This window comes from Scyliorhinus canicula, chromosome 7 (genome assembly GCF_902713615.1).
Source record: "Scyliorhinus canicula chromosome 7, sScyCan1.1, whole genome shotgun sequence".
NCBI lineage: Eukaryota > Metazoa > Chordata > Chondrichthyes > Carcharhiniformes > Scyliorhinidae > Scyliorhinus > Scyliorhinus canicula.
The window spans coordinates 52,560,569-52,632,657 of NC_052152.1; the positions used below are offsets into that span (position 1 = coordinate 52,560,569).

Below are 72,089 nucleotides of genomic sequence, written 5' to 3' on the forward strand. Positions count from 1 at the left end.
AGATAAAACATTGAGTGTGTAATTGTAGGTACCCCGTCCCCCACTTCGTGGGAAGTCATTATTTGACATTAATAGCTCAATAATTAAATATCTCCACCAAGGAAATATGCAAAATCAATGAGCTTACTAATATTCATAAAGTATCTTTACTAGAAAGCCACTTCAGTTTTCTTTCCCTTATAGATAGCGAATTAGCACAGTGATAATTTGATTGTCTGTCAATTGTGAAAAACATTCAGAAGAATAGTTAATGTGGGTGGCACAGCTACACAGTGGTTAGCACAGTTGCTTCACAGCTCCAGGTTCGATTCCCGGCTTGGGTCACTGTCTGTGCAGAGTCTGAACGTTCCCCCTTTTCTGCGTGGTTTCCTCCGGGTGCTCCGGTTTCCTCCCACAGTCCAAAGATGTGCAGTTAGGTGGATGGCGGGGTGAGGGTGTGAAGCCTTAAGTAGGGTGCTCTTTCAAAGGCCAGTGTAGACTCGATGGGCCAAATGGCCTCCTTCTGAACTGTAAAATTCTATGATTCTCTGAATGTTAATTACCATAATCAGTGGTTCCAACCTCTAACCTACTGAAGCGGGAGAATCCGTCAAGAAAGCCATGCATTGTTGGCCTGAGGAATCGGATGTTCTCCTATGGGACTGCTTAGAGTCAGTGGACTGGTCAGTATTTAAAACTCTGCAACCAGCCTGAATGAGTACGCCACTACAGTAACTGACTTCATTAGTAAGTGTGTAAAAGACTGTGTGCCAGAGAAGCAAATCCGTGTATTTCCCAACCGGTAGGCAGCACTGTAGCATTGTGGATAGCACAAATGCTTCACAGCGCCAGGGTCCCAGGTTCGATTCCCCGCTGGGTCACTGTTTGTGTGGAGTCTGCACGTTCTCCCCGTGTGTGCGTGGGTTTCCTCTGGGTGCTCTGGTTTCCTCCCACAGTCCAAAGATGTGCAGGTTAGGTGGATTGGCCACGCTAAATTGCCCCTTAGTGTTAGGTGGGGTTTCTGGGTTATGGGGATAGGGTGGAGGTAGGGGCTTGGGTAGGGTGCTCTTTCCAAGAGCCAGTGCAGACTCGATGGGCTGAATGGCCTCCTTCTGCACTGTAAATTCTATGAAATGAACAGGGATATCCATTGGTTGTAATTGTCCAAAAATCCTTGGATTCTGGAGAAGTACCAGAGGATTGGAAAACTGCCAATGTAACGCCTCTATTCAAAAAGGGAGGGAGGCAAAAAATGGGTAACTATAGGCAGATTAGCTTAACATATATTGTTGGAAAAATATTGGAATCAATTATTAAGGACGTAATAGCAGCACATTTGGAAAATCAGAATCTAATCAAGAAGAGTCAGCATGGCTTCATGAAAGAGAAATTGTGTCTGACTAATTTATTAGACTTTTTCTAGGAAGTCCAAGTCTCAACTAGAGTGGATAGAGGGGAACTAGTAGATGTGTTGTATTTGGACTTCCAGAAGGCTTTTGACAACGTACCTCACAAAAGGTTAAGTCGTAAACTAAGAGCCCATGATGTTGGAGGTAGTATATTGACATAGTGGATAGATAATCTGAAAGACGTTCTTGTTAGGTGAATTGGACATTCTGAATTCTCCCTCAGTGTACCCGAACAGGCGCCGAAATGTGGCGACTAGGGGATTTTCACAGTAACTTCATTGCAGTGTTAATGTAAGCCTACTTGTGACAATAATAAAGATTATTATTAATTGGCTAATGGGTATGAAACAGTGAGTGGGGATAAGGGTTTTCAGGTTGACAACCTGTAACCAGTGGGGTTCCAGTGCTGGGATCGCAACTATTTACAATTTATATTAATGACTTGGGAGGAAGCAAAGATACTGTAGCCATATTTGCAGACAGCACAGAAATAGGTGGAAAGGCAAGCGAGAGGGATACAAACAGTTTGCAAAGAGATATTAATAGGTTAAGTAATTGGGCAAAAGGTTGGAGTATAATGTGGGAGATTGGGAAGTTATTAATTTTAGAAGGGAAAACAAGATTCTTTAAATAGAAAAAAACTCCAGAAAGCTGCAACACAAAGGGACTTGGGGGATACTTGTGCACAAAACAGAGAAAGCTAGCACACAGGTGCAGCAGGTAATCAGGAAGGATGTTGGAATGTTGGCCTTATTTCAAGGGGGTTGGAATTTGAGAGTAAAGAAGTCTTGCTGCAACTGTACAAGGTCCTGTTGAGAGTACATCTGGAGTACTATGAGCAGTCTTGGTCCCGTTATTTAAGGAAAGATATTATATAATTGGAGGCAGTTCAAAGGAAGTTCACAAGGATGATGCCCGATATGGAGGGATTGTCTTATGAGTAAAGGTTAAGTAGGTTGGGACTCTACTCATTGGAATTTAGAAGAATGAGAGGGGATCTTATTGAAACATATAGGATTCTTAAGGAGCTTGACAGGGTAAATGTTGAGAGGATGTTTCCCCTCATAGGAGAATCCAGGACCAGGGAGCATAGTCAATTTAAGACTGAGATGAGGAGGAATTTCTTCTCTCAGAGGGGTATGAGTCTGTGGAGCTCGTTGCCACAGAGAACTGTGGGGGCAGAGTCCTTGTGAGTAGTTAAGACTGAGACAGATAGATCCTATTGAATGGCAGAGCAGGCTCAAGGGGCTGAATGGCCTACTCCTGTTCCTATTTCCTATGGTTTTATGATCAACAGGATCCTTTAAATTGCAGCAATAATCTGTTGTGTAGGTCTGATCTAGTGTTAGCTGTCTTTGTTAACTCACTATAATCCATGTGTGGTTAGGTTTTAATTCACAATAATCTACCTGTGAAGTTTACTTGATTCCAATATTCTACAATAATCGGGACTGTTGAGGTCCGTTAGGGTTTAGAATGAAAGCAGAAACTCCTGGAAATATGCAGCAGGCTTGTCAGCATTTGTGAAGAGTAAAGGCACACACATTTCACGTGTACAGCTCTTGTCGGAACTGGAAGAGAAATAGTTTCCTAACTGGACAGATCAAAGCAAAAGAGGAGGGAGCGGAACAAAACGACAGGAGCAAGTCACAAGGCAGAAATACTACCTCCCGTTGCTGAGAGATAATATTTAACTTAATAGCCAGGAAGCAGTGTTCATGACAAGCTAACAAGAGGTCAAATCTGGCTATTAATCTTAAAAAATAATCTCAGTCAAGCAAGGAAAAGGGATTGGTAATTTGCGATTAGCCATACTCCGTGAAGAACCATAGGCATCTCTCTCTGTAAGAGGGAGACCAGTGGTTATACAGCTTGAGGGGCACCACTCTACGTTAAATGTTGGGCAAGGAAAGCCTCCATGCTATAGCAGCTGGTACCACAGTTGCTATGGGGATTGACACCATTCTGCACTATACTCTCACCATCTAAACTAATCGACCCCCGCATTGAAAATGCATTGAAAGGTCAAAAGACAAGAAATAAAAAGAAATTGAAAAAAGAATGGCAATGAGAGCAAGAAAATAAACAAAGACATTTATTTTAAAATTGTAATACATTTAAAAAATGCAATAAAATCTAAAATTAAAAATTGGTAGGAACAAAACTGCCTCATCCCTCAAAAGGCAGCCCTGAAAATTTGATGGGGATCCCAGTAAACTATGTTCCGACAAATGTTTTACCACCAGTGTATTCTCCTGCCTCCCCTTGCCTGAACCCAATAGCCCATCATGCATTAATAGAGCAATCTGCTTCCAAGGAACTGTGGGAGGATGCTGAGGCTTGAAGCTGAGGTTTCAAATGGAAAGCTATAGCAAGCCCATGAGAAAAGGTTTGTGTCGAGTTTGTTTGATATATAATAGCTGATCAAGGATCATAGAATTTACAGTGCAGAAGGAGGCCATTCGACCCATTGAGTCTGCACAGCCCTTGGAAAGAGCACCCCCCCCACCCTATCCCCAAAACCCAGCAGCCCCACCTAACCTTTTTTTGGACACTAAGAGCAATTTAGCATGGCCAACCCACCTAACGTGCGCATCTTTGGACTGTGGAAGAAAATCGGAGCACCCGGCGGAAACCCACGCAGACACGGGGAGAACATCCAGACCCCACACAGACAGTGACCAAGTTGGGAATCGAACCTGGGACCCTGGAGCTGTGAAGCAATAATGCGACTGAAGTTACATTTTTTGCACTCTTTTGATATAGTCACACTTGAAGACAGAATAGTCCACTTGTGGAGCCAAGTGTTCACCCACCTGATTTTGAGGCCCCATATGTAAAGACTTTGCTGTGAGGAGACAATACTGATGTAACTTTAGTGATGCTGCATTTCCAGCACACTGCCTCACCTCAACAGAAACTGGAGTTGTAAAAGTAGCCCTATGATATTAGCAGAGTTTATTGGTGAGTTGTACTCTCATTAAACAACATTCACTGCTTGAAAGACATCAAGGTTGAATTTTTTCGAGAGGATACTGGAGGACATGTACAGAAGTTGAATCTATAGCATTTGAACATATTATTCAATGTTTTAATGTGCACCCTAGATATCAATGAACAAATCTGACAAATGGTCAGAAATGAGCATATACCCCCTGCCCACATCATATTGGACACCTAAGAAGTCATTTAGCCTGAGGAATGGGTGTGGCATACTTGAACCTCCAGCTCATTAACCACACATTCATGCAGTGTAGTCCTTGTGCGTGACAACATCATAACAATGCTGCATGGCTTTTCTGGGTCTTCTCCATGCCTAACCATAAAGAGAGTTGCCAAACACAAAACGATGACTCTTGAATTTCTTTGACCACTGTAATTTTTACAAGGAAACCACTCGGTAAATTGAAGAAAGTTGCTGGGCGTGTTCTTGGCCCAGTAAAGCAATGATGTTTCTCTCCATTAGATCAGCAGTAGGATTGCAATGTAAAGAAAGAATATCTTCCAGGTTTGCATGTGCATCCAGGGTGCCTGTGAACAAGGACTGGTCCTTGTCTTGTAATCTGCAATAGAAATGTATTCCTGTGAGAACCAGTTGTGTTAAAAATACCATTTGAGAACTGAAGAGTATAAATTGACAAATATTTGAATAAAGTATCAGCAAAATGATTGGTTGCTGAACACCTCCGGGTGCTCCGGTTTCCTCCCACAAGTCCCGAAAGACGTGCTTGTTAGGTAATTTGGACATTCTGAATTCTCCCTCTATGTACCCGAACAGGTGCCAGAGTGTGACGACTAGGGGCTTTTCACAGTAACTTAATTGCAGTGTTAATGTAAGCCTACTTGTGACAATAAAGATTATTATTACAGGACACAAGACAGAGGAAGAATTAATGGCAATCGGAGGACAAAGAACAGTGCTCAGTGAAAACAATGCTTAAGAACAAGTGACAAGTGGCTCAGTGGGGGAAGGGAAAGGGTATTTTTCATTGGGACAATAAATATTTGGATAATAAAAAGTGGTCAAGATTGAGGAGAAAGGTTAGTCTAAAGTTGTTGAACTCAATGTAGACTCCCAAGGGCTGTAACGTACCTACTCAGAACATGAGGTGCTGCTCCTCCAGTTTGAGCTTTACTGGTAAACTGCAAAAGGCCAAAAACTGACATGTGGGTGTGAGAGCAAGATGCTGATTTGAAGTGGTAAGCAACAGGAAAGTTGGAGTCATGCTTGCGTACTGAGCGAATGTATTTCGCTTAATGGTCACTCAATCTGTACTTAGTCTCCTCGAGGTGACCAAGTTGAAGGAGGTGCAAGTGAAATGTTGCTTCAAGCTAAATGAGTGTTTGGGGCCTTAAATCATGAGGAGGAAGGATGTAAAGAAAAAGGTATTTCACATTCAGCGATTGCAAGAGAAGGTGCCGTGGGGAGGGGATGAGGAGTTAGTAGTGATGGAGGAGCGTATCAGGGTTTCACAGAGGGAGCGGTTCCTGCAGAATGCTGACAGTGGAGGAAAGAGTTGGTGAAAATGGCAGTGGATGATCCTCTGAATGCGGAGGCTTATGGGGTGAAAAGTCAGTATGAGGGAAATTCTGTCATGGTTTTGAGAGGGGGGGAAGGGGTGAAGGCCGAGGTGTGGGAGATGGGTCAAACACAGTTGAGTTCCCTTCAACCACACCTCAGTTAAGGAAAAAAGCAGGCATGTCAGAAGTGCCATTTATTGGAACAGATACGGTGGAGGTGGAGAAACGGGTAGATTGGGATGGAGTTTGAAAGGAAGTGGGGTGTGAGGAGCTGCAGATCAGGTAGCTGTGAGAATTGGTGTCAGGGTAGATAATCCAATACATTTCTCCCTCACCTTTGTAGTATTATCATAAATGTAAGAACTGCAGGGGTTAATTAAATGTTTAGAATGTGGGCAGCACGGTAGCACAGTTGTTAGCACTGTGGCTTCACAGCGCCAGGGTCCCAGGTTCGATTCCCCGCTGGGTCACTGTCTGTGCGGAGTCTGCACTTTCTCCCCATGTCTGCGTGGGTTTCCTCCGGATGCTCCGGTTTCCTCCCACTAGCCTAGAAAGACGTGCTGTTAGGTAATTTGGACATTCTGAATTCTCCCTCCGTGTATCCGAACAGGTGCCGGAATGTGGCGACTAGGGGCTTTTCACAGGTACCTCATTGCAATGTGAACCTACTTGTGACAATAAAATTGATTTAAAAATTAAGAATAACTACTAGAGGGAGCTACAGTTAGAAGTATATAAGGCATTGATGCTAAGCCTTGTGAGGAGAGAGTTAATTAGAGACAGACTGAAGTAAAGATAGTGTGAGTAAGAGCAGATCATAGTTTCTAACAGCATAGAGATTAGTTGTAGGTGAGTGTAGTTTATATGTTAATAATCAACTATGTATTATTTAGGAGTACGTTTCGAATCCAAATTCCGAGTGTTAATAAATTTATAGCTTTGCTCAAGTTCGAGCTATTTTGTGGTCTTTGTGAACACTAAGCCAGCCATCCTGAATTTAGCCACACAAAGAATACCACAACTCTAACTCTGAAGAAGAGTCATACGGACTGAATATGTTAACTCTGTTTCTCTCTCCACAGATGCGGGCAGAATTTCTGTGTCCACTGCATTTTCTGTTTTTATTTTATATTATATCAAAAGCAATCTTCTTGACTTTCAGTGTCGTTGCATTATCGAAGAGAGCAGTCTGTTGGATGCCAGTCTTCAAAGAATATCTTATTACTGTCTTAAAACTGAACATTAAAAAAATCTACGTTCCATTTGTGTACTAGAAGAGCTGTAGCTCGCCACAAAACTACACTAGCTGCAGCCAATTTAATTCTATCCCAATCCCTATTTCATCTTTGGAATATTTTTGCTTGGCAGCGTTTTAAGTAGGTCAACAGATTTGCAATGTTAGCTATTAATATCTGAATGCAGCTATTGCATTTTGGCAGATAGTCATCCATCAACAGAATCGAAACAGCGTCACCAAGAAAATGCCATTGCCAAGTGTGTGGCTTAGTTATGTGACTCCCCTGTGTGTGCATATGTGATTTCAAAATTAAAATGGCTATATTTGTACAGAATCATTCAGGTTTCAGACGTGGCCTTGTTTAACAGAATCGCTGAAATTCTAATCAAGGGAGGTCTACAACAAGGTCTGACTGCCAGACCAAAAGCAAATCACTTGTGAAGATGAAATGAAATGAAATGAAAATCGCTTATTGTCACGAGTAGGCTTCAATGAAGTTACTGTGAAAAGCCCCTAGTCGCCACATTCCGGCGCCTGTCCGGGGAGGCTGGTACGGGAATCGAACCGTGCTGCTGGCCTGCTTGGTCTGCTTTAAAAGCCAGCGATTAGCCCTGTGAGCTAAACCAGACAGGGTGAGACGAAAAATAAGAAGCTCATGCTAACCTGCAATGTTTCTTTTAATAAATTTAGAGGACCCAATTCATTTTTCCAATTAAGGGGCAATTTAGTGTGGCCAATCCACCTACTCTGCACATCTTTTGGGTTGTGGGGGCGAAACCCATGCAAACACGGGGAGAACGTGCAAACTTCACATGGACAGTGACCCAGAGCTGGGATCAAACCTGGGACCTCGGCGCAGTGAGGCTGCACTGCACCACCGTGCTGCCCAACCTGCAATGTTGTAACATTGTAAAGTGTACTGCTTTTAAAGTGTAGCACTGTTTATCCTCAATACCTATCTGAATTAAAGACTATATCAGTACAAAAACATATTAATGTACAGTACAGTTAGCATTTTAGCACAGATGACAGAATTTAAAAATATGGCACTTTGAATGCTTTTATACAATATAGCAAGCACTATTACTAATCATAGAATATGGCATATATAGATTTTGATGACTGTAAATTTACATATTTTCAAATATTTGAACAAATAGTATTATTGGTAACACTATCACCAGAATAGGGTCTGTCCAAATACATACCTTGTATTCTTGCTGGTTTTATATACACTGTTGTATTTTCAGTGAACTTATGGGCAATATTATACCAGGATTTATCTGGGTCCTGCACCCACTCTCTAGCCTCACAATAAAACTCTCCCTGATCAAACACTTGTAGTTTGCAGATGCTGAGTTTGAAGGAAGTGACTCCAATCTTGTCCAGTCGTACATCTCCTGATGCCTGTCTTTGTTTATATCTTGCTCCAGAATGGAGAATGAAATCTCGTGTCAGAGAGATGACCTCGAGATTCTGATCTCCCTTCCGTAGGTACCATGCGACAGCCACGTGCGTGTGCTGGGATGTTTGCCTGGATACTTCACAACTCAGTTCCAGGGAGTCACCTTCAACTTTATCCAGGGTCTGGGGTGCCAATACTGCCCTGAGTGTGTCTGGAATGACTAAAATAAATAAGAACAGTGATATTTTTCAGTCAAATGCGACGTTGAATTATTGAAAAGAACAAACTGCCAGTTAATGATTTCTATTTGTTTTTAATCAATTAATTAATTAATATAAATAAATATTTGAGCAATGCAAAGTTTCCATATGATAAAATTAAATATTCCTGTAATTTGACTGAGAACAACAACGACAAACTATATTTATCATGTGTCCTTTACATTGAAACGTGTCCCAATGCACTTGACATAAACATTCGCAAACAGAAATCATCACAGAAGCAAACATATTGGAAGAGGTGACCATAAATGCACAGACAAAAAAACTGGACTTGAAGGTGGGACAGGGGCTAGGATTGTTGTAGTGGCAGGGCCAAGTGGTTTAGGGAGGAAAGCTGCTGTGTTTAGACTCCATATAACTTAGGACTCATCTGCCAATGGTGGGATGAAGAGATTTCAAGATGCGCAAGAAGGCAAAAGTGAAGAAATGCAGACTGTTTGGAGGATTATAGAGCTGGGGAAGGTGAGTGATTGGGAGCAGTGGGACTGTAATAGGATTTGAACAGGAGAATGCTAATTTTGAATCTGAGGCTTTATTGGCCATGGGGATAATGTAGGTGAGCGAGGGCAGGGATGATGGATGTTATACTTAGAACATAGAACAGTACAGCACAGAACAGGCCCCTCGGCCCTCAATGTTGTGCCGAGCCATGATCACCCCACTCAAACCCACATATCCACCCTATACCCGTAACCCAACAACCCCCCCCTTAACCTTACTTTTATTAGGACACTACGGGCAATTCAGCATGGTCAATCCACCTAACCCGCACATCTTTGGACTGTGGGAGGAAACCGGAGCACCCAGAGGAAACCCACGCACACAGGGGGAGGACGTGCAGACTCCACACAGACAGTGACCCAGCCGGGAATCGAACCTGGGACCCTGGAGCTGTGAAGCACTTATGCTAACCACCATGCTACCCTGCTGCCCATTCAGGAATCTTGAGTTCCCATGGCACCTTTCAGTTTGGCATCTCCACATCCTTTTAGTTTAACAGTTATGGACTTGTTCTTCTAATTGAAGGCCTAAGGTGGCATTGAGGTCGAAGGCCAGCTTGATCTAGTTAAATAGGCTTGAGAAGCCGAATTGCCTGCTACTGTCTCTTTGTTCCTCTGCTCCTAATGTTCCAACCTGTTTCATTACTAAAAGGCAAATGACAAACTTTGCATTTATTACTCTAGTGCACATAATCTGTCTTTCCATAACAATTCCCTGTGACGTGCACTTTAGAATTAGAGAGCCTTAACCAATGCCCTGCCAAATTGAGGGACTCACCACAAAACCTCCCACAACTTCCAGACGTGATGCCCATGCCAAAGGGCACCAAGGACATTGGAGCCCGAGTGCCAGGGACATGACAGGGCAGTGCAATAGCGGAAGTAAGCCAAAAGCACCTTAATGCAAACTGGATGACTGTCCCTTTTAAATAGCATTAGTAGCAGAGAGCCCATGTTGAGCTGTGGGTGATAAACCAAGGCATCCACTGGACTTGCGTGTCCATATTTCAGTTAGCTAGAATGGCTGTGTGATGCCACAATCTGCCCACTGCAAGGGCTTTCCACATATTCATTCCATGTCCATGTTCGTGCCCTTCACAGTAGGGGATAGCTTGCACACCACACTGGAAGTGGCCAGAAGCGCCATGTGCATCATTTCCTCATTTCATGGCTTCTTTAGCATTGGCAATTGTTTTGGCTCAGATGGACTTAATGGTTATTTTAGTATCACAAAATTGAGCTGCAGCATGCCAAGAGTATCAGCTATAAAGATCAGCTCATTATAATGATGACTTAGGCTACTGACTGTATTGATCATCGTAATCAGGCTGTACTCTATACGGTGATTTCATTTCACTCTCAGTTTGATTTGCTGTCAGTTCGACCTCCTATTGGTTTCCAGTTAATAGGTACATTATCAGAGGGGGTGATTCTCCGGCCATGTTGCTCCAGGTCAGGAGAATAGAGGGAGAGGCCCTAAATGGGGGGCGCGATTCTCCGATCATGGGACAGAGTGTCTGCGCCGTCGTGAACGCCGTCCCATTTCACGACGGCGTGAAACGGGCACGGGCAGTAGCGATTCTGGCCCCCACAGGAGGCCAGCACGGCGCAGGAGCAGTTTATGCCGCTCCAGCCTCACTTTTTGGTGCGTATTGGGGGTGGCGCCGACCCGCGCATGCACAGTGACCTTACTGAATGCTCCGGCCCCGACGCTACATGGCACGGGGGTTCAGGGGCCGACGCACAACAAAGTAGGCCCGGGGCGGGGAGAGGCCGGCCCGCCGATTGGTGGGCCCCGATCGAAGGCCAGACCCCATCGGAGACCCCCCCCGGACGGAGCCATCCCCCCCCCCACAGGCTGCCCCTGACTATTCGCGCAGAGTTCCTGCCGGCAGCAACCAGGTGTGGACGGCGCTGGTGGGACTCTGCTTTTTCCGCGCGGCAGGAGAATCAGTGGCCCCGCTATGTACAGCAGCCCGCGACCAGCGCCGCGCCAAACCTGCCAGCGCAAATGGCGCCGATTTTCCGCACCTCAGAGAATCTCGCGTCGGTTTTGGGGCGGCGTAGCGCGGTTGTGGCGATTCTCCGACCCGGCGCGGGGCTGGGAGAATCGCGCCAGGGGTTCATGCCGGGTACCAAACAGAACATGATGCTCCTGGCCTGCTGCAGGTGGCATAACCAGGTTCACGCCTAGCGAGGGCGTGAGCACTTGATCGGCATATTTAAATATCAATTTAAATATGCTGGGATGGTTTGAAGCTGGATTCTCCCGGCTCCTGGTATTCTACCCGCCGCTGGCACAGTGTGAAGCCAGTAGGAATTGCCACTTGTCTCCAGCACTGGAGACCAGACTTGATGCCCATGCCAGGGGGCACCGTGGACATTGGAGCCCGGGTGGTCAGGGACATGGCAGGGCAGTGCATCCTGGCAGTGCCAAACTGGTACTGTCAGGGTGAAGTGACAGGCTGGCACTGCCAAAGGGTGGGCCTGAAAGGGGCGGGGTCTGAAGGGGGTATGAAGTGGGAAGTTGAGGTAGAGCATTTAGTGACCCCCCATAGCGGAGTGTCACTCACCTTGGGCGGGGGGGGGGGGTTCAATGTCATTGGAGATGGGGGGGTAGGGCACTGGTACCGGTGAGGTCATAACTGTCCCTACATGTATTGATCAATGGCTATGTACAGTGGTGCTATTATATACAAATATATTAATTGGTACAACTATATACAATTATACATCGATATACGCGCATATCACCACAGGGGCGGACGGTCGGAGGGCGGGCCATCCATAGGGATTACCTGCCATCCAGATGGGTTTTGGGCTTCTGGAACGAACAGTTCCCTCAATCGTGGAGATGCAGTCGCAAAGCCAGGGACTGCATGAGGAGTTATCATAAGAACATAAGAACTAGGAGCAATGAGATCATGGCTGATCTTTTGTGAATTCAACTCCACTTTCCCGCCCAAACACCATAACGCTTTATTCCTTTATTCTTCAAAAAACTATCTATCTTTATCTTGAAAACATTTAATGAAGGAGCCTCTACTGCTTCACTGGGCAAGGAATTCCATAGATTCACAACCCTTTGGGTGAAGAAGTTCCTCCTAAACTCAGCCCTAAATCTACTTCCCCTTAATTTGAGGCTATGCCCCCTAGTTCTGCTTTGACCCACCAGTGGAAACAACCTGCCCGCATCTATCCTATCTTTTCCCTTCATATTTTTATATGTTTCTATAAGATTCCCCCACAGCCTTCTAAATTCCAACGAGTACAGTCCCAGTCTACTCAACCTCTCCTCGTAATCCAACCCCCTCAACTCTGGGATTAATCTAGTGAATCTCCTCTGCACACCCTCTAGCGCCAGTACGTCCTTTTTCAGGTAAGGAGACCAAAACTGAACACAGTATTCCAGGTGTGGCCTCACTAACACCTTATACAGTTGCAGCATAACCTCCCTAGTCTTAAACTCCATCCCTCTAGCAATGAAGAACAAAACTCCATTCGCCTTCTTAATCACCTGTAAACCTACTTTTTGCAACTCATGCACTAGCACATCCAGGTCTCTCTGCACAGCAGCATGTTTTAATATTTTATCATTTAAATAATAATCCCGTTTTCTGTTATTCCTACCAAAATGGATAATCTCACATTTGTTAACATTGTATTCCATCTGCCAGACCCTAGCCCATTCACTTAACCTATCCAAATCCCTCTGCAGACTTCCAGTATCCTCTGCACTTTTCGCTTTACCACTCATCTTAGTGTTGTCTGCAAATTGGCGAGCATCCAGCACCTGCAGGCACAGATGGAGGAGTCCAACCACGTGCAGGAGCAGGGTTGGTGCCAGCCATGTGTGCCACCCAGACCAACACCACATGGGTGGCATTCGTGGTGGAGGCCATGGGGGCAAGGGTTTCAGCAATGGTTCAGCATGTCCAAGGCCTGGGGCAATCTGTTCAGGCAGTAGCTGAGGCCCAGGACAGGGCTGCCCTCTCACAGGCATGGCCCAGTCAAAACGAGCCATGGCTGAGAAGGTCTGTGGCATTCCCTAGGAGCTTGCCGACGTGGCACAGGCAGAGAGGAAGATGGCAGTCACTGGCTGATGTGCACAGACCCAGAAGGTGGTGGCACAGTCACAACATGATGTGGCGCAATCCTAGACGGAAGTGATCCACTCACTGTGCTCCATGGCTGTGAGCATGCAGGCCCTGGTCGAGACGGCAGTGGTCCTCCAGGACTGGCAGCACCAGGTGGCGGGAGAGCCTCAGCGATAGCTGCGTTCGCACCCCCATCCCATGGAGTAGCCCAGGGGCCATCTGCACTCCAAGGGGGGGGAGGCGGAGGTGATGGGGCCCATGCTGATGACTCCCACAGGGAAGATGCCGGGACACCGCAGCACCTCAGATTCCTACCTTCCTGGTCCTGGCACATCTGATGGGTAGTGGGCAGAACAGAGTGGCACCACGCCACCCGGGACACCCGAGCAGCAGCCAGGTCCATCCAGGCCCGGTCACCCCAGAAGACTTCTGCCAAAGGGGACCCAGGGCGCAGGGCAGGCTGCCTCCATTCCTGATGTACCATCTGGGGGATCCACCTTAAGACCAGAAAGGTAGATACCAGCTAGGTTGGCACGGGAGCAGGGCACAGTTTAGTGATGGGGGCTGGGACATGTATCTGTAAATATGATGTCACATCAAACACCTGTACAATGTTACAACCTGCCTCAGTGCTCTCTATCTGTTGGGTGTGAGGGGTGGGCTGTTGTGGAATGGTGCAGCAGGTGGGGGGGAGGGAGGGGGGGAAATGGGTGGATATTGTGGGTGGGCTTGGCTCAGTGACCGCAGTTCAGCCAGCGCTCACCATTCCGGTAACCCACCCCCCCAGTCCTGGTCCCCACATTTGCCAACACAGGGAATCGATGGGACCGTGTGATGGAATGGCCAGCTCGCATGCAGGGATCACCCAGGTGGACAGTGGAAAGTGCTTCTGTGGGCATGAGAGGCGGTGGCATAGTGGTATTGTCATTGGACTAGTAATCCAGAGACCCAGGATAATGCTCTGGGGACCCGGGTTCGAATCCCACCACGGCAGGTGATGCAATTTAAATTCAATAAAGTATCTAGAATTAAAAGTCTAATGATGAAACGATTGTCGTAAAAACCCAACTGGTTCACTAATGTCCTTCCGTTTAGGGAAGGAAATCTGCCATCTTTGCCTGATCTGGCCGACACATGACTCCAGATTCACAGCAGTGTGGTTGACTCTTAACTGCCCTCTTGTGGTAAACCACTGTTGCACCTATATTAGGTGATGTATGGTAGGACCTGTACTACAGGTACGATGGTAGGCTCTGCCTGCTGGCTCCGACCAGTAGGCGGAGTATAAATATGTGTCCTCCATGCTGCAGCCATTTTGCCAGCTGCTGTGGGAGGCCCCACATCTTAGAGCAATAAAGCCTCAGTTGTATTCAACGCTCGTCTTTGTGCAATTGATCGTGCATCCCCCCTCAAGGGAAATTAGGGATGGGCAATAATGCTGGCACAGCCTGCAACACCCACGCCCGATGAATAAATAAAAAAGATGTCAAATGATGTGGAGCATCAAAGCTCATCCCAGAGCAGGTTGTCATCATTCTCTATCCCATGGACCAGTCCCGCCCCACTGTTACTGCCAACCCAGGGCCCGCGCACCCCCCCCCCCCCCCCCCCACAATACGGCAGCCATGTATCACCAATGGGATTTCAGGAGGAGGGGGGCAGGTGGTCGGCATCCCACCCTCCCCCTGAATGGGTGAACCTGAAGGCGCACATTTTGTGCGGCCTCCCATGCCTGCCTGGGCCCCATGTCCAGTCCATCCTCATCCTCCCCCGCATCCTGCTCGTTGGACAAGGCCTGGCATCATCTTCGTCCTCCAGCACATCGCCCCCCCACCCTGTTGCACGATGTTGTGGAGGACACAGCAGGCAGCCACGGTGCAGGCGACCCTCTCAGCATCATATTGGAGGGCTCCTTCAGAGTGGTACCTGAACCGCATCTTTAGGATGCCGAAGCACCTCTCGAGCACGCTCCTGGTCGCTACGGGGCTGCTGTAGCAGGTCTCTGCATTGGTCTGTGGCCTCCAGCTAGGTGTCGTTAGCCATGACTGCAGTGAATAACCCCTAAAGCCCAGGAGCCAACACCCCAGCCGGGGGTACGCCTCGAAGAGGCCGGGAATCGTCTTATGTGCCTGGATAAAGACATTGTGCACAGTGCCTGGGTATCGGGTGCAAATGTGCATAATGCGCATCTCATGGTCACACAACAACTGCGCGTTCATCGAGTGGAACATCTTTCAGTTTGTGTAGAGCGGCCTGTCGTCTGCAGCTGCCTGTAGGGAGACCATCCCGTCAATCACCCGCTGGATGCAGGGCATCTCGGTGATGGCGGCTAACCCCGCCGCCCGGACATCCTTGTGGGCTCAGTCCACATTAAAATGGATGTAATGTGCCGACTGGGCATAGAGTGCCTCCATGACGGTGTGGATGAACCTGTGCACCAATCTCTGTGAGATCCTGGACAGGTCCCCACGTTGCGTATATTTCAGGGCGACCATCACCTTGATGGCCACCGGGAGTAGGTCTCCTCCCCCATACTCCCGCGATGCCAGGTGCTCAGCCGGAGCCTTCGCCTGTCTGGTTCACAGGCCCTCCAAAAACATCCGCTGCTGGTACACGTGAGGCCTCATGTGGCACCTCCTTTCCACCTCCTCCCCCTCGGCCTGTTGGGTGGCCGGCTCTACATCCTCTGCGGCTGCCACCTGTTCCTCTGGGCAGGCTCTGCTGCTGCAGCATGTTCCTCCTCGAGCACCTCCAGCTCATAAAGCCACGTTGTAAATCCCAGGGCTGCGGTGACGAGGAGGAAGGCAACCATTGCTGGTTGAATTCCAATATCAATTGTCTGCAGGGGGTGAAAGGCCGACATGTTAGCATGGTGCGTGCCCCCATGCCCAAACAGATCCATGGGACTACATGGTGCCCTGGTTGGCACTGCGGGCTCTGCCCCCGCATGCCCCCCAACTCTGACATCGCTGGTGTCCGGCACCATTGGGTTTCTGATCGCGGTGCCCATCCCTACTGCCGGGGTACTGTCGCCTGGTGGGGTGGCACGTTCCACAGCCCCCGCCTGGCGCCCAGTGTAGGGGCTACTATGGTTGTTGTCCTGCGGCGGGCCACATGGTGCCCATTGGTGGTAGCGGTCACTTGGGGGGAGGCGGTATGGCTGGGGGCGGGGTGGAGGGTGGGGGCTGGGGTAGTGGGGCACCCATCCGGCTGGTGTCACTCTGCAGAACCAGGCGCCAAGGTGGGTGCTCAGTGGGGTGTGCAGCAAGATGGCTGCCATTTGGCCACAGCAATGGCTGTCCAAGCCTAGACCCCATCTCAGTCCCCTGAGGGGGTCACGTCAGCCCCCCCCCCCCCCCCCCCCCCCCCCCCCCGCCAGTCTGGCCAGTGTCAGGACTGGCAGCCCACGGTCTCGCCTTTCCACGTCCCATCTCCTCTCTCTCCCTCATCAGCCATGATGCCTGTTTCCTGATTTTTTTAAAAAAGCGCAAGTGAACCTCACTGTCTGGAATTCCCCCCAGTAGAGGTGGAAGATTGCGAAGGCCCTGCAGAATACCAGGGCAGGCCTGTTAATGATAGACTAACAACGTTTACTGTACGTGTGGTGTGGAACGCATAGACTCAAGGCACCGGAGAATTGCGATTTAGCCTGAAACCGGGGCCCGTTACGATTTAGATGTCTGAACGGATTGTTTGCCCAATTGCGTTCCCAAATTCCGGCGTCAGACGATGGAGAATCCCACCTAATACATTTTTATATTGATTTCAGAAATGTCAGCTGCGCAGAAGACTGAGTATAAAAGCTTCCTTGTTCAAAGTCAGATATTTAACTCGGATTTGATGTGTGGGAGTACCTGAGCAATTTACTGTTCGATTTACCGGCACAACAACATCTTCTGTTGAGTGTGGTAAATGTGAAATGATGTGCATTCTTTTCAAACTCCTCTCTGTGTCACTGGCTGTCAGGGCAATGGTACAGAATGTAACAGTCAGTGGTAAAAAACACAAGAAGAAGAATGGGAGCATCAGCATTGAATATTTTCTAGCTGCAAACACAGATTACAATCTGGAGCTAAAAGTCCTTTAATTTTGAGGAAATAATGTACCAGAATTATGAGTAACAGCTACAATTATTTGCAGTGCTGGCTTTACTTATTGCCTCTTCAGATAGGCTGCGATACATATTGTGAGATTACACTTTCCGTGATGTTTCTATTGAGATGTATGTTCTCTATCGGTATTTTTATTGTCTGAACATTAAACGTTAAGCACAAGCTTTCTGTGAACCACTGAGTGACCTAATTTGCAAAGCAATCTACGATTCATCACAAAGAGATAATAAAGCACCACATGCACTTAAGTTAACATATTGCACACACCCTATAAAATGATCTCATGCTTTAGGTGCAGTAACAAAGAAGTTCCTCAGAAACATGTTTTCATGCATATTTGCTTTCTCTGAGAACTCACAGCACACAACTTAGGGATTAAGAAGAAGTATTACACTGACAATAGGCTTGGCATTATATAACAGCCAATGCAGGCTTAAAGTGGTCGACACCCTCTTGGCACAGTCTTAGTCTCTGTTGGTCTTAGATGAGGCAACTGAGTGTAATGCATCCAAGTTTGCTAATGGTGCAAAGTTAGGTGGGGAAGGAGCGATGAGGAGGTTGCAAAGGGATATAGGTGGGTTGGATGATGGTTGGGCAAGTTTGATGGCTCGAGGCAATGCCAGGTAGATGGAAGTAATGAAGTACAAAGTGCTTTTGACAATTAACAAGGGTAACTGATATACAGGCACTGAATGTGGCCAGGGGGCAATTATGCAGGACTTCACAGCAGACACCCAAGTGTCTCCAAAATGGCCCGGAGCTACATGTTATAGCCTAGCATTGACACGGAGATCGTGAAGTTAGTGAAACAGTGTACCCGGTGCCAGGAGCACCAGAAGCTCCCTGCTCCCCGGCAGCTCCACTTCAGCCATGGGAGTGGTCTGGCCGGTCATGGTCCCACCTCCATGTGGATTTTGAAGGCCTTTTCCAGGGGGCAATGTACCTTTAACAGTAGATGCGCACTCCAAATGGATGGATGTACATCAGATGTCACTACCGAACGGCTCCGGTAGAAGACCTTTAGTGTTCACGGACTCTCGGAGATCCTCATATCGGACAATGGCACTGTGTTTACTGGTTTGGATGTGTGGATCTTTTTGAAGCAAAATGGCGTCCGTCATGTCCGTACCGCGCCTTATTACCCGTCCTCAACTGGGTTGGCAGAACGTACCGTACAGACATTCAAACTGGGGATGAGAAAACAGACCTCGGGCTCACCAGAAACCCACCTCACCCTCTTTCTATTCTACTGTAGGACCGCGCTGCAAGCTACCAGCGGGGTGATGCCCACGGAGCTTTTGATGGGTTGTCGTTTGCGCTTGCGATTTAGCCTCGTTTCGCCGGTCTTCAAGGATAGGATCCAAGGCCAAAAAGAACAGACCGGAGCAAAGTGTGCCATGATCGTGTGAGAATTCGCCGCTGGCAACTCCATTTATGTCTGGAATTTTACCGAAGGGCCATTATGGATTCTGGGAATGGTTTAAAACCCTCCTGGCCGGTGTCATACATGGTGCGGGTGCAAGTGAAGGACTCGAAAAGGCACAAGGGCCCTCTTGGGAGCCGGGTGGAACAGGTAACGAGAACTGACCACGGACCCCCAGCCCGGTGGTATCCCTCCCTCCGGAGCAGTTATCGGTGGTAACTGGCTGGAGCCTGCGACGCGGAAATGCGAGAGATTGACCAATCTGACCAGGAGTCGGACATGGAGGTTTTGCCAACAGACTTTGACGCAGGTCCATGGATGACCGAACGAAAGGAAGCGGAAACTCCCAGACATTCGAACCAGGAAGTGATGCACCCCGGTCCATTATACCCCTCTGGGCCTGGAACGACGGGAGCCAGAAAACCAGCCTTTAGCGAAGAAGGCAAAGGATTCCCCCCCACCTTCCGTCGACATGAGGGGGGTGGGGGTGGAGGGGCTAGGAAAAGAGTGGTGTTATAGCCCTACAGGAGGCCCAGGGATCTGCAACATCAGAATCCCTGTGGTCTCCGCTGAATACAATCTACCCAGATGAAGGGGCGGGGCTAACCCCCCTTCTCCTAGGATGGCTGGGACATAAACACCCCAGCCCAGATATGGATCAGGTGCAGGAGACCCTTTGGGGAGTAGGAGGGGATGTACAGTAACCAGAAAAATGCCGAACCTTTCCACAGACGTCGCTTCCAAATGGTCACTTACCTGAGACATTACAGGCAAATTCACATTCTGGCTCCCAGGTTCACTCTGACCCCGCTTCCCGGGACCCTCATGGGTCAGAGTTCGTGTGCTCCCTGCACGATGGGTCCCGAGCCAGTTGCATGGACCGCCAGGGCAAAGGGGCCATGCTACCACATCCCTCCCACCTTAAGTCCCTCAATTAATAAATGGACAAACAGGCTGTAACCAATAATTATATTCAATATAAGACTGAGGAAACAAAGGGGAAGAGCGTTCAAACAGTGCATCAGAGCGTGTTAATTTATCAGGAACTTTCCTGGGCCTCAACGATCGTCTTTATTCCCAAACTGGTTCCTCCAACTCAGAGGTATGAATGTCGTCACAATTAGCAGAATGTTCTTGAGGGTCACACTGGTGCACGATATGTTCAATGTCCTTCTCTAAGCCAGGCCACATGTTATAGCTACGAGCGAACATTATCATTTTTGTCTGGCCCAGATGGGTTCTATGCAATACTTGCAACAAGGGCTCTCAGACTGGGGGTGGAACTACCACCTGGGAACCCAAAGTATGACTCCATCCTCACAACTCAGTTTGTTCTTATGAGTAAGTTACAGACTTAATTGGTCAGTTAGTTGTGGTGCCACCTGGTCAAAATCATGTGTTTTACCTTGGACAGGACTGGGTGTCGTTGTGGCCAATTCTTTATGTGACCAACCAAAACTGGCAAGGTGTCCAAAACGTTCAATGCTAAGACACTTTCTGGAGGTATCGATGGGGTGCTATACTCTTTGGAAATAGGAGCTGACTCAATGCATCAGCATTCAAAATCTTTTCCCTGCCTTTGTTTAAAGATGTAGTCATAGGACAGCATGATGGCGCAGTGGTTAGCACTGCTGCCTCACGGTTCCAAGGACCCGGGTTCGATCCGGGCCCCGGGTCACTGTCCATGTGGAGTTTGCACATTCTCCCCGTATCTGCGTGGGCCTCACCCCCACAACCCAAAGATGTGCAGGGTAGGTGGATTGGCCACGCTAAATTGCCCCTTAATTGGTAAAAAATGAATTGGGTACTCTAAATTGAAAAAAATAGAAAGTTGTAGTCATAGGCCACCAGCAATAATGCCCACCATTATACTCTGGCCGGGGCAATTGGTGGTATTGACTTATCTTGAGGAAGGAGCCCGAGCAGGGGCTTATGGTCCTTTATTAACTTAAAACGTTGGCATTAAACATGCTGGTGAATTCCTTGACTCTGTAGATTATGACAAGGTCTTCCTTCTCAATTTGCACGTATTTATGCTCAGCATCAGAAAACATTCCTTAGGCAAAGGTAGTTGTCCTCGCTGAGCTGACCTCCATTGTATGAGAAGTGCCCCTATCCCTTACAGCAAAGCATCGCAGGCACAAATGATGGGTTTTCTTGGGTCAAAATGAACCAGTCGGCTCAAAGGTTGCAAGACCTGCAAGAGCATAAGCAATTGCGCCAATTTCGTTGTGAGATTTGGAATAAAACTACCATAATGGTTTTCCATCCCTAAGAAGGACTTTTAACTCTGTTACGTTCTTAGGTGGCAGTCCTTTTCCTATGGCTCTCACCTTGACTTCAGGTTGGTGCAGGCCCTTTGAACCCTAAGTAAGTGACCTCACTCGCTTTGGAAAGTGCACTTTTTACATTTGAAATGGATTCCCGCATCTCTCAATCTTCTCAACACCTCTTTGAAAACTTGCTAGATGCTCCTCCTATGATGGTCCCGTTATTAGGACTTCACCCACATAGACCTGAACCTTTACGATGCCTTGAAGGAGATTCTCCATTTTGCAGCTCTTGGAATATTTAAAACTTGCTGGTTTATTTTGCACAGGCCAAGGAGATGCCAAAAGTGTATTGGAATAGACCTTTGTGCATGTTAATTATTGCAAACATTCAGGAATCCTCATCTAGCTCCAGTTGCAAGTACACATGACTGAAGTCGAGTTTGCATGTGAGGCTCTCCGCCAACTTTACATAATGGTGTTAATTTTTTAGAATTGGGTATTTACTTGGGCTGTTTGGTTTATTGTAAGCTTGTAGTCCCTGCAAATCCTAACTGAGCGGTCGGCTTTAATACAGGAACGATGCGGGCTGCCCACTTTGAAAACTGCACAGGTGTGATTGCTCCAAGTTCTTCCAGGCATTTAAGTTCGGCTTACACTTTTTGATGCAAGGCATTAAGACTGGTCTTGCACTAAAAAACTTGGGTGTTAAGTCTGGGTTGACATAAATCTTGGCCTTCACTCACTTTATTTGATCCAAATCGTTCTGAAACACGTCTTTGTATCTGTTGAAGACTTTCTGAAAGATGCTGTCCGAGGTTTAAAAAATGTCCAACCAATTTAACATGATTTGGCGCAATCAATCTCACCCCATCAGACTTGGTTGATGCAATAATTATAACACTAATTTTTATTAGTATCACAAGTAGGCTTACATTAACACTGCAATAAAGTTACTGTGAAAATCCCTTAGTCGCCACGCTATGGCGCCTGTTCATACACCGAGGGAGAATTCAGAATGTCCAATTCACCTAACAAGCACGTCTTTCTGGACTTGTGAGAGGAAACCGGAGCACCAGGATCGCCTGGGCGATCTCAATCGTCCTGTCCAGGGTAGTCTTCATTTTCAGTCAGCCATTTCTTCTGCACACTTTTTGTGTTAATAATGCAAAGTTAACTATCACGCAATATGTTGCCCACATAGAAACACAGAAAATAGGGACAGAATGAGCCATTCAGCTCTTTGAAACTGCTCCGCGATTCATTATGATCGTGGCTGATCATCCAACTCAATAGCCTGATCCTGCCTTCTCCCCATATACTTTGACCCCCTTTCCACCAAGTGCTATGTCTAACATACAGGGCGCAATCTGACAGAAAATTTTCAAAGTGTGATAGCAAGCGGGAACAGTCGGGTGTTTCCTGACGGTCGACCCAGCGAGGTGTCACCAATATCTAATGTTAATTAGGGCATTTAATGATGCCCCACGGGCCTCATTCCGGAAAAGACTGTCCTGCCAGCTGGCCCGTGTTTGGCAGCTCCTCGCTACGGAGGGGGAGGAGCCCTTAAACCAATCCCGCAGACAGCACGCAGCCATGCCACCGCGCAGAACCAGACCCACGATTCGGAGATGCCAGACTGTTGCACGAGGTGAAGTCCAGACCGGATACCCTGTTTCCCCGAGGGGTTGGAGGATCAGCCACTGGGCAACCAGCGCCACCTGGCAGGCAGTGGCAGCGGCTGTCAGCATGGGGGGGTTTTACTAGAGCACTGGGAGGAAACCCACGCAGACAGGGGATAACATGCAGACTCTGCACAGACAGTGACCCAAGCCAAGGAATCGAACCCAGGGCCCTGGCACTGTAAAGCAATGGTGCTAACCACTGTGCTGCCATGCCACCCCTGACAATGATCATAGGTCATTCGATGACCCCTGACAATGACTATAGGTAACTGGGCATCTCGTTGCTGATATGACACTGGAGTCATAGTTGTTCCCAAGGTCTCTCCCATATATGTTGCCAACTTGGTTGTTGTCTCACACAAGTTCAAAGACCTCCTCGAAGATATTTAAATGCCACTCACTGCTACAAGAAGCTCAACGTGCTCCACCGGGTCACAAATATGAGTTGGTTTCGGCTCCGGCACTGGTCCCACCTGCCACAGACCCCCCTCCCGAGGACATCTTCCCCCATTGCCCTGACTTCCACCCTGTTACCCTCTAATCCCCCAAGCCACAAACCAACATTCCCTGCTATTTCTCAGGATGCCAGTCAGTGAGAAGGGGGACCCTGCCCGGCACACGGATCCCCGGCCACAGCAGGGACCTCTGGGCACTGAATCTCACACCCTAGACACCAAACCCCCGCCAGGTACAGAACTGGGACAGGCCCCAGGTACACACTCAATCCACACTCTGATCATGGGGGTGTCCCCAGTGCTGTGGCCTAGCTCTTTGGTGTATGGTTGTTGGCTGCTGCTCCTGCGGTTGTGCAGCCTTTAATGTTCAGGTAATGTGTCCAGGTCACAAAGTCTGAAGGGGTGCCACGCAGTAACACCTGCCTGCAACACGGCATGTCTACCCACAGGTATCCACTTGTGAGCTATGAAGTGCTCCTATTACTGACATTGCCAATTCTCGATTGGCGATATCCTTCGGCTGTGCGGCCAGAGGCCGGCACGGTCGGTGGGGGTTAGAGTGACCTGCACCAGACTATCACGGATGAGAGTCTGTATTGGAGGTGTTCGGTGGGATGGACAGGTAGAAGCTGAGTTCGCCCCTGGTATGGGTGTACACAATCCGGGGGGTGACATGTCAGACCCACGGGCACTAAGCCCCCTGTCCCCCAGCCCGGTGGCGGCTAATACCCTTGACGGGTCCTGACCCCCCCCACCCTGAACCGGAGACTACCCAGTGGCCCCCGGGCTGAGTGCCCATTTACCAAGATAGCTACCCACCTCCATAGCAGCCATTTCGATAGCTTCACAATTTTAAATAGGTGTGCTAAACGGCACCCACATGACTGCAGTTAGATCACGGGTGGCCGTTAGATAGAGGGTCCTTGCTGCTAATCGGATGAAGATTGGCTTCAATTGGTGATTATTCATTTCTCGCCACATTCATCGCCATCTTGCCAACGGGAGTGGGCCAGTTAGATCGGAAACTGATTGGCACCTGGCACGCTTCCCAATTAATAATAATAATAATTGCTTATTGTCACAAGTAGGCTTCAATTAAGTTACTGTGAAAAGCCCGTAGTTGCCACATTCCGGAGCCTGTTCGGGAGGCCGGTACGGGAATTGAACCCGCGCTGCTGCCTTGTTCTGCATTACAAGCTAGCTGTTCAGCCCACTGTGCTAAACCAGCCCCGATTTCAGACTCCCCCATGATCTAATTGTTTATCCTTCTCCATTATTTCATTTGCCCTGAAGAAGTAATGGAATTGCTCAGTATATTGATTCCAGTCTTCGGCCCCCTGGTCGAATGGGTCTATTTTCCCAATCACGGGCATTTTTCACTCACTGTTCTCTGGTACTGTCGACCTTTTCCAACTCTATGTGTGTCTTGGAGGCTTTCCTCCCCTCTACGAATTTGACGTCTGTGACTTGGGGTTGATCCAGTTTATACTTGTCACCAATGTGGTGTCTCAAGGCAATACCAGGTAGATAGTAAGTGTTTATTGGCAACTAACAAGGGTAACACATGTACAGGCACCAAATCTGTAATATAAGTGTTAAGATGCTGAATCACGGGTTCAGTCTGACAAGAACCCCACTCCTTGGGACCTGTACTAATCCCTCATGGGTCAGGGTTTGCGCTTCCAGTTTGCGGGGGTAGTGCAGCATAGTGATTAGCACAGTTGCTTCACAGCTCCAGGTCCCAGGTTCGATTCCCGGCTTGGGTCACAGTCTGTGCAGCGTCTGCATGTTCTCCCCATGTCTATGTGGGTTTCCTCCGAGTTCTCCGGTTTCCTCCCACAGCCCAAAGACGTGCAGGTTAGGTGGATTGGCCAAACAGATTGGGTGGAGTTACTGGGTTACTGGGTTATGGGAATAGAGTGATAGTGTGGGCTTGCATAGGGTGCTCTTTCCAATGGCCGGTGCATACTCGATGGGCCGAATGGCCTCCTTCTGCCTTGTAAAATCTATGATTCTGATGCTGTGATTCCTCACGATGGGCCCTGGGCCAGTCATGTGGACCGTGAGGGCACGTCCCTTAAAGGGGTCACGCGACTACAACAAGAACATGGCAGATGGGTATAATGTGGTGAAGTGTGGAGTTATCCACTTTGATCGCTAAAATAAAAAAAAATATTTTTTGAATGTTTAAAGACTGGAAAACGTTTGCATTCAGAGTGGCCTCGGTGCCTTTGTCCATGAATCAAAGAAGGTTAACATGCAGGCAGAGCAAGCAATTTATATGTTAGTTTGTTACAAAGGGATTGGAATACAAGAATTATAAAGTCTTACTACAAATATCTAGGGCATTGGTGGAAACACGGTTGGAATACTGTACGCAGCTTTGATTGCCTTACCAAAGGAATGACACATTTTCCCTCAATGAAAATGAAAATGAAAATCACTTATTGTCACGAGTAGGTTTCAATGAAGTTACTGTGAAAAGCCCCTAGTCGCCACATTCCGGCGCCTGTCCGGGAGGCTGGAACGGGAATCAAACCGTGCTGCTGGCCTGCTTGGTCTGCTTTCAAAGCCAGCGATTTAGCCTGGTGAGCTAAACCAGCCCCTGGTGCAATTAAGGTTCACTGAACTAATTCATTGGATGAGGGGTTTGTCCTATAAGGAGGGATTGAGTAGGCGAGGCCTTATATTCTGAGGTGATCTAATTGAAACATATAAAATTCTTAAGGAGCTTGACAAGGTGGATGCTGAAAAAATGTTTCCTCTTGCTGGTGAATTTAGAACACTGGTTCAGCCTCAGAATAAGTACTGAGGTGAGTAGAAATTGCTTCACTCAAAGGATTGTTAATCTTCAGAACTCTCTATACCAAAGCTGTGAATACTTGGGGCGTGAGGGAATTAAGGGAGCTAGGGACAGTGCAGGAAAGTGGAGTTAAGTGGTAGGTTAACCATGATCATACTGAAGAGCCGGGTCAAAGGTCCTGATGGCCTCCTCCATTTTGTTAAACATAACATACTTTTATGTTTATGTATCAGTCTGAGACAGTCTAGACCTGAGTGTAATAAAGTTTCAAGTTTCCACCACCACTTCCTTCTCTTTAACAGAAATGAAATGAGGAACTTGGGCATGTGGTAGGATCAAACTATGTGAACTATTGAACGCATCAATAGGGTTTGATGTTGCTACTCCACAATTTTCTGGTAGTACTCACTATCTTTTATGAATCTATACAGTTTTGCTATTCTCTAAACATAATTTACTATGAAAAATTATACATAACAGGTGCGAATCAGTGACCCCATTGCCCCCCTTGTGGATCTGGGTACAATAGATGAATCGCGAGGGAGCCTCAAATCGGGTTTTGCACCGGGCGCCGGGCCAATCAGAGTCACCCTCCCTGGGCGAGATCCTGAACTAAATTTTTTAATGAGCTGGATTCACTGGGGCTCATCGGCCAGGCCTGGAAGATCTCGTCAGGGCACCATTTAGTACTGGACCACACAAACATGAACCAGGCATAAAGGCACATGGAGGGGTCTCCTAGGTGATTGAAGACCTCTGGGTGGATGGGGGCAGGGCAGGATGGCACTCCCCCGGGCACCTTGGCACTGCCAGCCTGGCACCATGGCAGTGCAACCCTGCCACTGCCAGGGTGCCCGGGTGCCACTGGCAGGGTGGCAGGCTGACAGCGCCAGGTTGACACTGCCAGGGGTCGGGTGGCTTTGCCAGGTAGAGGGTTGGGAGGTTGTCGGGGCTTCCCCTGGGGGAAGTGAGAGGGGTCAAATGACATGGGGGGAGGACCTGAAAGGGTGGAGGGGGGAAAGATTGGCGCTGCCACAAAATGGTGCCCTGATCTGAACTCGCCAGCAGGAAATCCCTCTAAGTGCGGCCTGGATAAAAAAAACAGCAAAGTGCCGTTGGATAGCAAAGTGTTTCTCGGTGCTGTAACCGCTGAGAAACACCCACTAAATGTGTCTGGGTCCTGGGTCTGCTGAATCGTGCCCTATATGTTCCTTCTGCATGATAGTACTACTGTGCTGCTCCTGGTATAACCATGTTTGGTTGTGAATCTGCTACAATATCATGATGATTGATTCTTGTTTTTTTCCAACCTTGGTAGTATATCCTGAAATATCAATTCTTTGTTATTTTGTCAGTGACGTGGATTGCCAAAAATTGATCGCCCCACATATTAGGAAGTTTCAACCCGTCTTAAAGTCTGATGAGGATTGAGGGAATTCAAATGACCACAAGAACCACAAAACAGCTTTACTGAAGAAATGGACAAGTGCACTTGCCTGCCAGAGTCATCATGGCTCGGTACGACCCATGGTATACACGGTCCATGTTGGGGGTGTGACACTCATATTTCCCTTCATCTGTTTTCTGCAGCTTTGTAATGTGTAACAGCACCGAGTCTGCTTTAATCCTCTGTATATAGATCTCATTATTCTGCACCCTCTTACTATACGCGGCATAAGGGAAATCGGAACTAGCTGTGCTGATAATCTGGATTTTCAGTGAAGGCTGATCTGGTTGAAAGATAGACCACTCGAAGTTCTGCACTTGTGATTCCTGATATCCACTCACATTGCACTGGATGGTTATATGGTATCCTTCAGTCCGGACAAGTGGGCCCCTTTGTGTTTGCACTTGTCTCTGAGCAACAGACAGATCTGCATCAAGGTATAAACAAATGCTTTATTTAATGTGTATACACCAACCTCTTCTGAAAAGACACACGCCCAATAAAAATAGAAAGAGTACAGAAACATCAATGCTGTTGAGTGAGCAAAGCCAGATTTCCCGTGGAACTAAGGAAGAGCGAAATGAAATGAAAATCGCTTATTGTCACAAGTAGGCTTCAAATGAAGTTTGAAGGAGGCTGGTACGGGTATTGAACCCACGCTGCTGGCTTGCCATGGTCTGCTTTAAAAGCCAGCTATTTAGCCCTGTGCTAAACCAGCCCCTTGATTGGTTTGGCTCAGTTGGCTGGACCACTGGTTTGTGATGCAGAGCGGGGCCAACAGCGTGGGTTCAATTCCCGCAATGGCTGAGGTTTTTCATGAAGGACCTGTGTTCTCAATCTTGGCCTCACCTCAGGTGTCGTGATCCTGACGTGAAATCGCCACCAGTCGGAGGGCAGCACGGTGGCACAGTGGTTAGCACTGCTGCTTCACGGCGCTGAGGACCGGGGTTCAATCACGGCTCTGGGTCACTGCCTGTGTGGAGTTTGCATATTCTCCCCATGTCTGCGTGGGCCTCATCCCACAACCCAAAGGTGTGCAGGGTAGGTGGATTGTCCATGCTAAATTGTCCCTTGATTGGAAAAAACGAATTGGGTACTCTAAATTTATTTTTAAAATCACAACCAGTCAGCTCGCCCCTTAAAGGGGAAAGCAGCCCATGGTCATCTGGGACTATAGAAACTTTACTAACTTACTTTATCACCTTATAAAGGGCAGAAAATCAGGAGGCAGCAATTTGATAGAGTCAATACAGTGAGGAACTCTTGGCTCTGCATTTTACTTCATTGCACCACCTGAAACTGGATGGTATATTAAGATGACAAGGCGTACGTGGTTATATATTTTGTCCTTATGAGAAGGAACATAAAATGTGTTAAATTGTGACCTCCTTCCAGAGATGGGTCGATGCTACCTCCAGTATTGAGGCCTTTGCTGTTTGTGGTTTATATAAATGATTTAGATATGAATGTGGGAGAGTTGATCAGTAAGTTTGCGAATGATTTGTAAATTGGTGGGGTGATAAATAGTGAGGATGCTAGCCTTCGATTGCAGGAGGACGTAGACAGGCAGGCTAGATGGGCTGATCAGTGGCAAATGGAACTCAATCCGTATAAGTGACAGGTGATGCACTTGGGCAGGACAAACAATGCAAGGGAATGCATGGTACACGGCAGGATTGTGGGAAGCATCAAGGATAAGAGGCGTCTTGATGTGCATGTACACTGGTCCCTTAAGGGAGCAGAGCAGGAGAGTACAGTGGTTAAGTGGTTAGCACTACTGCCTCACGGCGCCGAGGACACGGGTACGTTCCTGGCCCCGAGTCACTGTCTGTGTGGAGTTTGCACATTCTCCCCATGTCTGCGTGGGTCTCACCCCCACAACCCAAATATGTGCAGGGTAGGTAGATTGGTCACGCTAAATTGCCCCTTCATTGGAAAAAAGGGGCCGGGGCATCGGAGGCCACTGGATGAGGTAGGCATCTGGCTGCCTTCACCTCAGATGTGCATCCTGGGAAACACCTGGATGTATAGAAGAGCTAGGAGGGCCAGGCACATTGAGGATCACTGAGGGCACCAGGGGAGGGGGGTAGGTAGGGGGTAGGAAGGGGTGGTGGTTGGGGGTTGAGGGGTGGGGGGCGGCACCACCTGGAGTAGGGTACTGTGCAGCACATTAATCTCCTTTTTCGCAACCATTATGATGCCTCTGACACTTTCTTCCACAATGCGCGCTGACCCCGGCCCCTTTGCCCATCTCTTCAGGCAGCCCGCCCTCCCCATTGTGCTCACCCACCCTCTGGCTGTGGATATGTCCCCGGAGCTGTGTCCCATTCCCTGGGTGTTTGGTGTTGCGTGTGTGGTGTTGAGTCCTGCAGTGTTCAAGCACGTGTCCAGGCATCAAGGATTGATTGGGATGCTAGGCAATGACTCCCACATGCTACATGGCCCACCCACCCAAGGGAATCCACTTGGCTCCCCACAGAAGCCCTTCCACAAGGTTCACGTTTTTCAAAAGGAGTACTAATCGACGCCAGCGTGAACACTTGCTGGGGAGACCGCTGAATGACAAGAGGCTGTAGGATATGGGGTGGCTCTTATTCATTGTATGGAAATAGGGCTTAACCGGTGATAATTGGTGTCTCACCACACTACGGTGAGATTCAGATTTTGCCTACGGGAGCGGGCTGGTTGCATCACAAACTGTTTGGCAGCTGGCGGGAATCTCATTTTTGGCCTCTCCCGCTATTTACCAGCCTTGTTACGCTTGAGCGAGGGCGCAACAATCGGAGAATCATGCCCTATGACTTTATACACATATTCATGCTGGTATCATAGTGTTCAATGCACAAAATAACCTATGTGTAATGCTACCATATAACCAGAAACTGGGCAATGTCAGTATATTGTTTAAATGTGGACTGATCTCTGGTTTATATAATCTTAGGGATAATTTTTTTTAAGCATACAGTCAAATTATTCTCGAGGTGTATCCTGGAATTTTACTTTGATGTTAATATTGACTTTACGTATTTGTGATCTATCACACCTAATTTCTTTCTTGCTTCTTTGATAAAATGCACCAATTTAGTTTTGTTTTTATGGTGGCTCCTACTAGTTTCACAAGCATCCACCTAGCTTTCACCAATCAGTTGCGTACAAGTTCTCAATACATGTAAATGTAACGTTGCTGTAAAACTTACTTTTTCATGTTCATTGCTATTAATTGTCTAAAAATATGACTTCCCTTTGAACTACATTGGATTGATATAGATATATATTTCATTAACAGAGTGTCACAAAGTCGTGGCATGATGTTAAGAACAGAAATATATGTTGATAAAATTTGGACTGCAGCTCATTCAAATCTATCGGTTTACACCCATTAAAGTTGAATTGCAGTGGAAATAGTTAAGTGTTAAGCCAAAAGGTTGATGTAAGGCAGCTGATAAGCAAATAAGAAGCACTTACCCCAACAAAGTGCAATAATTCCACAGTGAAAGATCCAAACAAGTTTAAACATGTTGAGGTGTTTGGAATTTCTCTTCATCCCACTCTCTCCAGTGACTGTAGTCTTACAGTAATATTTTTTGTTTTGAGGAACCTTCACCGGTCAACTAGTTTTACAGAACTTTGAAATGCTCAACAACAGGAAATTTTGATGATTTTATATATAGGAATTAAAGGGGTGGAATTTTCCATCACGTAGACTACAAGAGGAGTCTTGAATTTGGATTTGGACTTTTTGTCACATGTACCAAGTCACAGTGAAAAGTATTGTTCTGCGTACAGTCCACGCAGATCGTTCCATACATGGAAAACATAGGACATACACATACGATAGACATAGAAGCATAAGGAGTGTGGTACTACTCAGTAGAGAAGATGCACGGTGAGATCAATTCGGCCCAAAAGAGGGCCTGGTAACAGTGGGGAAGAAGCTATTTTTGAATCTGTTAGTGCGTGTTCTCAGACTTCTGTATCTCCTGCTCGATGGAAGAAGTTGGAAGAGGTCTTTGATTATGCTGCTCACTTTCCAAAGACTTTAAAAAAAAATTTTAGGGTATCCAATCATTTTTCCAATTAAGGGGCAATTTAGCACCTAACCAGCACATCTTTGGGTTGTGGGGATGAAACCCACGCAAATACGGGGAGAATGTGCAAACTCCACACGGACAGTGACCCAGAGCCAGGATCGAACATGGGACCTCGGCGCCGTGAGGCAACAATGCTAACCACTGCGCCACTATGCTGCCCCACTTTCCAAAGACAGCGGGAGATGTAGACAGAGTCAATGAATGGGAGGCGGGTTCGTGTGATGGACTGGGCTGTGTTCACGACTCACTGTAGTTTCTTACGACCTTGGGCCGAGCAGTTGCCATACCAGGCTGTGATGTAGCCAGATAGGATGCTTTCTATGGTCCATCTGTAAAAATTGGCAAGAGTCAATGTGGGCATGCTAAATTTCCTTAGTTTCCTGAGGAAGTATAGAATTATAGAATTTATAGTGCAGAAAGAGGCATTTGGCTCATCAAGTCTGCACCGACCCTTGGAAATGGCACCCTACTTAAGCTCTCCATCCTATACCCGTAACCCAGTAACTTCACCTACCTTTTGGACACTAAGGGGCATTTAAATGGCCAATCCACCTAACAATCCACCAGCACCTATTGGGCGGCATGGTGGCATAGTGGTTAGCTCTGCTGCCACAGCGCCAGAGACTCGAGATCAATTCCAGCCTTGGGTGACTGTCTGTGTGAAGGGTGTACATTCTCCCCGTGTCTACATGGGTTTCCTCTGGGTGGTCTGGTTTCCTCCCACAGTCCAAAGGTGTGCAGGTTAGGTGGATTGGCCATGCTAAATTACCCCTTAGTGTCCAAAAAGGTTAGGTGGGGTATTGGATTACGGGGATAGGGTGGGGCCATGGTTTAGATAGGGTGCACTTTCAGAGGGTCAATGCAGACTCAATGGGCTGAATGTCCTCCTTCTGCAATGTAGTGACTCTATGATTCTATGTGGATGAGTGCAGGCAAGTGCTAGCAGCCTCATCTGGATTAGACGAGAGCCCAGCCTTGCATTAACGCCATGACTGTACTTGTTGAGGTGTGTAAAGCCTTTTAGCTGTGATATGTAAGTGTCTTCATGGAATTTGGCATATGCAATTTGGCTATTTCCCCTTCACAGATCGATCCATCTGAGCTTTGCGCTTTCCTATGAGAGGGTCAAATGACCATCGGAACCCAATCAAAATATGGCCCCAAGGCGGAATGGATTCTCACAAGGATGTGCACCATGTGGTAAGGTGCTCAAACCCTTTAATTGGCATTTGAGTGTTCCTAATATGTTTCAGTTGAGTGTGGAAATTAGTAAGATGCCCCATCAATTGGCCCAAAAGTGCAGTCGCCGAGTCCTCCTACAGGCCCATGGACCCCCTCCACTCGTGATTTGTTTTAATTTTCAAGTCATGCTAGCAGAATGGCAGAGATAAGGGGCGGGATTCTCCCAAACCCCCCCGATGGCCCAACGGCGGCGTAAAAAATGGCGCCAACCACTTCGGCGCGGGCCGACCGGAAGTTGCGGAATCCTCTGCACTTCCAGGGGCTAGGCTGGCGGCGGAGGGGTTGGCGCCGTGCCAGTCAGCGGCAAAGGGCCGGCGCGGGTCACCGCATGCGCAGAACCGCCGGCGTGGTTCCACGCATTGGCTGTCTGGCCAGAATATTCTAGTGCATGCGCAGGGGGGTGTCTTCTCCGTGCCGGCCATGGCGGAGCCCTACAGAGGCCGGCTCGGAAGGAAAAAATTCCCCCACGGCGCAGGCCCGCCCACAGATGGGTGGGCCCCAATCGCGGGTCAGGCCACCCCCACTTCACCCCCCCCCCCCCTCCCCCGGGCCGGATCCCCCCCGTGCCCCCCTGAGGACCACACCAGCCGGCCTACAAGCCAGGTCCCGCCGTGTGGGACCATGTCCAATTCACGCCGGTGGGACTGGCCCTAAACCGGCGGCCTCTTGGCCCATCGGGGCCCGGAGAATTGCTGGGGGGGGAGGGGGGGTGGGTGCTGCCAACGGCCCCCGACTGACGTGGTGTGATCCCTGCTCCGTCCGAAAATGGGCGCCGGAGAATACGACATTGGAGCGGCAGGGCGGGATTCACACCGCCTCCCGGGGATTCTCCGACCAGGCAGGGGGTCGGAGAATCCCACCCAAGATTTTATTATGAGGCCAGCTTCCAACCCCTGAGATCGTCAAATTCCCTCCCATCATTCTAATGGTCTAATCTGTGCCGAAAGTCAGACTGAATCATCAACTCTTTCCATCTCTCAAGCTGAGGTAATAAGGAGAGAGGGAAAGCATCTGTCTGGCTAATTAAACCATGTTGTCAAGAGGATTGTCAGCGACCTTATTCATCAGTGAAGCTATTACTCAGATGCTTCCAATTTTCACTTCTGTAGAACTTTGAATACCCAGATAAGTATGATATAAATATCACATTAATATTCTATAAAACCTCTGAATTGCCATACTAATCTAATCATTTGTTGTTAATATTCTATAAAACATCTGAACATAAATGTCTGAGCATCAGTTATAAATATTCAATCACATGCATTATTGGTATAAGTTGTAATAATAACTCTGCTCATCAAATATTAGTGTTCATAGTTTCCTACACTACAATGTCATTTCATTCACCAGAATGCCCTTGGGAACACCCCGAGGTTGAAAAAGTTCTATGTCAATTTAAGTTCTTTCTTTCTCCTATATCTGGATGACGGAGGATATTTTTAAAAGGTGCTATGTCTTTTCGTCCGACGACATTTCGTCCAACGACACTTCGTCCACGTCATTTCGTCCAACGTCTTTTTGTCCGCCCGTCTTTTGGTCCAACGTCATTTTGTCCGGTGATTTTTTTCGTCAAAGATTTTTTGTGACTTTTTACGTGTTTTTGCTGGATGATTTTTTTTGTCAAAGACTTTTTGTAACTTGACTTTTAGTAACTTGCTTAGTAGCACCACTCCACTTTAACTTTTGTACATGGAAATCTTCTCTAATGCACATAATATACAATAAAGGATCTTTATTACCGGCCTCTTTCCTTTAACGAGCCTCGTTAAAGGATAGTTATTATCGTTCTCTCCCCTTTAACGAGCCTCGTTAAAGGATAGATATTATCTGTCTCTTTCCTAATCCCGAATTCGCCCATCCCGAAATGGCAAAGTTCATTGTGTCAACGAAGAGTAAGCGGAAGGTGGCTGATGGAAATAACTATATCTATGATTTTCATTCGAGCAGTGCAAACCTAGGAAAAGAATACTGGAGATGTGAGAAAAGAAGGCTATGTTCAGTGCGGATTCACACGGTCACGGAAAACAATGAGCCTAAAATTATTTATTTCTCTAATGAGCACCTTCATCCAGCTGATGTCGATTCGTTAAATGCTAGAAAAGCAGTTGCAGAAATAAAGCATGAAGCGGTGGAAAACATAGCAGCAAGTTCGCGTAGCATACTAGCGGCCAAGTTTACGCAGCTATCAGAAAATACCTGCTCTCAACTCCCAAGGCTGCCCGTCGTCTCAAGGACTATTCAAAGGTGCCGACAAAAAAATTCTGGATTTCCCGCTAATCCAGCGGCTAGACACGGTTTTGAAATACCTGACAAATATTGCAAGCTTGACAATGGCGAGCAGTTTCTGAGGTTCGATTCGGGCGTCGAGGATCAACAGTGCTTACTAGTATTCGCATCAGAAAGTGCTCTTCAGGATTTAGCATCATATCGTCATTGGGCATGTGATGGAACATTCAAGATTGTGCCACAACAGTGGTTTCAACTGTTCTGCATTCATGTACAAGTTAAAGGTAGCAGTCTACCACGGGTCTTTGCATTACTGCCGAATAAAAGGAAGCAGACATACGAATTATTCTTTGACCAATTGAAAATTATGCAACCTGATGCAGATCCGATTGATATCATGGCAGATTTCGAAGCTGCAGTTCACAAGGCAATTAATTCATCATTCCTTAATGCATCTGTCGTGGCATGTTTGTTTCATTTGAGCCAATCTGTGTTTCGAAAAATTACCGATTTAGGTCTCAAAGAAAAATACAACACAGACTCTGAATTCTGTCTTAAAATTCGATGTTTTTCAGCATTAGCTTTCCTCCCAGTTGAAGATGTCGAAGAGGCTTATGAAGATTTGATAGACGATGAAGAAATACCTGCTGAATTCATCGTTTACTTCGACTTGACTTACATAGGCATTGTGAGAGGACGTGGTGCCAGACGAAGGAGAGAAACACCTATGTTCCCGACAGCTGTATGGAATGTTAATCAGCGTGTTCTACAAGATCTACCGAGAACAAATAATGCTGCTGAGGGGTTTCATTCTGCGATAAAGCGTTCGGCGGGTGGAGCTCATTTGAATATCTGGAGGTTAATCAAAATTCTGAAGGAAGAGGAAGGGTTAATAATAGGTAAAAAGGCTCAAATTCTTCGGGGGGATCAGGCGACTTCATGTACGCGATATAAGAAAATAACTGAACGCCTCAAAAGATTGGTCATTGAATATGATCCCACAGCGAAAATTGATTTCTTGAGGAATGTTGCTCACAATTTACATCAATTTTAAGTAATTTCGGGAATTCATCAGTAGTAAACTTTTAGATCTTTTTAACTGCATTTTTAGATTTTTTAACTTTTTAACTGCATTTTTAAGCTTGCATTTTACTTGAATTTCATCAATTACTTGCATTTTAGCAATTAAATTCACTTGCTGTATTGTGCCTGCTTTCTATCAATTAAATGCTTTTATACGGAGTTGATTTGCAATTGGTTAATTGGACGAAGTGACATTGGACCAAAAGACGGGCGGACAAAAAGACGTTGGACGAAAAGACGTGGACAAAGTGTCGTTGGACGAAATGACGTCGGACGAAAAGACGCGACACGTTTTTAAAAACAGACAGAACCATGGGCGAAATTCTCCGACCCCCACGACGGGTGGGAGAATAGCGGGAGGGCCTTCCCGACATTTTTGCCGCTCTCCCGCTATTCCCCCCCCCCCCCCCCCGCCGAAGTCCCGACCCGAATCGCTGCCGCCGTTTATTTACGGCCGGCAGCGATTCTCAGCTGTTAGATGGGCCGAAGTCCCAGCCCTGTTGGTGCCTGGCACTGTGGGCCCTCTGGCCCTGGTGCCCGTCCCTGCTGCCAGGAATCCATTCGCTGCCATTGCCCATGCCACGGGACGCTCCACAGCCCCTGTCCGGCACCCTCCTGTAGGGGCAACTGCGAGCGTTGCCCTTGAATGGGCTGCATGATGCCCCACCATTGGATGGCAGCCGGTTGGAGGGGTGGTATTGCAGAGTGTGCAGTGCAGGGGTGGTGGGTGGAGTGTGGAGGCCGCGGGTTGGGAGAACCCATACGGCCAGTGTCACTCTGCAGAACCAAGGGTCACGGAGGCTGGTCAGTGGGATACGCAACAAGATGGCTGCCTTGCCCGCCACAGAAATTTTGGTATGTGCCTGGACACCACCCCAGTTCCTTGGGAGGTCACCCCGGCAACATGGCCTGCTCACCCATAACCTCCCACCACACCCTATGGCCCTGGCAGGGCCCCCCCAGCAGCCCGGCCAGTGTCAGGCCTAGCAGCCCACGGTAACGCCTCTCCGTGTCTTACCTCCTCTCTCTCCCTCATCAGCCATGCGCCTGTTTCCTGATTTTTAAAAGCACAGGTGAACCTCGCCATCGGGAATTACCCCCAGTGGAGGCAGAGAATCGCGGATGCCCCGGAGAGGAACGGGTCAGGCTCGCCAAAGATATGCAAATGCCGTTTATTGTACATGCGTTCCGGAGCGCATTGACGCTGCTGCCGAGGCACCAGAGAATTGCAATTTGCCGTGAAAAAATAGTGAAATCCTTCTCTAATACCTTCCTCTTCCTCTTCTTGATCACAGCTGTGTATAAGATTTATTTTGAACAATGTCAAGTCTCGGATGAAATGTAGTAACAAGCCTTGGATTGCTCCATGTCTGGGTTCCATTACGACAGTTTGCAAATTGGCTGTCTGTGATTTGTCAGATGGAAGCACCAGTTTATGGGGGGCTGGGGTGAGGGGCTGGCGGGTGGTGTTTTGTCGGAAGGATGGGGCAGATTGAAGGTCAAATTACACAAACTAAACTCCCTGCCCAGCACACCCGATCAGCACTCACTGACAACATCTATTTGGCTATTTTAACACCCGGATCCTATTTATATCCCACTGTCTGCCCAAAATAGCTGACAGGCAAAGTTCAGGAGGTCCAAAGACTGTATTCTTCCATTTGAATGAGTTGTTAAATTTAGGTGCCAGTGACGGTTCAGGTGGAAGCATTCTTGTCTCTGAATTAAATGGTTGTGTGTTCAAGTTCCATTCCAGAACTTGAGCCCACAGATGAACGCTAGCATTCTAGTATTGAGGGGGTGCAGCACTGTTGGACGTGCTGTCCTTTCAGATTAAACTTTAAACTCTCTGCCCCCTTGGGTCCCATGGTACTGATTCAGCAAAGTACAAGGGTGTTATCCCCAGAGCCCAGCCAATATTTATGCCTCAATCACACAGGAAAAGATCATTAAAAAGGTCATGGCCACATTGCTGTTTGGAGGAGTTTTCTGTGCGCAAATAGATCACTGCGTTTCCTACTTTAGAACAGTGGCTACTCTTCACAAAATTACTTTGTTACCTGTGAAGCAGCTTGAGATATCCAGTAATGATGAAAGACACAGGGCGGGATTCTCCATCGGCCGATGCCGGATTCGGGAAACGCGATTGGGCAGAGAATCGGTTTTGATGCTGAAATCGTGGCAGGCGCCAAGTTCACGGCAAATTGCAATTCTCTGGTGCCTCGGCAGCAGCGTCAATGCGCTCCGGAACGCATGTACAATAAACGGCATTTGCATATCTTTGGCGAGCCTGACCCGTTCCTCTCCGGGGCATCCGCGATTCTCTGCCTCCACTGGGGGTAATTCCCGATGGCGAGGTTCACCTGTGCTTTTAAAAATCAGGAAACAGGCGCATGGCTGATGAGGGAGAGAGAGGAGGTAAGACACGGAGAGGCGTTACCGTGGGCTGCTAGGCCTGACACTGGCCGGGCTGCTGGGGGGGCCCTGCCAGGGCCATAGGGTGTGGTGGGAGGTTATGGGTGAGCAGGCCATGTTGCCGGGGTGACCTCCCAAGGAACTGGGGTGGTGTCCAGGCACATACCAAAATTTCTGTGGCGGGCAAGGCAGCCATCTTGTTGCGTATCCCACTGACCAGCCTCCGTGACCCTTGGTTCTGCAGAGTGACACTGGCCGTATGGGTTCTCCCAACCCGCGGCCTCCACACTCCACCCACCACCCCTGCACTGCACACTCTGCAATACCACCCCTCCAACCGGCTGCCATCCAATGGTGGGGCATCATGCAGCCCATTCAAGGGCAACGCTCGCAGTTGCCCCTACAGGGGGGTGCCGGACAGGGGCTGTGGAGCGTCCCGTGGCATGGGCAATGGCAGCGAATGGATTCCTGGCAGCAGGGACGGGCACCAGGGCCAGAGGGCCCACAGTGCCAGGCACCAACAGGGCCAGGGGTGTGGGGATGGGGAGGAGGGAGAGGGAGCACATGCGGGGCAGGGTCCGCAGTGCCAACCGGGGACACCGTATAGCCCGTTGGACCTGGTTGGGCACGGGGGTACGCACCATGCTAACATGTCGGCCTTTCACCCTCCTGAAAACAACGTATCTTGGAATACAGCCAACAATGCTGGCCTTCCTCCTAGTCACCGCAGCCCTGGGGGATGCACTGAGGCTGTACGAGCTCAAGCTGCTCGAGAAGGATGCGACAGCAGCGGAACCTGCCCTAGAGAAACAGGAGGGAGCTGCTGAGGATGGAGAGCAGGCCATACAACGGGCTGGTGAGGAGGAGGTGCAAAGGAGGCCTCATGTGTAGGGGCAGCGCCTGTATTTCCAGGACCTGCCAGACCGGGCATGCCATCGAAGACTCCAACTGAGCAGGGGACAGTGCAAATATCTGCCAGGTCATGGCGCACCTGGCACTGTGGGGAAAATAGGGGATGACACCTGCTCTCAGTGGCCATCAATGGTCAGCCTGAACCTCTACACAACAGAGTTCTTCCAGGCGCCAAGTGGAGACCTGTCCAGAATCTCAGAGACCTCGGTGCACAGGTGCATCCGCGCCATCACTGAGGTCCGATATGCCCAGTCGGCACAGTCCATCAAATTCAATGTGGACCAAGGCCACCAGGATGCCCAGGCAGCAGGTTTCGCCGCCATTGCCAAGATGCCCAGGTTCTACGTCACCTGCAGATGACAGGCCGGTCTTCACAAACAGAAAGGGGTTCTACTCGATGAACATGCAGCTGGTATGTGACCATTAGCTGTGCATCATGCACGTTTGCGCCCGATATCCGGTCATTTTGCACAGCACCTTTGTTATGGCTCACTTGCCGGTTCCTAGCGCCCCCCCCCCCCCCCCCCCCCCACCACCCCGGCTGGGTGTATCCCTCCCGGATGACAAGGGTTATCCACTGTGGTGGTGGCTGATGATGCATATCCGGAGGACACAGACTGACATGGTGACCTGCTACAACGGCGCCAATGCACAACCAGCGGCATGAGCGCCGGCTGAACCGCAATCCCCGGGCCAATCCCACCCACAACGTACACCCATTCCACCCACCCACCCCCACACCCCTCCTGCGACCAATCCAGACCAGCCCACACCTCACACCCATCTGACAGATCACTGAGGTAGGTTGCAACATTGTGCACAGGTGTTTAATGTGAACAAATATATACAGATACGTGCCCTAGCCCCTAACACTATACTGTGCCTTGCACCCATGCCAACCTAGCTGGTGTCTACTTTTCTGGCTTTACGTGCCCTAATGCTACATCTAGGTCGAACTCCAGATGGCACATCAAGAGGTGACCTTCTGTGATTCCCGACCTATGACCTGGGTCCCCGTTGGCAGCCATCTTCTGGGGCGACCGGGCCTGAATGGGCCCGGCTGCTGCTCGGGTGTCCTAGGTGGCATGGTACTGCCCTGTTCTGCCCACTGCAAACCAGATGCGGGGATGGGGGATGGAGGGGAATCCGAGGTGCTGTGGTGTTCTGGCACCTCCCCTGCGGGAGTCACTGGCACGGGCCCCATCACCTCCTCCTCCCTCGGGTTGCCCAATGGCCCCCGGGTTACTCTCTAGGATGGGGCTGGGAGCAGACCTATGCCCTGAGGCTTCTTCAGCACCTGGCTCTGCCTCGTCCCGACCAGGGTCTGTATGTTCACAGCCATGGAGCACAGGGAGTGGACCACCTCCGACTGTACCACCACATTCTGCGTCTGCGCCACATCAGCCAGTGACTATGCCATCTCCCTGTGAGACTGGGACACTTCCCTCTGTGTCTTTGCCACTTTGGCAATCACCTTGGCAATGCCGCTGGCGTTCTCAGCCGTGGCCCACTGTGACTGGGCCATGCTTAGGAGTGCCGCTGCAATGCCCTGGTGTTTCTGGGTCATGGCTACCTGTAACAAGGAAGACTTGCCCTGGGTCTCGGCCACTGCCTGCACAAAGTGCCCCAGATCCTGGACATGTTGATCCATGGCCGAAGCCTTCATCCTCAATGCCTCCACTGAGGATGCCCAGTTTTGGCCTGTGGCATGCATGGTCAGCACCATCTCCTCCTGCTGTACGTGGTAGGACTCCTCCAACTGCACCTGCAGATGCTGATACTCGCTGACAACCCCTCATGTAGTCCCTGGCTCTGTGACTGCATCTCCACAATCGATGGGACTGTCCATTCCAGAAGCCCGAATCCCGTTTGGACGGCAGCTATTCCCTGGTTCAGCCCGCCCTCAGACCGTCCGTCACCTCAGGAGTTCCTACCTCAACCCGCTGTACCAGAGCATGTGTGTGGTGGTGCGCCCCAGGTAGTGTCCCAGGAGCCTCTTCACTAAAGTGCCCAACCGAGGTGAGTGTCCCTGGGATGGTGGAGGGTGATGCAGACCGCTGTGACGGGAAGTCAGCACCATCCTTGGACTCGCGCTCCGGGTGTCTCGGGATGCCATTGAAGGCTCACGTCCATGTGGGTGCCATCACTGCTGCTGGTCGACACCTGGGGTTCTGGTTGTGGTTGAGGTTGGGGGCGAGGGACACCAGAAGGGCCCACCCCATTATCAGCAGCTCCTGCAAGACACAAGGCAGGTGCATGATTCCATTGTGGGCCAGAAAAAACAACAGCCGCACCAATGTAGCTACTTTGAATGGGCTAGCACCGTCGCCACATGGAACGTAATCAAATTCATGGAAAATGTTGCCAGTATCGCCGGGTCCATGATTGGTGCAGCCGCACTTAAATGATCCATCCCCCAGCGCCGGCCCTAGGGTTGCTGGCGCCCCGGGAAAGCTGAACTTCGGCGCCCTTGGGGGGGGGGGGGGGGGGGGGGGGGGGGCGGCGGCGGGGGGGGGGGGGGGGGCGGCGGGGGGGGGGGGGCGGCGGTGGGGGGGGCGGGGGGGGGGGGGCGGCGGCGGGGGGGGGGGGGGGGCGGCGGGGGGGGGGGCGGCGGTGGGGGGGGCGGGGGGGGGCGGCGGCGGGGGGGGCGGGGGGCGGCGGGGGAATGCTGAGCTGGACACCCTCCCGGACGCCGTGGAGGAGAAGTGGATGACCCTATACCCTGGCAGGCGCAGCATGGACACAGGTGGCAGGGGCTGTTAGCACCTTGGGCAACGTCGTGCGGACTGGCTTGCAGTGCCAGAAGAAACTTCACGACTTCCTCAGGACGATCAGGGCGAACTGGCTGCTCCGTGCCCCTGGCACTAGCCCTGCCCCCCACACACACCCGTAATCCTGCCCCTCCCCACCCGGGGAACGGCCAAACCATCACCCTACTCCACATGCCAACATCCATGCCAGTCGCCATGGCCGAGTGCCCTGGTCACTGAGGTCACCATCTACCCAACCCCTGGGGTGCACGCATTGGACCTTCTAACGGTGTTGTTTGTGTTTGTGCCCCCCCCCCCCCCCCCCTCAGGAGAAGGCCGCACACAACCGCCGGGAGCTAGAGAAGACCGGAGGGGGACCAGCAGAACTGCGACCCCTCACCATGCCTGAGCAGAGAGCACTGGAAATGGTCGGCGGTCTGGAGGAATGGGAGGTCACCAAAACGGAGTTTGGCAGCGGGCGAGGAAGTGAGACCCTGCTTAGTTGTGGATCCCTATAACATGTATGTGGATACTCAGCCCCCCCACACCCTGCTCAACCTGCATCCCCCTTAGACCTCACCCCCCTCAGCCCCCTCAACCCCGCTCCACAACCCCCTGGACTGCTGTCTAATCATACATGTCGTCTTGTATCTTACAGGACCTGCCAGAGAGGGGCCCGGTCCATCTGGAGCCCCCGGACCCAGCCAATGCCAGAGCCGATGCCCCTGGATGGCTGAGCACTGACGGGGAGAGCAGCCCGAACACCAGCCCTCCGCCCGAGACTCAGGACACCCCGGACTCGGGTCGGTGGAGACACTGACTTTCCTTCACAGCGGTCTCCAACACCCTCCACCATCTCAGAGACTCACCTCAGTTGGGCACATTAGTGAAAAGCTCCTGGGACACTATTTGGTGAGCACCACACATTGCATCCGGTATAGCAGGTGGAGGTAGGAGCAGCCGAGGGGCCGGACGGTCAGAGGGCAGGCCCCAGGAAGCAGCTGCTGTTCAGACGGGTCCCGGGCTTCTGGAACATCCAGTCCCAGCCACAGTGTAGATGCAGTCAGACAGTCAGGGACCACAAGACGGGATGTCGGTGAGCATCCAGCACTTGCAGGCACAGGTGGAGGAGTCCATCCGCATGCAGGAGCAAGGGGTGGTGCCGGTCATGCGTGCCACCCCGGCCGACATCGCACGAGTGGCATCCGCGGTGGAGGCATTGTGGAGACGGCTTTGGCTATGGATCAGCGTGTCCAAGGCCAGGGGCATTCCGTGCAGGCGGTGGCCATAATGGCAGTCGATGCCTGGGCACCGCCCCAATCGATTAGGTGGGGGCAACCCGGCTGCTCGGCCTATCCCACCCCATCCCCTCCTCATCCCCCTCCCCTCCCCCGGTCTGTCAGGGGGCCCCCCCCTCACCACAGCCAGCACGGCCAGTGTCCGGGCCGGCAGCCGCAGTCACTCCCCACTATTTCCTACCTCCTCTCTCTCGCTGATTTCCGGGGTGCCGGAACATCCTGATTTCTGGGGTGTCGGAACATCCTGATTTGGTGACAAACATTTACACCATTTCCGGGGTGCCGGAACATCCTGATTTCCGGGGTGCCGGAACATCCTGATTTCCGGGGTGCCGGATAATCCTGATTTCCGGGGTGCCGGAACATCCTGATTTCCGGGGTGCCGGAACATCCTGATTTGGTGACAAACCGCCGCCTACCCCAATTTTGGCGTCGGAAGGTATTCTCCTTCCATTCACATTTCCCAATTTTGGCATTGGCAAGCAGGGAATCCCACCCTTAGTCTCAGGAACAGAGAATCCGGCTCACTATTTCAATGTTCTTTCCTTTCTTATTTCCAATATTAATAGTTTTTATAGAGAATTTTGATTTGCAGGTAGGAAGTAAGGTTGGTACAGGACAGCAAGGATCCAGATTTTCCTTGTGGGCTTCTCCTGATCTTCCATACCTTTTAATATGTCATATTTACATATATCAATGATACACCTGAGGTCACCAGGCACCTCCCACACCGAAATAAAAGGAGTTGCTTAAAACAGCAGCAGGCAGGAAGGTAGTGAGAATGGGATGGTTAGTTTCTAGTGATGGCTCTAACCACATGGCTACCCTGTCCCAGGCTCCCATATGTTGTTTGCAATAAAAGTTAGTCAAAGCCAATGTACGGGAAATCTCAGAAAATGAAAACAGTTGTTGAACTCGTGAAGCAAATATATACATTTAACACTTCCTAGAGAAATTAATATAAGTGACAAAGAATCTCTCAAATACATTAAAGTAAAAAGACTTTTAAAAATCCAGGAATATTGAACTGTTGTCTTACGGAAAATATATTAAGGTTGAAGTTACGGACATCATGGAAAAGAACATAAAATGAATTCTTATCTCTGACTGTAGAAGAGGAACAAGATTATAGAGGAATTGGTGGGTGTTTCATGTTATTCAAAGTAAGGGAAAGGTGTCAGAAATGAATTCAATAGATTTCTCTGATAATGTAACTGTGGATACGTGTATGGACTACAATGTGGATGTGGTTTACATATAACTATATATGCTGAGACATCTCTGAAACAAACCTGTATTTTTTAAATGAACCATTACCTCAAGTCCAAAATACAGTTCTCTAATTTTGCTGCATGGATGTTTTTTAAAGACAAATAAATAGAGGCATAGAGTAGAAAAACAAGGGCATTAAGATGAAGCTTTTTTAAACACTGGTCCAATTCCCCCGACTGAGCATTTCTTTTGAGATATTCCCATCGCGGCTTTCACAGAAATGCGCTACGCAACGTCCGGACTGGAGTAAAATCATGGGAAGACAGGACGCACCCATTTTAACAGCACAATCAGCCATGTGGTAAGTCTAAAGGTCCAGCCTGAATGTTAGTGAGTGGGTGAGTGCATAAATGGATGAGTGGATAATCGAGTCCATGGATAGGTAGATAAGGTGGGTTGATGTGAGCTGGCTGGGTGGGGGAGATAGTAGTTGGGTGAGGTGGTAGTTTGGTAAGGGGTTATTTGAGTGGTCAGTGGTGCAGAGGGCTCACTTCTTCGCCAGACCATTTCTGTACTCCTGCTGCTGGGCTCACTTCTTGCTGATTAAAGCCTTTCGATTCGGACTACACCGACGTTTCGTATCCATTGATTGTGCATCAATTTAATCAGCAAGATTTTTAAAGGATGGAGCTCCGCATCAAGCCAGAGTGTCTTCGACTCAGCCCTCATGCAGCAAATGCAACAGCCACCTTTAAGCACTGGCTGGCTTGCTTCAACAGTTACCTTAGCAAAGCGGAAAAAGTCCCGACGAAGGAGCAAAAACTGCACATCCTCCACTCGCGCATCGGCACTGCTCATCGAGGACCCGACAGACTACGACGCGGCTATGGACCCGCTCAAAGGACACTTCATACGGCCGGTAAACCAAGTCTACGCTCGGCACTTACTAGCCACAAGGCAGCAGATACCTGGTGAGTCACTGAACGATTTTTACCGTGCCCTCCTTGTGCTGGGGAGGAATTGTGGCTGCCCACAGGTGTCTGACGCTGAGCATACTGAACTCCTAATCCGAGACGCCTTCATTGCAGGCACGCAGTCCCCACAGATCCGCCAGAGACTGTTGGAAAGAGAAACGTTAAGCCTCACGGAGGTACGGGCCCTCGCCACCTCCCTAGATGTCGCGAACCGAAACGCATGCTCGTACGCATCCCGACCGTGCGGCGGCCCCCTGGGCAGCGTGGAACTCAGCATCTCTCTCCCCAACGGACTCGGACTCCCCCCCCCCCCCCCCCCCACCCCCAGGTCCGCGCCGCAGGGCGTCCCAAAAAACCCGCGGGGCCCCAATGCTATTTTTGCTGCCAGGCGAAGTATCCCCGACAACGTTGCCCAGCCCGTTCCGCAACCTGCAAGGGCTGCGGGAAGAAAGGCCACTTTGTGGCCGTCTGCCAGGCAAAGGTGGTCGCTGCGGTCCCAGGCAGCGACCGCGGGACTCCCCCTTCTCTCTCTCCATGGGCCCAGTGCGGCCCGCGGACCTCGCTACCCCCATCCCCCAACGCCACGTGCAATCTCCGGGCGCAGCCATTTTACGCCCCCGATGCCACATGCGACCACCAGGCGCCGCCATTTTGGACTTCCGACTCCACGGGCGGCCGACGGTCGCTGCCATCTTGGGTCGGCTCCGAGGACCCCGTGGGTGACTACTCCCTGCCTGTTGAAGACTCTGACTATCTGACACGACTCGCTTCAGTCACGCTGGATCAGTCTCGACCCCGCACCCTCTCTACAGCAACAACGAAGATTTTACTCAACGGCCACGAGACGAACTGCCTGCTGGACTCCGGGAGCACGGAGAGTTTCGTCCACCCCACCACGGTAAGACGCTGCGCTCTCCCTGTCTACCCGGTTAAGCAAAAAATCGCACTGGCCTCCGGCTCTCACTCAGTACAGATCACGGGGTGCTGCATAGCGGACCTCACGGTCCAGGGAGGCAGTTTAAAAACTACAGGCTATACATCCTCCCTCACCTCTGCGTGGCAACAGTCCTGGGGTTAGACTTCCAATGTAACCTCCAGAGCCTAACATTTAAATTCGGTGGCCCCATGCCCCCCCCCCCCCCCCCCCCCCCCCCTCACTGTCTGCAGCCTCGCGATCCTCAAGGTCGATCCCCCATCCTTGTTTGTAAACCTCACCCCGGATTGCAAACCTGTCGCCACCAGGAGTCGACGGTACAGTGCCCAGGACCGGACTTTCATCAGGTCCGAGGTCCAATGGCTTATGAAGGCAGGGATCATCGAGGCTAGCAACAGCCCCTGGCGAGCACAAGTTCTGGTGGTAAAGACCGGGGAGAAGAATAGGATGGTCATAGACTACAGTCAGACCATCAACAGGTTTATGCAGCTGGACGCGTACCCTCTCCCCCGTATATCCGACCTGGTCAACAAGATCGCGCAGTACAAGGTCTTCTCCACGGTGGACCTCAAGTCCGCCTACCACCAGCTCCCAACCGCGCGAGCGATCGCAAGTACACTGCGTTCGAAGCGGACGGGCGGCTCTTACCACTTTTTTTTTTTTTTTTATAAATTTAGATTACCCAATTATTTTTTCCAATTAAGGGGCAATTTAGCGTGGCCAATCTACCTACTCTGCACATTTTTGGGTTGTGGGGGCGAAACCCACGCAGACACGGGGAGAATGTGCAAACTCCACACGGACAGTGACCCAGAGCCGGGATCGAACCTGGGACCTCAGCGCCGTGAGGCGGTTGTGCTAACCACTAGGCCACTGCTAACCACTAGGCCACCTTACCACTTTTTAAGGGTTCCCTTCGGTGACACAAACAGGGTCTCGGTCTTCCAAAGGGAGATGGACCGAATGGTCACCAATACGGTTTACGGGCAACTCTCCCGTATCTCGATAATGTCACCATCTGCGACCACGATCAGCAGGACCACAACACCAACCTCCAAATATTCCTCCGAACCGCAAAACTCCTGAACCTGACCTATAATAAGGAGAAATGCGTGTTTAGCACCAGCCGACTAGCCATCCTCGGCTACGTAGTGCGTAACGGAGTGATAGGCCCCAACCCGGAACGCATGCGCCCCCTGATGGAGCTCCCCCTCCCCCACTGCCCCAAAGCCCTCAAGCGCTGTCTTGGTTTTTTCTCATATTATGGCCAGTGGGTCCCCAATTACGCCGACAAAGCCCGTCCCCTCATCCAATCAGCCATGTTCCCCCTGTCGATGGAAGCCCGCCAGGCCTTTAGCCGCATCAAAGCATATATTGCAAAGGCCACGATGCGCGCTATCGACGAGTCCCTCCCCTTCCAGATCGAGAGCGGCGCGTCCGATGTAGCTCTGGCAGCCACCCTCAACCAAACGGGCAGACCCATGGCCTTCTTCTCCCGTACCCTCCACGCTTCCGAAATCCGCCACTCCTCGGTCTAGAACGAAGCACATGCCATAGTAGAAGCTGTGCGACACTGGAGGCACTATCTGGCCGGCAGGAGGTTCACCCTCCTCACAGACCAATGGTCAGTGGCCTTCATGTTCGACAACACACAGAGGGGCAAGATAAAAAACGACAAGATCTTGCGGTGGAGGATTGAATTGTCCACCTACAATTATGACATCTTGTATCGTCCTGGGAAGCTGGACGAGCCTCCCAATGGACTGTCCCGCGACACCTGTGCCAACGCATAAGTGGACCGCCTTCGAACCCTACACGCGGATCTCTGCCACCCGGGGGTCACCCGCTTATTTCACTTTATAAAGACCTGCAGCCTGCCCTACTCCATCGAGGAGGCCAGGACAGTCACTAGGGAATGCCACATCTGCGCGGAGTGCAAACCGCACATCTACCGCCCCGAAAAATCGCATCTGATGAAGGTTTCCCGCTCCTTGAACGTCACAGCATGGACTTCAAAGGTCCCCTCCCCTCTACCAACCGCAACGCATACTTCCTCAACGTGAATGACGAGTACTCCCGCTTCCCATTCGCCATCCCCTTCCCCGATGACCACACCCACCATCATTAAAGCCCTTCACACCATTTTCTCCCTGTTCGGATTCCCTGCTTACATTCACAGCGATAGGGGGTCCTCTTTTATGAGTGACGAACTGCGTCAATTCCTGCTCAGCAGGGGCATTGCCTCAAGCAGGACGACCAGTTACAACCCCCGGGGTAACGGACAGGTCGAGAGGGATAACGGTACGGTCTGGAAGACCGTCCTGCTGGCCCTACGGTCCAGAAATCTCCTGCTGGTAAGAGGTCCTTCCAGACGCCCTCCACTCAATCCGGTCACTTCTTTGCATATCCACTAATCAAACGCCTCACGAACGCCTTCTTGTTTTCCCCAGGAAGTCTTCCTCAGGGACCCCGCTCCCGACTTGGCTGGCTACCTCCGGGCCTATCCTGCTCCGGAAACACGTGCGAGTGTACAAGTCGGACCCGTTGGTTGAGAGGGTCCAGCTGCTCCACGCAAACCCGCAGTATGCATACGTGGAGTATCTCGACGGCTGACAGGACACGGTCTCCCTACAGGACCTGGCACGGGATCCCCGCCATCGCCCCTGGCGCCAGCCCCCCCAACCCCAACTGCTTCCGGCAGTCACTCCCCTCCCTGGCCCGTCGACACCCTTACCCGCGCTGCCTAGAGGACCAGACACCCCTCCCCCGGCCCGGCCCTCGCCAACTCCAACTAGGGGTACGGACGCAGCCACAAGGGCCGGATTATCGCTCCCGGAGTCACGGACGCCCGCATCTCCAACGTCTCCAGCGAAGCTCCGCAGGTCGCAGAGGACGTCCAAGGCCCCCAATCGGCTGATTGAGTCTATGTGAACTGTTGATGGAGCCTTTTTTTGTTTGTTCCCTCGTTTTTTTTTCTCTTAAATCTGTATATAGTTACCGTGTTCTGACATGACCCTGTACATAGTTTTCGGGCCAGTGGGCAGCCACCGTTGGAGAGGTATGATCCGAGATCACTAGTCATACTACCAGTCTCTTGCCCATTCGCACGGGACACCCCCCCCCCTCTCCATGTCCTCATCCCCCATACACCCCCCACCCTCCCCCCCCCCCCTCCCCACCGGTTCCTTTCTCAACAAGGGGTGAATGTGGTAGTATGACTAGGGGTATTACGGTACCTGGGAGTGTGAGCTGCCATTGGTGCAGAGGGCTCGCTGCCCATTGGCCCAAGTATCGTGTTCTCTGTATTCTCATCGAGAGGAAGGTAGCCCGTGTTCCCCAGCAGCCAGGCCATTTCTGTACTCCTGCTGCTGGGCTCACTTCTTGCTGATTAAAGCCTTTCAATTCGGAATACACCTACGTTTCCTGTCCATTGATTGTGCATCCCCTGGTTTAAGCATTGACAAAATACTGACACCATCACAAAATGGCTGCGAAATTGGACCAATTGGCTGCCCACTTCCATAAAGTGAGTAGTCAACCTTTCCTGCGTGCCCCTAGGAAAGTTCAGCAGAGGCGGGGGCACAGCTGACTTGATTGGACTGTTCCCTACTTTTCCAGCTCCCTAACCTCAAACCCCAACTCCATAGGACTGGGAAAATTGAATCTTATGTATCTGTTTATCAAGCCCGGCTTCTTTAATGCCGCATTAATGACTGTCGCAAGATGCCTGCCACCTTTAACAATATGTGCATCTGTACCCCTCTGGTCCCTCTGCTCATGCATCTCTTTAGAATTATATCTAAAATTGTAGAATTGTATATAAAATATTGCCTTTCCTCCTTCTTCTCACCAAAATGAATAATTTGGTATTCTGCATTACATTTAATTTGTCACCTGTTTGCCCATTCCTTTCGAAGTCTATCACTGCCATCTTCACGATTCACAATATTCCCAAATATTATCCTCTGATGTGAAACTGAGGACAATGGTGTTTCGAAAGACAGGAAGGCATGGAAGATGGCAGAAGAAACCATCGCTCTCTTTTCACTTTTCTCTGTTTAGTGCACTTTTACTAACATTAAACTTAGTTTTTTGAAACCCGTATCTTTGAGAGATTAAAATTGCTGCTTCTAGAATTTTATGTTTCCAATCAAGTTCTAGAATCAGCTATTTTTGGGGGTCATTTCAGTGGAAACAAAATCACCACTTCAATGAGTAAAACCAGGAGTTATCAGAATATGCAAGTTCAGTTTCAGAAGCTCATGCCTGTTCACATGTTCCAGAGATACTTCAGTAAGTTTGTATCCTGTTTAGATTTAGATTTATTGTCACGTGTACTGAGGTACAGTGGAAAGTATTGTTCTGCGTACAGTCCACACAGATTGTTCCATACATGAAAAACACAGGACATACGATAAATACACAATGAAAATATACTGACATGGACATCGGGTGAAGCATACGGAGTGTAGTGCTACACAGTAGAGAAGGTGCGTGGAGAGACCAGTTCAATCCACAAGAGGGTCATTCAGGCGTCTGGTACCAGCTGGGAGGAAGTTGTTTTTGAATCAGTTCTCAGACTTTTGTATCTCCTGCCCGATGGAAGAGGTTGCAAGAGAGAATAACTCGGGTGGGAGAGTTTTTTGATTACGCTGCCCGCTTTCCCAAGGCACCAGGAGATGCTGACAGAGTCAATGGATGGGAGGCAGGTTCGCATGATGGACTGGGTGGTGTTCACGACTCTGTGTAGTTTCTTATGCTAGTTGCCATACCAGGTTACGATACTGCCAGATATGATGCTTTCTACGGTGCATCTGTAAAAATTGGTCAGAGTCAATGTGGACATGCCGAATTTCCTTAGTTTCCTGAGGAAGTATAGGCGCTCTTGTGCTTTCTTGGTCGTTGCGTCGACATGGGTGGACCAGGACAGATTGTTGGTGATGTACACACTGTGGTAGTCACCACTGTTGTATTATATTATATATATTGGCATTACAGTAAGGCCCCTGTACTACAGATACGGGGGTAGGTAGATCCCTGCCTGCTGGTTCCGTCCAGTAGGCAGAGTATAAATGTGTGTGCTCTCCGAACAGCTGCCATTTCACCAGCTGCTGTAGGAGGCCACACATCTCTGTGTAATAAAGCCTCGATTACATCCTACTCTCATCATGTTGTAATTGATAGTGCATCAATTTATTACACAGAGACTTTTCAAAGATGGACCTCCACATCAAGCCGGATCGCCTGCAGGTGCATCCTCAAGCAGACAACGCTAAAAAGGACTTTGAACATTGGCTAGCTTGCTTTGAAGCGTACATCGGATCTGTGACAGACCCAATCTCAGAGGCACAGAAACTCCAGATTCTGTACACACGGCTGAGCTCCAACGTCTTTCCCCTCATCCAGGACGCGCCTACCTACGCAGAGGCCATGGCGCTACTGAAGGAGAACTACGCTCAGCAGACCAACAAGATCTACTCCAGGCACCTCCTGTCCACGCGGCACCAACTTCCCAGTGAGTATGTGGAAAACTTCTGGCGTGCCCTGCTCGTCCTGGCAAGAGATTGTGATTGCCAGGCCGTTTCAGCCTCTGAACATTCGAACCTGCTAATGAGAGACGCGTTCATTACGGGCATAGGATCGAACTACATCCGCCAGTGCCTCTTAGAAGGGGCCACGCTTGACCTTGCGGCGACCAAGAAACTAGAGCTCTCGCTTACGGTCTCCTCACATAACATACAGACTTATGCCCCCGACCGCACGGCCCACCCCTCCTGTGCATCTTGTACCCTGCCAGCGGCCACCCCATCATGGACCCCATCAGCGACCGCCCCCAGCCAACCCCACACCTGCGCCGCGTGGCAGCCAACCAACCCCGGGGGACCCAAGCACTACTTGTGCGGACAGATAAAACACCCCCAGCACGCTGCCTGGCACGGAGTGCGCTCTGCAAGGCCTGTGGTAAGAAAGGACATTTCGCTGCAGTGTGCCAGGCACGCTCAATCTCCGTTATTGTCCCTGGCCCACGTGCGGCCAGTGGGCGCCGCAATTTTCCTCTCCTCAGACCACTTGTGGCCCGTGGGCGCCGCCATCTTGCTCCACCCACAACACGTGCGGCCCGTGGGTGCCGCCATCTTGCTTGCCTCAGAACCAATGGGCGCCACCATCTTGCCTGCCCCAGGACACATGCGGCCCGAGGGCGCCGCCATCTTACCCACCTCAGGACCCCTGCCCATCGGGCATCTCATCGGGTCGCTCATCGCCTGCAACCGCCAATGACCAGCCGCGTCTCGCCTCCTTCATGATCGACCAGTCTCGACCGCATAACCTCGCGACTGCGTCGACAAAGGTGAAGGTCGACGGGTACGAGATATCCTGCCTTCTGGACTCCGGGAGCACTAAGAGCTTCATCCACCCCGATACGGTAAGGCGCTGCCCCCTCGCGGTACACCCCGTTAACCAGAGAATCTCCCTGGCCTCCGGATCCCACTCCGTGGTGATCCGGGGGTACTGCACCGCCACCCTCACCATCCAGGGCGTAGAGTTCAGCGGCTTCCGGCTCTACATCCTCCCCAACCTCTGCGCTGCCTTGCTGCTTGGCCTGGACTTCCAGTACAACCTCCAGAGCCTAACCCTGAAATTTGGCGGGCCCCTACCACCCCTTACTGTTTGCGGCCTCACGACCCTTAAGGACGACCCACCTTCCCTGTTTGCAAACCTCACCCTGGATTGCAAACCCGTCGCCACCAGGAGCAGACGGTACAGCACCCAGGACAGGACCTTCATCAGGTCTGAGGTCCAGCGGCTTCCGCGGGAAGGCATCATCGATGCCAGCAATGGCCCCTGGAGAGCCCAAGTGGTAGTGGTGAAAACTGGGGAGAAAAACAGGATGGTCGTTGACTACAGTCCGACCATCAATTGGTACACGCAGGTCGACGCGTACCCACTTCCACGCATATCTGATATAGTCAATCAGATTGCACAGTACCGGGTCTTCTCTACAGTGGACCTGAGATCTGCCTACCACTTCATTAAGGCCCGCAATCTGCCCTACTCCATCGAGGAAGTCAGGGTAGCACCAGAGACTGCCAGGTCTGCGTGGAGAGCAAACCGTACTTCTACCGGGCATGCCTGGTGAAGGCCTCCTGCCCCTTTGAATGCCTCAGCGTGGACTTCAAAGAGCCCCTCCCCTCTACCGACTGCAACACGTATTTCCTCAATATGGTCGACGAGTATTCCCGATTCCCCTTCGCTGTCCCATGCCCCGATATGACCCCCCCTGCCCCCGTCATCCAAAGTCCTCAACACCATCATCGCTCTGTTCGGTTTCCCCTCCTACGTCCACAGCGACCGGGGATCCTCATTTATGAGCGATCAGCTGCGCCAGTACCTGCTCAACAGGGGGATTGCCTCGAGCAGGACGACCAGCTACAACCCCCGGGGCAGGTGGAGTGGGAGAATGGGATGGTCTGGAGGGTCATCCAGCTGGCCCTACGGTCCAGAAATCTCCCGGCCTTTCGCTGGCAGGAGGTCCTCCCCGACGCACTTCACTCCATTCGGTCGCTCCTGTGCACTGCGACTAACGAAACCCACCATGAAAATGAAATGAAATGAACTGAAATGAAATGAAAATTGCTTATTGTCACAAGTAGACTTCAAATGAAATTACTGTGAAAAGCCCCTAGTCGCCACATTCCAGCACCTATTCGGGGAGGCTGTTACGGGAATTGAAATGTGCTGCTGGCCTGCCTTGGTCTGTTTTCAAAGCCAGCGATTTAGCCCTGTGCTAAACAGCCCCTTTGAACGACTCTTTGCCTTCCCCAGGAATTCCACCTCCGGGGTTTCGCTCCCAACGTGGCTGGCAGTACCAGGACCCATTCTCCTCCGCAAGCACGTGCGGCTCCACAACGCAGACCCGTTGGTTGAGAGGGTACAGCTACTCCACGCAAACCTGCAGTACGCCTACGTAGCGTACCCCGACGGCTGCCAAGACACAGTCTCCCTCAGGGACCTGGCACCAGCTGGGTCCCCACACACCGCCCCCACCCTGCCCCGGTGCCACCCTCCCTCCCCCCAGTGCACCCGCTCCAGGACAATCCGTCCTCCCCTTGGACCCACCCGGGGATGAAGAGGATGACAACACGCTCCGGGAGTCACTGAAGACCAAGCCGACGCCTGGGTCACCACCAGTACTGCGGCACTCTCAACGACAGATCAAGGCGCCCGATCATCTAAATTTGTAACCTTCTCTGTAATTTTAAAGCCAATCTGTACGTAAATAGATTTTCCACCACCCCGCTGGACTCATTTTTAACAGGGGGTGAATGTGGTAGTCACCACTGATGTATTATATTGTATATATTGGTATTACGGTAAGGCCCCTGTACTACAGGTACGGGGGTAGATCCCTGCCTGCTGGCTCCATCCAGTAGGCAGAGTATAAATGTGTGTGCTCTCCGAGCTGCAGCCATTTCGCCAGCTGCTGCAGGAAGCCACACATCTCTGTGTAATAAAGCCTTGATTACATTCTACTCTCGTCTTGTCGTAATTGATAGTGCATCACACACCTAGGAATTTGAAGCTGTTAATCATCTCTATCTCGGCACCATTGAAACAGACAGGGGTGTGTACGACATTTTGCTTCCTAAGTCAATGGCCAGCTCTGTAGTTTGGCTGTCACTGAGGGAAGATTGTTGTCATTACACCATGCTACTGGGTTTTCTATCTCTCTCCTGTACTTTGATTCATCGCTGTTTGAGATCAGACCCACTTCGTTCGTGTCGTCAGCAAACTTGCAGGTAGAGTTGGAGTCAAATTTTGCCACACAGTCGTGTGTGTATAGGGAGTACAGCGGGATAAGTACGCACCTTGCAGGGCCCCGGTATTAAGGATTATTGTGGAAGAGGTATTGTTGTTTATCCTTACTCTTTGGGGTCTATGGGTCAGAAAGTCGAGGATCCAGTTGCAGAGGGAGGAGCCAAGTCCTGGGTTTTGGAGTTTTGATGTGAGCTTGGCTGGGATTATGGTGTTGAAGACAGAGCAGTAGTCAATGAACAGGAGTCTGACAGAGGAGTCCTCGTTGTCGAGATGCTCCAGGACCGGTTGTGGCGGTATGCAAATTACATTGGATCAAGGCATAAATATTCAAAGCCACTGCTTTCCATCAGCATCAGCAAGCGATGAATATTCTGTACAAGATTATCATGGTATTCAGACTCCAACTGTGAATTGGTCAAATCCTGGAAGAAATATGAAGTTTTAATGTTTGCAATCCTATCCACAGCCAAGACTTTTGCAATTTGTACAGAATAGTGCAAAGAATTCAAATCCCTAAAACACTGATTTAAAATACCAGATTTTAGAAAATGAAATTGGGTTATTGTAAGGCAATGGCAATGCTCTCAAGCTGGTGTAAATGTGTACACAGATTGGATTTTCCAGCGATCTTTTTCAACAATTTAAAGTGATCTCTCTACACAGGAGCTAAAGATTTATTTCCCTCTGATAGGATTGTGCTGGGTACATCCATTATTTATCTGAAGTTGGCCAGTGGAACATTCTTGAGCGATAGAATCTCCTCAAGGGGTTGGGACGTTTTATCTTTTTTTCATCTTCCACATTTCCAATGTGTTCTTCCAGGTTCAATTCCTCCAAATGTTCTCCCCAGCCTTCTATTCTCCATCTGTTATAAAACCCAACTCGAGCAAAACTCTACTCTCGGTGTCACATCTTTAATCCCTCTCACCTTCCATCATTCTCCTTAGCAACCACCCCTGGTACCATGCTACCATAGTCCATTGATTTAAAAATGCACATCTGTTTGATAAATTCCCGCACAGCTTTAATATCTCCTAACTTCCTCTGGCTCTGTGGTCTGTTTATATCCTTGTTTTCCTGCCACTGATCTATCTGGTCTTGCCTTCTTCTACCACTCCAGAACTTACAGCCATCTACCATTATGTTCCTGAATTCTGGAATCATCTTCCTAAACCATTTAGATTTTTCTTCCCAACTCCTCAAAATCTTCCTCCAAAACAACCTTTGGTCGCCTTCCAAGTATTCATTCTCCACCCATTGTGAAAAACATCACAACCTTATGCAAGGTGAAAGATGCTGCAATACAAGCTGGAAGCTGTCGATTGCAGTAAAAAATATCCCAACACTAGAGGGCATCAGACCACTTTGATTCCAACTTTATCATCAGATACAAATAGCCTGACAGCAACAAAATCTGCTCATGTTCAAACGGTATGTGAGTCAGCCCAGGACACGCTTATTCCTGTATGTGTGCCAGACCAGGACATGTTTAACCATCTCTGTGGGTCAGCCGAGGACATATTTAATTACTTGTGAATCAGTGTAGCATTTCAAATGGAAGTATACATTAATAATAATATTAATAATCTTTTATTATCACAAGTATGAAGTTACTGTGAAAAGTCCCTAGTCGCCACATTCCGGTGCCTGCAATGGAAAATATTAAACATAGAAACAGTGTTTGTACACATGTAACAAAACGATTCTATCATGCATCTCCTATGCGAAGGGCCACATTCCGCGGATGTTGAGATCAGGAGAGTCGCTCAATTCGGTTGCTTGCTGTTGTATCTAGCAACAGTGTGGAGGTTGCCTGGGGTTTCCTCTGGGCCATTTTCTGTGTGGCCCCGAGCAGTGCTAATAAGGTGTGTCGTAAGGAGACGCATACACTGGTGTCCCCAGAACGAATGCCATAATCACGTCAATGACCTGGATTGGCTGACGCAACAGCAAAACAGTGGCCAGAAGCTATTTTTGATATTTTGATATTCTGAGAAGCGTGTCTCAGAATGAGAAATAAGACCATAGGAAATAGGAACAGGAGTAGTCCGTTCAGTACCTCAAGCCTACTCTGCCATTCAACAGGATCTTGGCTGATCCGACATTTCTCAACAGTAGCGTTCCTTTCATTCCATAGTCAAAGACACGAAAACCATAGAAATGAGGACATGTTGATTTCTTTGAGCTGGAAGTAAAAAAACCTAATTTTTCTTGATAACTATCACAAGTGGCTACACGTTGAGTCTATGTCAAATACCGCAAGTGAGGTTCTTAGACGTTGGTTTATGTTTTATGGGTTGCTGGAGGTGTTGGTGTCAGAAATTGGTCAATAGTTTCAGTCACAAGATTCTGAAATATTTCTGAGTAGGAATGATGTCAATCACACTCTAATCTCACCATATCACCCAGCATCGAATGGTGCTGCAGAAAGAAGTCTACAGACTGTCAAGAAATCATTGTAGAGGTTATTTGCTCAATGTCACTAGGCAGTAATTTCCATGTATCTCTTTGACAAAGATTGAACAATTTTGTGTTGTCTTACGGTATAACCCCACAATCTTCAACAAGTCGCTCACATTGCAACTTCTATGGAATCCCTGCAGTGCAGAAGGAGGCCTTTTGGCCCATCAAGTCTGCATTGTTACTCTGAAAGAGCACCCTACCAAGGCCCACTCCCTTGCCATATCCCCGTGACCCCACATAACCTGAACATATTTGGACATGACGGGCACTTTTAGTATGGCCGATCCATCTTTGGACTGTGAAAGGAAACCGGTATACCCGGAGGAAACCCATGCAGACACGGGGAGAACATGCAGACTCCACACTTACAGACACCCAAGGCCAGAATCGAACCCGGGTCCCTGGAGCTGTGAGGCAGCAGTACTAACCACTGTGCCACCTTGCCACCCAAGTTAGTGTTTAACCATCCTCCTATGACCAGGTTTAATATTTGTTTAAGCTTAATGTCAATAACAAAGTAAGAGGAAAACAGGACAAAGTGAAAGTAATTCATAAAGTATGGTGCGTGAAACTTGGAGAGTTCAGAGCATACATAGATACATACATAGAAAATAGAAACACGAGGAGGCCATTCTGCCCTTTGAGCCTGCTCCACTATTCATTATGATCATGGCTGATCATCAAGTTCAATACCCTTGTGACATCTTGTGTCACTCAGGCATGTAACAGACCAATGGCAGGCTTCTCCCAGGATCAAGTACCCAGGGGTGCATGTCCCGCCCACTTAGAGCTGCCAGCCAATCACAGGCAGACAGCTCACTGCCTTAGCAGTGCCACCAGGGAGACAGTGGCTGCCACTGGTACAACATTCAACTGAGGAGAAATAATGGTGGGAGAGAGGTCATGGGGGAGCACTGTCAGCAAGAAGGGCAAGGAGTGGCTCACAGCAGGGTCCCTCTTCCCAATGCACCCAAGCACTCAGACGTGTCTCTCCATTTCGATAATAAGTTGCCTTTCCATTGTACCAACCAAAATGGATAACCTCACACTTATCCACATTAAATTCCACCTGCCAAATTTTGTCTCACTCACCTAATCTATCCATATCCATTTATAAATGTCTTATTTCCTCATTGCAACTTACTGCCTCACCTATTTTAGGATAATGTGAAAAATTTGCTGTAGTTATTCTAACCCTACATCCAAGTCATTAATATATATTGTAACTAGTTGTAAAATACAATTTGCCAATGCCTGTCTGAGATTATTTATCCTTATCAATGCTTGAGGTAATGTAACCATGATTTACAAAGGCCTGTACCCTGAGTGTTAGAAAATGTACCATGTTATATGGCATAGAATGTTGGCGTCCTTGATTATGCCCACGCATGTTTATTGTTGCTCGTTGTGTTAAGTGTGCTTTACACTTAATTGCTCTGTTTAATCACCTTGCTCTAGAGTTGCCAGGTATCTTTATGATACCACCATGAGGTTCAAGTTCAAGTGCTGATAAATAACTCAATACACCAGTTAGTAAGGTTCAAATCAAAACACATTTATTATATACACAGTCAATCGCTACTCATGCATAAAATACTACTCACTAGGCTATTTCTAACACTAAAGGCCAATACTTAGCTTTGGAAACAGGCCCACCAGGTCAGGGGAACAAATGGCCTTTCGTTCGCTTCTGAGTCTGCAGGCTTCCAGCTGGTATGGACTAATGGTTAGGGCGCCTATCTTGTAGCGTGCGTTGACTGGACACTTACTTGGTTGGTGCAGCTGCTAGGCAAGTCTCTCCGAGTTGAGAGTCACGGTCAAGAGTTCTTTGAGAGCTTCCATGAAGCTGTTAGGTCGGTCTCTCCTCGCTAAGAGCCAAGTGCCAAGAAGATCGAACTGAACTTGTGGACTCTATTTTATAGTCCCCAGGGGCTTCGCGCCTTTTTTGGGCGGACCCCGTACTGGTTCCAATTGATTGGACCATGTCCCAATTGATTGGACCATGTTCCAATCAATTGATTTGATTTCCCCAATACTGAGGCTGTTCCCTGATCGCTGGGCAGTTCTTATATGTCCGTTGGCCTTCCTTTGTCTTGGCTCCCGCTGGCGCCGAGGAGTCTGGCTTGGCCTCGATTATCTTAAATGTTTCCAATTGTTCCCGGGGATCGCTCATCAATATGTAGATGGTTGTTAGTTTCAGTGCTGTCTGGGTTCTGCAAGTTCTAATATACAGGAGATTTTGCACCTGCTTGTTTTCCTGCGTTTGGCCATTTTTCCCTGCATTCTTAGCGGATCTCCATTTTAAAGTCGTGAAGTGGCCAACCCAGGTGGCTACTGATGAGACCATCAATTCACGCGACACGTGGTTAGAAGTATACAGTGGTTTTAATCGTCTTACAACAGAGCCTGCCTGTGACGAGATGAACTCTAGATGAACTGGCAGGCAGGCTCCGACTGCCAAGCTTTATACAACCAGTGGGGGGGGGGGGGGTGGAGTCATGGGTGGAGCCAAGGGTGGAGCCCAGTACAAACTTCTGTACATGACCAGTACACCTCCCCCTAGGGGCAGAGCCGCGCAACTGCTCGTGTGCCGAGCTTACAGAGGCATGGTACAACATGTGTGATAACAGTGTGAATTATGCTATTATGATTCACCACATTCACCCCCTGTAAAAAAATCAAGTCCGGCGGGGGTGATGGTTTACAGATTGAGCCTGTCCGGTGGTCGGGTTGTCCGTTGTGATCGGCGGAGCACCGGGGTTGCAGTCTCTTCTGGTGGCTGGATGATCACGGTCGGTTGGGGTACGATGGCGGATTCCGGGGGTGATTCTGTCCGAGCTTCGTACCCGTCTGGTTCGACTGGGGAGTGGGAGCGCTGGGAGCTTGCGGGTGCGGGCGCGCGGAACATGTGCAGCGAACTGGTAGGCGCAGGGGCGTGGGGCGCTACGAGTTGGGTGGGATGTAGTGTGAGGGGTACCTCGGCGGTGGTAGTGGTGGGGTTTGATCCTGCAAGCGCTAGGTCCCGGAGGGATACAATGTCAGGAGAACTCGTCGATGATATTTAGGAAGTACACATTCCTGTTAGTCGAGGGGAGTGGCCCTTTGAAATCGATTGCGAGGCGTTCAAAGGGCCTAGAAGCCTTGATCAGGTGGGCCCTGTCTGGTCTGTAGAAGTGCGGTTTGCACTCCGAGCAGATCGGGCAATCCCTGGTGACGGCTTTTACCTCCTCGGTGGAGAAAGGCAGATTTCGGGCTTTAATGTAGTGGGCGAGCCGGGTGACCCCCGGGTGGCAGAGGTCATTGTGGATAGCTTTTAAGCTGTCGCTCTACGTGCTGGCACATGTGCCGCAGGACAGGGCATCTGGGGCTCGTTGAGCTTCCCCGGTCGATACATAATATCGTATTTGTAGGTGGAGAGCTCGATCCTCCACCTCAGAATTTTATCATTTTTGATTTTGCCCCTTTGCGAGTTGTCAAACATGAAGGCAACCGATCTTTGGTCAGTGATGAGGGTGGACCTTCCACCTGCGAGGTAGTGCCTCCAGTGACGAATAGCCTCCACAATGGCTTGTGCTTCCTTTTCGACTGAGGAGTGTCGAAGTTCCGAAGCGGAGAGGGTTCGGGAGAAAAATGCGACTGGTCTCCCTGCCTGATTTAGTGTGGCTGCAAGAGCGACCTCTGAGGCACCGCTCTCAACCTGGAAAGGGACGGATTCATCCACCGCCCGCATGGCAGCCTTGGCGATGTCCTCCTTGATGCAGTTGAAGGCCTGACGAGCCTCAGCTGACAGGGGAAAAAGTGTGGCCTTAAAGAGTGGGCGGGCTTTGTCCGCATATTGAGGGTCCAACTGGGCATAATATGAAAAGAACCCCAAGCATCGGTTGCGGGCCCTGTGACAATGAGGGAGAGGGAGTTCTAAGAGGGGGCGCATACGGTCCGGGTTGGGGCCCAGGACTCCGTTTTCCACGACATATCCGAGGTTGGCTAGTCTGGTTGTGCGGAAAACGCATTTCTCCTTGTTGTACGTGAGGTTAAGCTTCTGGGCCGTCTGGAGAAATCGATTGAGGTTGGCATCGTGGTCCTGCTGCTCAAAGCCGCAGATGGTGATGTTATCCAAGTACGGAAATGTGGCCCGCAACCCGTACTGGTCCACCATTCAGTCCATTGCTCGTTGGAACACCGAGACCCCATTTGTGACACCAAAGGGAACCCAGAGGAAGTGGAAGAGGCGGCCATCGGCCTCGAACGCCGTGAATTGGCGGTCCTCCGGGCAGATTGGGAGCTGGTGGTATGCAGACTTCAGATCAACTATGGAGAAAATCCGATACTGGGCTATCTGATTTACCATGTCTGCAATCCTGGGGAGGGGGTACGCGTCGAGGAGCGTAAACCGATTAATAGTCTAACTATAGTCTATGACCATGCGGAATTTCCCCCCGGTCTTGACGACCTCCACCTGAGCTCTCCAGGGACTGTTACTGGCCTCTATGATCCGCTCACATAGGAGCCTCCGGACCTCGGTTCGAATGAACACCCTGTCCTGTAGGCTGTACCGCCTGCTGAGAGTGGCTACGGGTTTACAGTCCGGAGTGAGATTGGCAAAGAGAGGAGGGGGGGGGGATTTGCAGCATGGCTTGGCTGCAGATAGTGAGTGGGGGTAGAGGTCCGCCAAAGCTGAGGGTGAGACTCTTGAGATTGCACTGAAAGTCGAGTCCCAGTAAGAGTGGGGATCAGAGTTCGGGCAGGACGTAAGGTTGAAAATTAGAGTAACTAGAGCCTTGGATCGTTAGAGTCGCGATGGTGCGTCCTTGGATGTGGACAGAGTGGGAACCCGAAGCGAGGGAGATAGTTTGCCATGCAGGAAAAACAGGGAGCGAACAACGCCTTACCAGATCTGGGTGTACGAATCTCTCGGTGCTCCCGGAGTCGAAAAGGCACGGTGTACTGTACCCGTTGATTTGGACCGTTTTCATAGAGTTGTGGAGATGTTTTGGGCGCGATTGGTCCAGTGTGACTGCGTGGAGTTGCAGGTAGTCGGCGGCTCGGTCGGCTGCGCTGGGGTGGCCTCGCGATGAGTGCCCGCTGAGGTCGCAGTCTTCAATCAAATTTTCTGAGTTTGGAGAGGATGGAGCCCAAGATGGCCGCCCCCGTGGATCGCACGTGGCAGGCGGCGAGGAAGATGGCATCCAAGATGGCGGCCCCCATGAGTCACACGTGGTCGGCCGCATGGTGGGGGTCCGCCAAGATGGCAGCCCCCATGGATCGCAAGTGGCGGGCGGAGTCGGGGTATAGGCCGCAGCATTCGGGCCTGCGAGTGCAGAGAGCGGTTGCTTTGTGCCACGGGAGGGTTAGGGGCTGGGGCCTTCCTTGCCAGACACACTCTGGCATCGTGACCTTTTCGCCCGCAGCTGCTGCAGGTCGCGTTGCGGGCCGGGCAGTGCTGCCGCGGGTGCTGGGACTGGCCACAAAAGTGGCAGGCTGGGGCAGCATGGTGGCTGGGCAGCTGCACGGCGCAGGCCTGGGGCAGTCACTGGTCGTGGGCCCATGACGGGGTAGCGGAGTCCGCAGGAAACGAGGTGAGGCTACGAAATGAGACCTCCATAGTTGTAGCGAGTTTAATAGTATCTTCTAAATTTTGAGCCCCTTTCTCCAGCAGTCGCTGGCGCACGTAATTCGATCTAAGGCTTGCAACAAAGACATCGTGGACAGCAAGTTCTCTATGTTCAGCAGCATTTACTGCCTGGTAATTACAGTTCCGGGATAAGGCTTTTAAGTCTCTTAGAAATTCTTCTAGCGATTCTGTGGGGCGCTGGCGGCGAGTAGTAAAAACGTGGCGCCCATAGACCTCATTGACGGGCCTCACGTACATTTTGTCGAGTAGGGCTAGGGCCTCTGTGTATGAGCTGGTACAATTTAGCTGAGTAGATATACGATGGCTCACCCTTGCGTGCAGTAGGCTGAGTTTCTGCTCCTCCGTCGTTTCTGTGGTGCTTGCTTTAGCCAGGTAGGCCTTAAAACCTACCTTTGTGGGCAGCACGGTAGCATTGTGGATAGCACAATCGCTTCACAGCTCCAGGGTCCCAGGTTCGATTCTGGCTTGGGTCACTGTCTGTGCGGAGTCTGCACATCCTCCCCGTGTGTGCATGGGTTTTCTCCGGGTGCTCTGGTTTCCTCCCACAGTCCAAAGATGCGCAGGTGGATTGGCCATGATAAATTGCCCTTAGTGTTCAAAATTGCCCTTCGTGTTGGGTGGGGTTGCTGGGTTATGGGGATGGGGTGGCGGTGTTGACCTTGGGTAGGGTGCTCTTTCCAAGAGCCAGTGCAGACTCGATGGGCCGAATGGCCTCCTTCTGCACTGTAATTTCTATGATTCTATGATTCTAAAACATCGGAGCCAATGTGAAAAGATTTCTTTCGCCTCTGCATCCTGTGGGTCGAGTTCCAGTCGATCAGGCTTGAGGGCTGATTCCATAGTCGTTCCTTACTGTTTCTTAAGACGATTAAATCGATGAGACCATCAATTCACGCGATACGTGGTTAGAAGTGAACAGTGGCTTTAATCGTCTTACAACAGAGCCTGCCTGTGATGAGGTGACCTCTAGATGAACTGGCAGGCAGGCTCCGACTGCCAAGCTTTATACAACCAGTGGGGGGGGGGGGAGGAGTCATGGACGGAGCCAAGGGTGGAGCCCAGTACAAACTTCCGTACATTCCCAGTACACCTCCCCCTAGGGGCAGAGCCGCGCAACTGCTCGTGTGCCGAGCTTACAGAGGCATGGTACAACATGTGTGATAACAGTGTGAATTATGCTATTATGATTCACCACAGCTACATTATGGACTTTTAAACCCTTGTCTAGCAGTTGAACTCTGCTTTTAATTTTTAATCTCTACTTTGTATACGCACTCCTTTTGGCCTTATAACCCCTGATTACAAGTAGATTCTTTCACAGCAGGAAGGTTGTCCATGGCCTTCCCATCCAGACTTAATCGCAATGGAGGCATAAAGGTTGCATGAGCCCCACCTGCATCCTCCCACTCAAGTAAATACACCCGCTACCAAACTTGCCAGAAGGGAGGATACAAGATACGCCACTGAACGTTTTACAGACTCACTACTACAGTATTACAGAATTCACTAGTAGAGCAAAGTGAGTCAGGGCCTTTGATTCAGACACATCAATGTCACAGTCCTAACCATTCATTGGAGATGGTAGCCAAAGTTAAAGTTCAGGTTTGACACAGTCAGAGATGTTGAAGGAGCAAAATCAAGCTAATGGAAATAAAAGGAGATACCCAGACTGAAAGAGTAAAGTCAGATAGGTTAACAAAAGTATGTAGGAAGGAAGAAGAAAAGAGTTGTTCTTTTCATTATTTATTTTCAAATGTACCTATTTTTGTTAAACATATCACGGTGTTCAGGAAAAACAACTTTTAACAAGCAAATTACTCTGGTAATTTTGGTTTTATATATGCTTTGCATTTACAAATGATCAACCCAATCTGTTAAACTTTCAGCTACAGTCGCTGTTGGTTTAGTCAAATTGCATTCTGAGTAATTATGTCAGGGTGCTAGCCATGCATGTTCATTTTTGCCATTTTCCTGGCCCCCCGTGCCTCTAAACTTGCCCGCAGATGTTGGAAAAATTTCCTTCATCACGGGTAACAAAATAATAAGTGGGCATAATAAAAGCAAAGTCTATGAGAAAGAGTATTTTCCACAATGTGGCTGCGGAGGGAAGCTTCATGTCCATTTAATTCTCATCAGAACTTCTTTTTTGGGCATGTTGCGAATTCACTTTCGAAAATCATTGTAATAATTACTCATTTTTAACATTTTTCCAATGAAGGACAGGTGTCTTTGTGGAAACAAATAAATGCCTCAAATTATTCTGTTAACCTTTTTAGAAAGAATGAAACAAAAACATTTACGCGAACAGCTGCAACATGTAAAACAAGAGAGGTTCCAGTCTAGTCCACCCCCTCAGACGGTGTCAGTGTCATCATGGACAAACAGGTGGTGTGTGTACTCATTTCCATTTTTCTTTCAATTGATTCTACACTTTCTCCCTTGGGCGGAGTGATTCTAAACCATTCAAACCTGATATTGTCCTCACTCTCCAGCCAATGTCACTTTTTCAATCAGGACTCCCTGAATATTGATCAGCAGTGGGAAGCCGTGCTGAATGGGAACCCTACCTCACCAGATCCAAATGAGTCTTCGACAATTAACGTCGCACTGCAGAGATTGGAGCAATTGAACCTGAGATCTTCCAGCTAAGTAGGGCTCAGGATTACACCATACAGTTTCTTTCCAAATACTGAACTGTCCGGTGAATTCTAATCGCTCTTTTCTCAGCAGATTTTGAAAGTTCTTTTCAGGAGCATGTGGAATGCAGACTCAAGTAACATTTAAGTTTTAAAGAGATTACGGGGGCGGCACGGTGGCGCATTGCTGCTTCACGGCGCTGAGGACCCGGGTTCAATCCCAGCCCAGGGTCACTGTCCGTGTGGTGTTTGTACATTCTCCCCGTATCTGTGTGGGTCTCACCCCCACAACCCAAAAGATGTGCAGGGTAGACGGATTGGCCATGCTAAATTGCCCCTTACTTGGAAAACTAAAAAACGTTAAAGACATTACAGGTTGATAAGCGACCCTACTCAAGTTCTCACCTCAGGAAGTTGTGGTTTCACATCCCTATTCAGAGACTTGAGCACATAATCTCATCTCACACTTCAGGGCAGCACTGAAGAAATACTGTAATGTCAGAGGAGCTTTCTTTCCGACGAGACATCAAGCAGAGGACCCAATCTGCTCCTCTCGGTTGGATGTGAACAATCCCATGGCACTATTCAAAGAATTGGGTTGGGAGGGGGGGGGGGGGGGGTCAGCCGGCCCCATTTTCCAGCCTGATATTTATCCAACACCCAGTATCATTTATTGATTATTTGATTGCTATCTCACTGCTGTTTGTAGTTGCGACATTACAACGTTGACCATACATCAAAAGCACTTGACTGTAAAGAACTTTCATAAAATAGGACTTTGGGAGCCCTGAGATCATGACAAATGTTGTATAAATGCAAATTATTTCTTTATTGATTGAATCGTAACATTGCTTTATGCTCTTTCCAATGGCATAATGATCATTTTAGAAGTCGGTATACAGAAGATCATCTTGCAGAAGATCTATTTCCTCGGAGAGATTTTGGGATGTCCTTGCCTAGTGAAGTTTAATTTCCCACTCTTGATTTTGCTGTACTTTGTAGTATACCTGTAAAATATTTTATCATGTGTACTCTACAATGTTTAAAAATACAGCACTTAAAACATTCGCCCTTGGGTGTTTCTCCAGTGAATAACTAAGCCAGGGAGGCCAGCAAAATATCACGAGCGAGTTACTAGTGCGAAGCACATTGGGAAAGGTGCAGGGATAGGAGAAGCAGTTGAAGAATCAAGAACGGAATTGGTAGCCAGTGCTCCACCATGTGTAGAAAAGGCAATAGCAGCAGGAGAGCTGGAAAAAGACAGAACTTTCAGCTCGGCATCCATCAGCAGACCAGGAGGGAAAGAGACAGGGAGATCAGGAGCGTTTAGCTGCTGAATGACATAAAAATGATTTATTCACAATCATATGTTGGAATTCAACTCAGAAATTTAACTGTATATATTCTTACTGAATGGTGAGAAGCAATATACAAACATGAAATAGGAGCAGAAATAGGCCATTCAGCCCCTTGAGCCTTCTCTGATATTCAATAAAATCATACTTGATCTGTTTGAGTTTCGAATTCCACATTCCCGTCTCTCCCTGATAATTCAAGGGGCAGCACTGTAGCATAGTGGTTAGCACAATGGCTTCACAGCGCCAGGGTCCCAGGTTCGATTCCCGGCTTGGGTCACTGTCTGTGCGGAGTCTGCATGTTCTCCCCGTGTGTGCGTGGGCTTGTTAGGTGCAAGAACACTTAGAATATAGAACATAGAACATACAATGCAGAAAGAGGCCATTTGGCACAATGAGTCTGCACCGTCCCATTTAAGGCCTCACTTCCACCCTATCCCCACATCCCCTCCTAACCTTTTTAGACTCGAAGGGCAATTTATCTTGGCCAATCCACCTAACCTGCACATCTATGGACTGTGGGAGGAAACCGGATCACCCGGAGGAAACCAATGCAGACACGGGGAGAACGTGCAGACTCCACACAGACAGTGACCCAGCAGGGAATCAAACGCTCCTCAACGCTCCTCAACTCTCAAGTGCCTCCTCGAGGGCACAGGTGCCATGTCTCAGAGGATGATTAGTGCACCGCATGTCCATCAAACACTGCATGCCTGAACAGTGTGCCTGAACTCTAGGAACTTCAGCACCATCGAGCCAGCTGCCAGAAATCAAACATTGAAGAGCAGGGCTTCACCACTGAGGATCAACGGTGGCACAGTAGTTAGCACTACTGCTTCACAATGCCAGGGATCCGGGTTCAATTCCAGCTTTGGATGCAAACTGTGTGGAGTTTGCACTTTCTCCCCATGTCTGCGTGGGTTTTCTCCGGGTGCTCCGGTTTCCTCCTACAGTCCAAAGGTGTTCAGGCTAGGTGGATTGGCCATGATAAATTGCCCCTTAGTGTCCAAAGGGTAGGTGGGGTTTTAGGTCTACGGTGATAGGACAGGGGAGTGGGCCGAGGTAGGGTGCTCTTTCAAAGAGTCGGTCCTGTTCCGGCACCATTGCTTGGCCAGGTGAGAGGTTCCTGGGTATCCGTAAGGAGACAGGCACAAGGGTAGGGTTTTGGAACGGTCAGAAAGCTAGAGGTTAATACTTACCCATCTGGGTTCCGGTGGCAGCCATGGTGTGAGTGAGCGCACATTTGGTGGCTTCCACTCATGGCGGTGTTTTTAGACCTTTTCCCCGGACAACGGGTGGGCTTGTTGAGCAAAAAAGGTACAGGAGTTGTGCAAGGTGTCCCACCAGTGGATGGATTCGTGGACCAAGACTAGTTTTAAAAGAATGGAGCAGTACGAGCGAGAAGCTGTACCTGTGACACAGAGGAAGATGATGGAGTTACCCTGGCACTAACGTCTCAGTGGTCGATGGAGCAGCTTGAACGAGAAGGGAGTGAAATTTGTAATGCTGTACCGGCTCGCCTCTGGGTGACTTCCAATGGCAGTGAACTTTATTTTGGGATGCCGGATGAAGCAATAGAGTTTGTGAGGGATAATGGACTGGCAGGAGAAGGAGGACATTGAACTCTGGAGGAGGTGTTCGTTTTTGTTCCTTTTCGATTTTGTTTCCCTCTGGGGGCCATTGTCCTGTGTTCTTCTGTGGGGGATGGGTGGTTTGCTCTTTCTTTGTTTTTGGGTTTTGAATGTTGGTGTTGTTGTTTGCACCAGGATAGCGAGGGGAGGGGGGGGGGCAATCAATAGGGGGTAGGATGTTAGGTGCAATGGGCAGTGGCTGCCAGGCTAGCTGGGTGGGCTAGCTCACGGAAGGGCAACGGGGGTGAGCAGGTTAGAGTGTTGATGGGGGTTGGGATTGTTGTGTTGTGGGGGGGAGGGAGGACCAGACAGGGTTCATTAAGGGGGGGGGCAGTTGTCGGCCAGCATCACAAGGTTACTGAACATCATAATGATGCCACTGAAGGGACGGAGTGTGGAGGTTGTGGTCACCATGGACACGGAGAAGGCCTTTGATAGGGTGGAGTGAGATTATTTGTGGGAGGTGCTGGGGTGGTTTGGGTTCGGTCAGCGGTTTGTGGACTGGGTCTGGTTATTGTACCAGGCACTGGTGGCGAGTGTGCGGACAAACCGGGTGTGGTGAATTATAAATACTAATAATCCACACTGTATTGTACAACATGTGTTGAGCCTGTATATTGTATTGGATCACGTGTTGTTGCGCGGCTTTACCCATAGGGGGAGATGAGGAGCTTGTACTGGGCTCCACCCTTGGCTCCGCCCATGGCTCCACCCATGGCTCTTCCCCTTAACCGGATGTATAAAGGTTGATGCTGAGAGCCTGCCTGCCAGTTCATCTGGAGTTCATCTCGTCACAGGCAGGCTCTGTTGTAAGATGATTAAAACCACTGTTCACTTCTAACCACGTGTCGCGTGAATTGATGGTGTCATCACCGGGTGAGCTTGGAATAATTTAGGCTGCATCGGGGATGCACTCTCCCCAATGATCTTTGCCTTGGCTATAGAGCCACTGGCAATGGTGCTGAGAGCATCAAGGGGTTGGCAGGGGATACTACGGGGGGGGGGGGGGGGGGGGAGTGGAGCATAGCGTCTCGCTGTATGCAAATGACTTGCTGCTGTATATTTTGGATCCATTAGAAGTTATTGGGGGGATTGTGAGGATTTTGGAGGAATTTGGCCGGTTCTCGGGTATAAATTGAATGTGGGGAAGAGCGAGGCCTTTACGATCCAGGCAAGGGGGCAGGAGAAGAAGCTGGGGGAGTTGCCGTTTAGGGTGGTGGGGGGGAACTTTCGGTACTTGGGCATTCAGGTGGTGCGGGGGTGGGAGCAGCTGCACAAGCGGAATGTGGCTCGGTTGGTGGAACAGATAAAGGGGGTCTTTAGGAGGTGGGATGTTCTCCCGGTGTCATTGGCGGGACAGGTGCAATGGGTGAAAATGACGGCCCTCCCGAGGTTCTTGTTTGTGTTCCAGAACATCCTGATTTTAATTCCTCAGGCTTTTTTTAGGACGGTGAACATGATGATTTCAGGATTTGTTTGGGTGGGTAAAGCCCCGTGGGCAAAGAAGGTGCTGATAGAGTGTGGCCAAGGGTGAGGGGGTTGGCTCTCCAAAACTTACTGGGCGGCGAACATAGCTATGGTTCAGAAGTGGGTAGTGGGGGAGGGGTTGGTGTGGTAGCGCTGTTGGCTTGATTTGATTTGTGATTATGTTTGGAGCAGCCTCTTGCAGGTATACGGGTTTGGGGCACTGTTAATGGTGCCTCTGCCATTCTCGCCGACCAGGTACTCCACAAGCCAGATGGTGGTGGTGGCCCTTAGGGTGTGGGGACTGTGCCGGCAGCACCTGGGGCTGGAGGGGGCCTTTGTTTGGGCACCGATTTGTAGGAATCACCGGTTTGTTCCGGGGGGGGCTGGATGGGGGGTTTCGGGGGATTGAGCGGTTTGGGGATCTGTTCATTGACAGTGGCTCTCCGAGTCTGGAGGAGTTGGAGGAGGAAATTGAGCTGCCCGTCGGGAATGGGTTCTGGTATTTTTCAGATGAGGGACTTAGTTCGGAGACAGGTACTGTCCTTACCTCGCATGCCGCCCGTGGGGCTACAGGACAAGATGGTGTCAAGAACAGGGGCCGGGAAGGGGAAGGTGTCATAAATTTACAAGGAGCTGATGGACTGGGGAGGAGCCCTGATAGGGGAGATGAAGCGCACGTAGGAGGAAGAGTTAGGTAGGGAGTTCGAGGGTTGTGGGAGGAGGCCCTTGAAGAGGGTGAATGCATCGTTGACGTGCGCTAGGCTTAGCCTTATCCAGTTCAGGTCAGTTCACAGATACACATGACTGTGGCCAGGATGAGCAGGTATTTTGAAGGGATGGAGGCTAGGTGTGGGTGGTGTGTGGGTGGGCCTACGAATCATGTCCACATGTTTTGGCAGTGTCTGAAGCTTAGGGCTTCTGGCAGGGGTTTGCCGACGTTATGTTAGAGGACTTGAAGATGCAGGTGGTCTCGAGTTCAGAGGTGGTGATCATTAGACTGTCAGACGACCCGGGAGTTCAGGGGTTGAGAGAGGCTGATGTCTTGGGAAGGAAGGGGAGTTGGGAGGTGGGGGTCGCGATAGTGGGATATTTTGTCGAGTTGGTTATTTGCAGCCCTGCTGGCTTGATTTGATTTGTGATTATGTTTGTTGCGTTAATATATAAATGCCTCAATAAAATACTTTTCAAAACAGAAAATACTTACACCATCTGTAGCATTTAAATTAGTGGTGGTTGCAGGACGAAAGGGAAATGTGATGTGGGAGGATTAGGTACGAATAAACCATCAGCTTTAATGGTGGCAACAGCCTCAATCAAGGCTCCT

The 72,089-nt window shown here is 49.7% G+C and overlaps 1 protein-coding gene across 1 annotated transcript; it reads right to left on the bottom strand.

The window, feature by feature from the left end:
* Positions 1-4,770: 4,770 nt before the first annotated feature.
* LOC119969083 (immunoglobulin superfamily member 2-like) lies at positions 4,771-37,650 on the bottom strand. The gene is made up of 4 exons (XM_038802284.1): positions 37,539-37,650; positions 27,674-28,051; positions 8,355-8,594; positions 4,771-4,970 (listed from the first exon to the last, which is right to left on the bottom strand). The coding sequence occupies exons 1-4, from the start codon at positions 37,648-37,650 to the stop codon at positions 4,771-4,773; spliced, it is 930 nt and encodes a 309-aa protein (XP_038658212.1).
* Positions 37,651-72,089: the final 34,439 nt, after the last annotated feature.

Bases quoted from the DNA above. Each gene is read 5' to 3' on its own strand.
- LOC119969083 (XM_038802284.1), bottom strand. From the start codon at position 37,650: ATGGAACCCAGACATGGAGCAATCCAAGGCTTGTTACTACATTTCATC. The intron at 28,052-37,538 runs GTATTAGAGAAG...ACCTTGATGCAG, and splicing joins TCAAGAAGAGGAAGAGGAAG to ATCTGTCTGTTGCTCAGAGA. The intron at 8,595-27,673 runs GCAAGTGCACTT...CTCTGACACGAG, and splicing joins AGCCATGATGACTCTGGCAG to ATTTCATTCTCCATTCTGGA.